The sequence below is a fragment of the Musca domestica genome, unplaced genomic scaffold (assembly GCF_030504385.1).
Source record: "Musca domestica strain aabys unplaced genomic scaffold, Musca_domestica.polishedcontigs.V.1.1 1, whole genome shotgun sequence".
Lineage (NCBI taxonomy): Eukaryota > Metazoa > Arthropoda > Insecta > Diptera > Muscidae > Musca > Musca domestica.
In genome coordinates, this window is record NW_026712114.1 from 40,287,075 (window position 1) to 40,359,163 (window position 72,089).

Below are 72,089 nucleotides of genomic sequence, written 5' to 3' on the forward strand. Positions count from 1 at the left end.
CGACTACCTACATGCTAGGGTCCTGTTGATATCGTTTGTTCTAGACGTTTTCTAATGATTGTTTAAAAGAGAGAGGTAGGATATTTCACGACTCTCTATGAACGAATACAAATGAACATTGCCTCGAGTAAAACACCCCCATTAATTTTTGCTGTGAAATTATTTCAAAACAAATTCATATATAGTTATTTCCAAGATGAGCTGGAAATGCAAAATGAACAACTAGGGCTAAACTAAATTTAATAACTTAAATAAACTTAAGTTTCTCTGAAAAAATGTGATATGGCAACTTTAACATTATGTTGCACGATCAAGTCAATGCCTAAGAAACTACTTGCAACAACAGAAGTAGCAAACTAACAGAGGTAACCGCATACAACTTCTAGCTGTTTGAGTTGCTTACACTGAGCCACTGAACAGAAGCAAAAGAAATTCATTGGTTTGAGACTGAAGACAACCACGATTTGAGCGCCAAACACGATGAAAGTGTTGTTGAAGTTGTTGTCGGGCGAAGAAATCATGAGAAACATGAATGAGAGATCAAAACAAAAAAGAAAATTTCTTTTTCAACTCCCAAAGTTATGAACGGTATGGCTGTTGGCCATAACTATCGTCGTATATAAACTATAGACAACGAAGGCATTCGGCATTAGTTTTATATCAGAATCTAAAGTGAACACATCAAAGAAAAATAGGAGGAAGAAGTGCATTTGTAAACTCCGGAAAAAATATATAAATATATTGGAAAAAAAAAAGTGGTTGGGTGCAACAATTGCAACCACTTAAAGGATCAAGCAACCGCATAAAGGATTAACAACTACAAAAAAAAAAAAAATAAAAATAAAACAATTAAACCAAAAACAAAGTGGAAACATACCAAAAACACAAAACTGTGTCCAAAGTGTTGAAAAATAAACAATTTTGAAAAAAAAAAAAAAACTAAAAAAACTAACGAATACCAAAAAAGAAAAAAAATCATGATCAACAAAAAGACAATGAGTTGTTGTAAATCACCATCAATGTTATTGTTGTATTTATCCCTTTTGTCTTGTTGCCTACATGGCATTAGTGCCAGCACCGAAAATATTTCATCATCGCCCTCGACATTTCAAAATGCCGGAACACGTACCATTCTGAGGATCTATGATGAGTGCAGCAGAACCGATGGTGGATTTGTGCCATGTCTTAAGAAAAAGGCTATATCCTTTATTGATCGCATCTCATTTATTGATTCAATAACTATTGCCGATGGTGTTAAAGTTGTGAAAATGCCAGCTTCTGCTGGCGCAGTACCCTATATTCGGCCGATGACTAGTGAAAATGAATTGGAATCAACTCTGTCTAGGTCTGGTGAAGATCGGGACACAAAACTGACCAATATTCTGATCGAACGTTTAAGTAATTTCTTCAATGCCCATACATTGCAAGTTAGTTTTCCCAAGTTGTCATCTGAAGAATTGGGCCGCGGATTGGAAGAAGGTGAGTTTAGTAAGATGAGAAATAATTATCAAGGAAAAGGAAAGTGTTGTGAAATGGACCATGCATGCTGGTTAGGTCATCCATAGAATATGGTAATCCAATAATTAATCGGTATGGACGTACGTAGTTAATTCTTACCTTTTAAATCTAACTAATTACACGTCCATGCTTAAAGATATGTTTTCTTAATATATTATAAAATCATATCTAAATCCTCGCAGATCCTAGGCCGCTATCCAAACTTGACAACGTTTACTTATTTCGTTTTACTCAACGTTGTCTTTGTTACAAAAAAACGAGACTGTTATGTGAGGACTTTCCATCAATTGCAGAATTCACAAAAAAACAATCGTTTATAAACCTGTAAGGAAAAGTCAACAGTCGGGCGGGACCGATTATATGATACCCTACACCACTATGACTGCAGAGCAGTTATAGTTAGCTATAGAGTGCATGATATCACTTGAAGAAGGATTATATTAAAACAAGTAAAAAAACATTAAGTGCGGTCGGGCCGAACTTTTAATAACCTTCGCCTTAGTGTAAAGGAAACAATGAGCTAGAACCCATTGTACCCTACAAATACCAATTTTTAGACAAATCCATGAAAAAATGTAACAAAATTTATATGGGGGCTATTCCAAAACATGGATCTATTCATACAATGTCTCGCCACACAAGCTAGAACATATTATAACCTACAAATAACGATTTTTAGACAAATCCGTTAAAAAAATTCCAAAAATCATAAACTATACCAAAACGTGGGCCTATACATACAATGTTTCGTCACCGGAACTAGAACCCATCATGGCCAACAAAATTCCAATTTTTAGACAGATCCGTGAAAAAATGTTGCAAAAACAATCAAAATACCGAATATCGGGAGGTACCTTGTATGGGGGCTTTATCGTGATTTCAACAGACAGACAAATGAATATTTGGGAGTGTTACAAACGGAATGACAAATTTATAACCTCTAAGGTGGATGGTGTAAAAAGATATATCGGAGCCGAGTGGCACAAAATGGATACGTACGTGCCGAAACTCATTCCATTTGGGCTGATATTAGCCATTATTCGCACAATAAACCTGAAATGGACTAAGCATATATATGGGAGCTATATCCAAATCTTGGCCGTATTCGATAAAATTTGGAAAAAATATATCCGAGCTTTATAAGATATCTGGTACCAAATATCATTGTTATCGAATGCTTATTACCAAGTGAGTGACTTTAAACCCCAAACCCCATACAAATCTCCGAATTGTATGTACTTGCTTCTAGTCCGAATTCGGTCGGAAATTCCAAAATTCGGGTCATTTGGACTAATATTGGCACATTTGGTGTATAATTTGCACGAAATCGTTTGAGGATATATATGGGAGCTATATCGAATATATTATATTATATTGTTTCGGAGCTGTATTTGATATCTAGTACCAGAGATTGTGGAATGCATATTAACCGATATTTAACCGATTTGGAATTTAAACTCCAAATCGGTTAAACAGACGAATGGGCGGACGGACGGAAATGCATGAATCGACTCAGAATGTGATTCTAACCTGATAAATAGTACCACAGCACCTTTAAAAGTCTTACCTTTCATTTTTTTTAGAATTTGCTTTTTAAGTTTCGTTTATCCTTACCTGAAAAAAAACAAAAGTTTAAGAAAATTATTTGTACCAAACATGACAACAACAAACAAACAAGTTAAAGTCATGTTAAGTTCTTAAGTTAAGTAATTATAATCAAATATACTTATATCAAACTTTTCTGCGAGAAATAAATTTACCTTCCAAGAACCCAAATTAGGGGTAAATTAAGAGATATAGTTACACGGGAGCTATCCCTAAATTATATAATTCTAGGAATAATAACAATGTGCTGTGCAAAATTATAATGCTCTATCTTTAATAGTGTAGGCTCCATCATGATTTCAGTAGTGGTACTTGACTTATTTCACATACAGTTTTTTGCTGTACATACAGGGTGAGATAAAAAAATTTCAACCGAGTCAAACACCATAATTTAAAAATTTTTTATACATTTTATTGAATGAAAGCAAAAAATGTCGCTAGTAGCATCAAATTTTTGAATAAGTTAAGATTTGTTCGAGTTGGTCACCTTTGGCACAAATTATGGCCTTGAAACGGTCAATGAAACCGTCACACGCTGCCCGAATGTTGCTCTGCGGTATTTTGACCCATTACATTGTGCGCTGGAAATGGTGGCCATTGTGCGCTGGAAATGAAGCGAGGAACCTAATTTTGTAACCATTCTGGGGTGGCACGTGCTGAGTCCTGTTGGAATGTCCAAGGTGTGCGGTCAAAATGTTTGCGTGCCCAACGCTTTAATAAACCCCCAGAATATTTTCGCCATAATATACGGCATTTACTCTGATGCCACGGTCGATTAATACGAGCGGAGAGCGACCATCGGCTGTTAAGGCGGCCCACACTATCATCATGGTCGGCGCTTGAGTTCTGGTGGCCTACCGAAGGTGCACATTTTCAGCTGACCTCTTTGGCAAGTAAACACGATTATTTTGTTTGTTTACAAACTGATGGACAACGAATGTTGCGGTGTAAGTTCTTGCACTTTTTGGAATTTCAATCCGAGCTCATTTTTCAATATTTTCCGAATGAAATATTGCGATATGTTCAGCTCACGAGCCATTTTTCGGCCACTGCGACGCGGGTTTCGATCAAGTCGCTTCTTTACTTTTCGAACCATTTCTGCTGATGTTGCTGTTTTCTTCCGTCCACTTCCTTGGCGTCGGGCTACCAGTATCACGGTAACGAGCGATGGTACGAGACACAAAAGATTTATTTACATTTAAGTGCTGGAGTGCTCTAAAGATAGCCACTTGTGGTTTTCCAGCCATATATAAAGAAATCACACTATCGCGCTTGAATTTCATAACGAATAACTTTTTTTCTGGAAAATTCTCACCAAAATACTTTTGTACGCTTGTAAACAATATAATGAACTGTCACTGGAATAATTTTAACAGCTGTCGGAGGAGTGGCTAAGAAATGACAGCAGTCTGAAGTTTGTTGCAGTTTTTTCATCTCACCCTGCACCATATGTACCATACGTATGGTATATGGTAGCCGCAGTTACTCATTACTTGGTTTCACAAAGTAATTTTGGCTCGTATAATTCTTAGGAATAACTTATTATGTTTTAAGCACACTGGTAATGCAAAAGGTATGTAGTTAAAATTATTGTTGGGATACTTTCAATGCAGAGGATATATTGTTGTCATTACAAGCACTGGAAAACGTGGCACATACGCCTACCAGGTTTTTGCTTGAATTAAAAAAAGGTTGGAAGCTGAAAATATATGCCACCAGTATGTTTTACGTGGACAGAGAGGCTGACGGCCCTGCATAAATCGTCTCTGGGATCTGAGTAACCATCCAAGTAACTATAAATAAGAGTAAAAAACACAGACACATATAGAATTGTTGATTTTCTTTGACATACCTAACGTAGCAGACCAAGATTGCAAAAAATATACAAATTTGAAGAAATCTAATTTTTTGCTTTGACATATTTGCACTCTGCCATTTAGAAAACTAGTAAAGCCGAAATTCCTTCATCTGTTGACATTTGCAGTGCAATAGTGATTTGAAAAAGGTTGGAAGCTGAAAATATAAGCCACCAGTATGTTTTACGTGGACAGAGAGGCTGACGGCCGTGCATAAATTGTCACTGAGATCCTAGTAACCATCCTAGTAACTATAAATCATTTTCAGATATAAGCCATAGGAGTAACATATAGAATTGTTGATTTTCTTTGACATACCTAATATAGCAGACCAAGATTGCAAAAATATACAAATTTGAAGAAATCTAATATTTTGCTTTGATATATTTGCACTCTGCCACATAGAAAACTAGAAAAGCCGAAATTCCTTCGTCTGTTGACTTTTACAGTGCAATATTGACTTAGGACAATGATTTTATTAAACATTTGGCATATGCTATATTTTCAATGAAGGTTGTATGTGGGTTGTGGGTTGTATGTGATATGACAAAAAATACAACGTTAATTTTAAAATTTGGACTTATACCTGCACTTATATCTTTAAATTTATATATTTTTAAATCTGGACGGCATTTTATTTTTAATAATATGCTGACAAAAATTGTTCACCCTCACTGACTTAGTTATATTCTAAAATGCAGCTGCTGCTGGTGTTTATTTTTACATTCGTCGTAGTCGATTTATGGAAATTTCACACCAACAACTTCATTCATCGTCTATGCTGTGCTAAAAGAATCCAATCCAATCCAATTTGAAGCAGCAGAACTTTGAAGTGAGTTAAGTTAACTTTTCGCTGTGTGAATTTGTGCGTAATCACTTAACATTATGCATTTAACACTAATTGGATATTCATGAAACTTTCAAATATTTAATGAAGTCTACTTGAGAATGTTTACACTCTGCACAGAATTTATTCTTCCAATCTGTATTCTTCGCAGAGTGCATTGTTAATGGAAATTACTTTGAACATCGAAAAAGAGGAATTCATCAAACAGCTGCAATTAAATAAATTTAATTATTTTTTTCTCTCTTTTTTTATTTTGCTGTTGAGACGTGCATTTGCGAATGAAGAAGATATTACATTACACTAAAATGGGTTGGTTGATATCGTTTTGAAATGCCAGATCGAATAATGCAGTTATTTCATTCAGTGTTCCTTTTTTTGTGTGTTCTAGTATATAATTATCGTTCTTTTGTTTGCATTTTTGCGCTGTTGTTGTTATTCGTTCTTTGTTACTTCACGTGACTGAAACTGTGCTAAAAAATATTAATTAAAATTAAGTTTTTGACACATTTACTGGCAGTTTTGTGAGAATCTAGAAATTGCACAACCATGTCAGAACACAAGTGAAGAAATATCAGTGTGGAAAATGTAGGTGGATTTGTGAGAACATCGGTAATGTGTCCTAGTTTTGAGAGAGACGCTTGTGTAATTAAGTCAAATTGCCAGCCGCTTCTTTGATGTTGACGTTTTTTTAAATATTTTTCTAAAGAATAAAATGTTATTTTTTGTGTGACGGGGGATATTTTGTCAAATTTTATTTTCTTCTGAAGATGGATATTTAAAGGCATAAACGTAGCTTTTAAAACTATTGCTATAAATTTGTTTTTGTTTTTTTTTTTTTGAGGGTTCAACTTGTATATTTTAAAATTGTTAGCATGATCTTTAGATTATATCATTACGTTTTTGTGCATTTGTTTGTAACATGCAGCAGGACATGAGATAGACCCATAGTTCCTTTTGGTGTCTTCCCGTAGAATCACATTCTGAGTTGATTTATGCTTGTCCATTTATTATACCCTCCACCATAGTATAGAGGGTATATTGAGTTTGTCATTCCGTTTGTAACACCTGGAAATATACACTTTAGATATATAAGGTATATATATATATATATTCTTGATCAGCATAGAATTCTATGTGGATTTAGCGATGTCCGTCTGTGAAAATCACTGTAGCTTCCGAACGAAATGAAGTAGGCTGATAAAATGTTGCTCAAATGTGTATTATATCTGCAGGACTTTTGGTATTGAAAATGGACCATGTATGTCCACGTTTTGGTATATACCCCATATAATGGTACCTCACTATTTTCGGCATTTCAATGACTTAAGCGACATTATTCGCCGGAAATGTTTCAAATTTGGTATTTGAAGTTCGTAATAGATACTACAGCCAATGACAGAAAATTGTCAGTGCAGGTCTACGTCTTCGTATAGCCCGCTTATAGCGGTACCTCCCGATATTCGGTACATTGATGATTTTAGCGACATTATTCACCGGAATTTTTTCAAATTTAGTATTTGAAGTTCGTAATGGATACTACAGCCTAAGACAGAAAATTAGTTTTGCAGGTCCACGTTTTCGTATAGCCCCCATATAACGGTATCTCCCGATATTTGGTATTTTGATAATATCAGCGAAATTATTCACCGGTATTCTTTCAAATTTGGTCATTTAAGTCCGTAATGGATACTACAGCCAATGTAAAATTGTCTGTGCAGGTCGCCGCGACGTTTTGCTATACACACCCTATAGAACTTCCCTATATTTGGTGTTTTGATGATTTTAGCTACATTATTCACTGAATTTTTTTCACGTTTTACATTGTATTGTACGAAGGCCCATGTCGTCGTATAGAACCTAATATAATGGCTACATTTGGTATTTTTAAGATTTTACCAGAATTTTTAAAGGATTTTATGTATTTATTTATTTATTTTTTTTTTTTTTTTGAAAATTGCCAAACTCGTTCCAAATGGTGGGGTTATTTCAGTTTTTATACCCTACAACACTATGTGTTGGGGCTATTATAAGTTTGTCCGTCTGTCCGTCTGTCTATGTTAATTTGTAATCACGCCACAGGTCGCAATTATGACCCGATCCTTACGAAATTTTGCACGAAGGTGGGGTTAGGGTCAGAATAGAAGCCTATTTCTTTTGGAGATGATCGCCAAATGCTTAGTTGTTGAAATGGACCAAAAAACTGCAAAATTGTCAGCAGGTCGTAATTATCGCCCGATCCTCACGCACATTTGAATGGGGGTTACCGGACATTGCAAAAGCCAAGCAGTTTTGGATGGCCATCCAAAAATATTCAATGTTTGAAATAGTTTGCCAACTTTTGTAGACAAAATACGAAAATGTCCATTCCCGTGACTTTTTGGAGAATTCACAAATACAGGAAAGACGCACTTCTGACTATTTCGTTAACGCTGATTTCGTTGCGTTTCAGTCAAAAACCAATAATAAATGTTAATCTTTTGCCACTTCTGAAAGATTATAGGTCTTTGGGAAATATTGGTTCCAGATCTAGGAAGACCATTTACGTGCAACATCTTCCAATAAATTGGAAATAAGCAAATTAGTTAAAGTTGCTATTATTCGAAAATTAGAGAACGAAACCTGATGGTTTTCTTTTATTATTTTTCACAATATCTTGTGGAATTCTTTCGAGTTTCTCGCCTATATAAACTGCATCGTTTATTACACAAATCGAATACAAACCAAGGCGGACCTTATTGAAATTGGTAATAATCGGTTGCTGTGGAAAATTGCCTACAGAGTTTAGTCTATCCCAAAATAACTGTACCACCTACGCTTCAATATATGAACAGTTTTTGACATTCTAAGTCGATGTCGATTTCAGCATTTCTGATGTAAGTATATACATATATAAATTCAAAAGCATTTTGGTGAGAATTTTCCAGGAAAAATGTTAGTTGTGATGGAATTCAAGCGTGATAGTGTGATTTCTTTATATTTGGCTGGAAAACCACTAGTGGCTATCGTTAGAGACTCCAGTATTTAAATGTGAATAAATATTTTGTGTATCGTACCATCGCTCGTTACCGTGATACTGGTAGCGTATCTCGACGTCAAGAATGTGGACCGAAGAAAACAGCAACATCAGCAGAAATGGTTCGAAAAGTAAAGAAGCGACTTGATCGAAACCCCAAAACATTCGTTGTCCACCAGTTTGTAAACAAACAAAATGATTGTGTTTACTTGCCAAAGAGGTCAGCTGAAAATGTGCACCTTCGGTTGGCCACAGGACTCAAGCGCCGGCCATGGTGATAATGTTGGCTGCCATAACAGCCAATGGTCGCTCTCCACTCGTATTAGTCGACGGTGGCATCAGAATACATGCCGAATATTATCTCTAAAATATTCTTGAGGGTGTATTAAAGCCTTGGGCACGCAAACATTTTGGCCGCATGCCTTGGACATTCCAACAGGACTCAGCACCCGCCACCCAAAAAAGGTTACAAAATGAGGTTGCTAGCTTAATTTCGCACAATGGCCACCAAAATCTTCGGATACCAATCGGTTGGGCTATTGTGTCTGGAGTATTTTGGTTTTTTTTCACCTCAAGCAAACGCTTTGCCGAGATTGGGCAAAACTACCGTAGAACAATATTCGGGCAGCGTGTGACGGTCGTTTGAAGGTCATAATTCGTACCAAAGGTGACCAATTCAAACAAATCTAAAACTATTCTAAAATTTGATGCTATTTCCGAAATTTTTTGCTTTCATTTTAAAATTAAAAAAAAAAATGTAAAAATTATGGCGTTTGACTTTGTTGCATTTTTTTTGTCTCACCCAGTGTGCATATCGAAGTGGAGGAAAATAATACCTCCATCAAATATAGTGGAAATCGACTGAAGTTAAGATATAGCTCTCATATTTTACTTTAACCTGTTTCAAATATAAAATTAAAAGCGCATTTAATAAGGAAATTTCCAATTAAAGGGTAGGTCTGCTAAATATGTGTCGTGTAGTATCGCACGCCACGCTTGACTTTCGTCCTTTTCTTACTTCTTCCGAATTGGTGACAATAGAAAATTAGCAATATAAAGTATATTTATAATTAATTTCTCAATAAATAACAAAAATTTACCAAATATAAATAGACCAAATTCAACATCGTCATAACAACAATCCTAAAAATAAAAGTAATTAAAATCCATCTTCTCCCAAAAAAATGGCACCAAATTTAAATATTATTATTTCCGCGAATACCGGGCACAAATAGGTAATAAAAGTTTTCCATGGATTTTCTCTAGCCAATGAAGTGTTTCCCATTTCCGTATCCGCCATCCACCATCAAAATTTCATACTGTGCCCATTGCAAACATTGACGGAACTTTTTGTTTTTCTTTGCTATGATGATCCATTGTGGTGGTAATAAGACAATCATTTACATTTTAATTTTGTTTTCTCAACGACCTTTAGGCATTTGTAGGCTTCTTGAAATTAACCTAAGAAAGAATGTTTCTTTTTTTCTTTCTCCAAAGTTTTTAATGCATGGAAACTTGCAAAGTGAACATCTGAAACCATTTTTATGCTGGTGACAAAAGCTTTGTCTTTTTTTTCGTTACACATTTTTTATGGCTTTTTATTATTATGTGCCGGCCCTATTGGTATTGTTGTGTGTTCAGTTTCTGTCTTTTTTGATGATGGCTTAAACATTGTTTTCATTTATTTACGTTTTTGGTTTACCACGAAATTGACCCATAAACCTTAAATTGAATGTCACCAGAATACAAGCGAAGCGGCCAACATGGCTAGTAGAACAACATTTGGCCATGAAACGCACACTTGGACTATGTGTCTCTCAGTCATTGCTTGTTTTTGAAAATGGAAAACAAACTGCTCCAGTTTTGTTACTTTTTTTTTTGTGCAAAGACAAATGAAAAATGACTTATTCCCGAACTGTTACTGTTTGGCCTTCACAGCATAGACGAAGTAGCTTGCTAGCTAGCCAACTTGGCAGGGGCATTTTAATACGAATTGTATAAAATTTAAGGGGAAGTCTTATCGTAGCAAATAATCTATGGCAGAACAATGGAAATTGGCAAATCGCATTAGGAGATTTATTTAAATTGAATTTATAACTTGTTTTTCTTGACTGCAACAATGTGTTGAGGACTTTGCAAAAAAAAATGTGAACAAGAAAATATTTATCAGATGAATACAAATTCAATAGGCATTGTTCAGATATCCATGACATTCAAACAGAAGAAGTAATAAATTAAAAAATACATAAAAGAAATGCTCATTAGAATTCTGTTGGGAAGATGCGTTTCAAAAAAAAAAAAAAGACAATATTCATAATATGAAATACAATTAGAACTTTTAATGTTCAGGGTAGATAAATCAAATTGAAATAATTTTAATTAAAAATTTTAATTTGAAATATATTTTGTTGTGAAAGAACAAGAAATCGTTTCTTACACTAACAAAATCAATATTTGCATAAAAATTTATATTTGATTTTGAAACCAAATAAAACTATATTTAGCCACTAGAAAGCTGAATGGCTACGGCAGTTTTAGGCACTAGGCCTCTTTAGATGAAATCCGTTGCAGGATCCGTTACCACAGCCTGTCAGCCCAGCTGGTGCGCACGATGGGAGTATAATCAATCTTAGATCAAGTTCGGAGATAGGCAATACCGGACATTTCATACGATGTACCCCACTCAATAGCAGAATTAGTAATAGGTGACCCAACTAGAATTTTTAATATTTCAATATAGAGAAAATATTCGATAAATTTCCCGGTCGTGTCATTTTGCGTTTCGAAGAGCAGAATTGCCCCCTAGATCGTAAGATTTAACACATTTATATGCTTTTATTTGGGCTGTTTTGAAGTCGATGGTTTATGCGAATAATCCGACAACGACTCAAGCCTTAAAAGGGGAAATTAATAACGCAGCATTTATGCACAACGGTCATCGCGTGTGTGCCAGCAAAACCACGATATCTTCCTCCAGACAAACCTCATTCTATCCACTTTACGATTATAGACCGATATATGTGGAATTTGAATGGCGATAGACAAAATCCAACACTTTTTTATGACATAATTTGAAGAAAAAATTGATCATGCTTAGAAAAAAGAGGTTTGCCTATGAGATTTGCGATCTTTCCGCTGGTGCCAATAGCTGAGATGCTAATTATACCCTACACCTCATAGTAGTAAGGGAATTATGTGTGTGCAATTGTTTGTAACAGGGAGAAAGAAGCGAGTTAGACCTATATTTACTTTTGAGGATTTTCATAGAATCATATGCATGTCAGTCCGTCCGTCCGTCTATGTATTCTGTGAACCAAATGCAGGTCGTATTTATTATCCGATTGAGATGAAATTTTCTAAACAAGATTTGTTTGGCCCAAGGGCAAACCCTATCGAAATTGGTGACAATCGGTTTAAATTCAGATATAGCTCTTACATTTATTTTCAACCGAATTCAGATTAACTATATATTAGCTATATATAATGACCAATATTAGTCCAAATGACCTGAATTTTGGCACATCCGACTGAATTCAGTGTAGAAGTAAGTATATCAAATCCCATATATATGTTTCATCCGATTTGTGGGGTTTAAGTCAGTCACATCCATAATATGCACTCCATAACTTGGTTCAGATTTTTATATATAGCTTCGATATATATATCTTCATCGGTTTTGACGGTTATTTTTTTCACCATAAATGTATTATCAGACCTAATTGAATAGTTTTTTTTTTCATATTCAACGAATTTTACCATTTGGTGATACTGGGTTCGGTATATCTATTGCTACAATAAATACTTTTTAATGTTATCCTTATCGAAATCATATCATGCACTATACAGGGTTTCCCATATTCGACGGACCCATGACTCTTTGGGCCCATTCCAATCGACGAGGCTTGTCCGCATTCTTTGCGTCAATTGAATTTTGTACGGGAACAAATGCAAATCAATGCGAATAATCCGTTGTAAAGTGGACCGAGCCATGCCCAACTGCTGAGAACGGCGTTTTTGGGATGTTCTTGGGGACCTCTCAACACTGGCTTGTACGGCAGCGATATTCTCGGCCGATCGCCTTGGTCGACTTTTATATGGCCTCTTCGGATTAGAAAGAGCCTTACCAGTCGAAAATTTTTCGTATAAACGCTTAATGGTGTTCTTAGAAGGCTCACTTCTCACATTTTTTAATGTTTTAAAACCACGTTGAGTTTTTACAATTGGCTTCTTCTGTTGAATGTAAATTTCTACTATTTCGCGTGGCGTGTATTGGTTAATGGTAAAAATCTGCTTGGACTGACGCTTCAAACGCGGTATGTCATTAAGCGATGTGACATCTCTGTCAAAAGTTATGGCGTTGCCAGATGGGCCCGTCGAATATGGACAACCCTGTAAAGCAATGTTATTTGTTATTTATATAGGGTGAGATAAAAAAAACTGCATCAAAGCCAACGCCATAATTTTTAGCTTTAATTTTATCAAATCAAATAAAATTTTAGAATAAGTTAAGTTATGTTATGGTCTGCAAATGGCCAATGAAATAGTCACACGCTGTCCGAATGTTGCTCTCCAGTATTTTGGCACATTCCCGGCGAAACGCTTGAATAAGTCGATCGTCATTTTGGTATTTTTAGTGCCAACCTTCCTTTCCAAAATACTCCAGACACAATAATCCAACGGATTGGTATCCGGAGATTTTGATGGCCATTGTGCGCTGGAAATACAGCGAGGAACCTCATTTTGTAACAATTCTTGAGTGGCACGTGCTGAGTGCGATGGTGCTAAGTCCTCTCGGAATTTCCAAGGTCTGCGGTCAAAATGTTTGCGTGTCCAAGGCTTTAGTACACTCTCCAGATTTTCGAGATAATATTCGGCATTTATTCTGTCGATTGATACGACCGGGGAGCGACCATCGACTTTTAATGCGGCCCACACCATCACCACGTCTGGCGCTTAATTTCAGGTGGCCAACCGAAGGTGCACATTTTCAGCTGACCTCTTTGGCAAGTAAACACGATCATTTTGTTTGTTTACAAACTACTGGCAAACGACTGTTTTATCATCGGAGAAACCCAAATTCGGCAGTTCACTACTTTCGGCCAAGCGAAGCAACTCTTTAGCTCTTTTGAGTCTATTTTCTTTCTGTTGCGGTTTAAGTTCTTGCACTTTTTGGAAATTCAATGGCTTTACCCCAAGCTCATTTTTCAATATTTGCCGAATGGAACATTGCGATATGTTCAGCTAACGAGCCATTTTTCGGCCACTGCGACGCGGGTTTCGATCAAGTCGATTCTTTACTTTTCGAACCCTTTCCGCTGATGTTGCTGTTTTTTTTTTCGTCCACTTCCTTGACGTCGGGCCCGCTACCAATATCAGGATAACGAGCGATGGTATGAGACACAAACGATTTATTCACATTTAAATGCTGGAGTGTTCTGACGATAGCCACTTATGGTTTTCCAACTAATTATAAAGAAATCACGCTTGAATTCCATCACGAATAACTTTTGTTCTGGAAAATTCTCATCAAAATGCTTTTGTACGCTTGTAAACAATGTAATGAGCTGTCGCTGGCAAAATTTTAACAGCTGTCGGACGATTGGCTTAGAAATGACTGATAATGATAATGTGGTATTTTGGGAAGGGATAGAGCTGGAAATTTCAAATAAGCATCGCTGAGAGGGTGCATAATGGATGAACGAAATGTTTTTTTTTTTTTTTTGGTATTTCCGACTATAGGTTTACACCTTCAAGACACATGGCTTTAATTTGGTTCACATGGAACAAAAATAAATAAATTAATTAAAACTGAAATAAATTTAACTGAAATCTCATGAGATGAAAAATATGACAAAAAAAAAAAACAAAATATATTACAGAGAAATATTCACATTTTTAATAGCTTCTTGTTTTGCAGATTTTCTAAATTTTGGATTTTCTGCCAAAAGGTCATTTTGAATTGATGAGAATAATAAAAATCCACCCAGCCGTTCTTGAGTTATAAGCGGTCTAACTCCTTGACATATGATATTGTATATTTTTTGCCATATATGCGATATCTTAGATTTAAGGTCTATTTCACCCGCTAAATAGTATTCGATTACCATTCAAATTGGTAGGCTTCCTTCCAGCTCTAAACTCCAGCCCCACAAAAAATTCCGAGTCGATTGGTCAATAATTGTGACCTCTACATCAACTGCAAAACCATGAAATTTTCGGGTTTTTGATCCATTTCAATATTCTGATTCTAACCCCACCTCCATGCAAAATTTCATTAGGATCGGGCCATAATTGCTACATGTAGCTCAATTACAATTTAACATGGACATGTGGACACACGGATACACACACCTAGATCGAGTCAGCTCGGCGATATAGGAAGATCCATATATATGTCATGGTCAAATATTTCGAGGTGTTACAAACTTTTTGACCCAATCAAACTTAAAATTCTGGGGCGTAACAATGACAAAAAAGGCAATGATGGAAAACCAAAATTGCATTGTATAACTGCAGGAGGCGAGCTCAAGAATAAATGATATTTAGAGACGTCGAAGAAAAGAAATTAACTGTGTGTGCATTTTAGAAATTTGTTTTATTCGACGAAATTTGTATTCCGATCAGAATTAGTTTTAGTGTTAAATGAAAGATGTTAGGTAAAATATGTTTCGAACGCCGTAAAATATGTCTTAGGTTAAACATACAAATATCGCAAACTTCAAACACATGATTGAAAAAACACATATATTTTAAACCAGTTTCTTAAAAAATAATCAAATGAAAATCTTCACATTTAAATTCACACACACAACCACACCACTTTGGAAAAAAATTATGGAAATACTTTATAGATTAAAAAGGCGAAAGTCAAGTGATTTACACTTCAAACCAAATATCCCCTTCAACAAAGTGTGATTGAATGATGGCAATTGTTAATCTGTATGTATGCGAGATTTTTCATTTGAAATTTTCCAAATAAAATTAAATGAATGAATGATAGCTGCAACGACAAAAAATGTAACAAGCTTTCACTCTCCATATAAAAATTTGCTTGACATTTTTTATCTTATAATATTTTTAATGGAAATTTTATTTTGTGTTTTTGTTTTTTGTCTCTTGCAGGTCGTGGTAAAATGAAGAAAATGATGGGCATGATGATTATGGGTATGGCTATGAAAATGATGGGCATGATACCCATTGCCATGGGTATGCTGTACATTTTGGCCGGCAAGGCCTTGATTATATCCAAGATTGCCTTGCTGTTGGCAGGCATCATTGGTTTGAAGAAACTGTTGTCGGGAGGTGGCAAGTCAAGCGGCAGTTCTACTTGGTCCTCCGGTGGTGGTGGTGGCGGCGGCTGGTCCTCGGGCGGTGGCGGCAGTGGTGGCTGGGATAGACGTTCCCTAAATGAGGCCCAAGAGTTGGCATATCGTAGCTATACAAAACAATATCAACAGCAACAACAACAGCTGCAGCAGCAACAACAACAGCAAGTCCAGCAACAGCAACCGTTAAAGTCATCATCAAGCGATAAGAAGCTATAAACGGTACCACAGAAAAAAAGAGCAGTAGACCGACCGATCGATGACAACAAAGACACTAACCTAGTGGAGAGCTTGTTCCAAATGAAAAAATTAATTATCTTATAGATAATTTATTATTTTTCGCTCACAAACGCAATGACACTGTGTAATTAAAATGAAATTGTAGTTCACAAATCTTTACTTCTAAATAGTTTAGCGGCACGCTTTAAGCCGAACACGCACACTCACACACATTTTTGGCATCATTCTGAAGTCGTCAGACCTCAATTTCCAATCTACTGAAGATAAATATTTCCCATTACTACTGCTCAAGCTGGCCTCGTCTTGTAACAGTTATTTGTGAAATTAGTTTTCATATCAAATTTCTCTTCATTTTTTTGCCAGACCATAGATTTCCTCCTATTTCTGTATCATCTGTCTATCACTCAACTGCAAATCTACTTTGCTTTTCTATTAAACTCTAACGTTTCTTTTTCTTCGGAACACCAGCAGCTTCAGTTCAACTTTGAACTTTTGGCTATGTTTGCGTGCAACGTCAGTCCCATACCGCCGGTATCAGCATCAAATATATCTTGGCACTCCGCTTTGGCATGTTCTGATTGTGCCACACGCACGCCTTGGCTACATGTTCCTGATGTGGAAGAAAATGTTCACTTTTTCATCTCTGCCATTTCCTCAGTTCACTGTATCATATCAAAACGCTGGTGTCTTCATTCAAACTTTTGTTAACTGTTTCATTCACTTCATCATCTTCGAAGATTTCCAGCAAGCAAGCGGTATAGCTTCCTTATTTTCATTTGCATTCTTATTTTCTTTCTTTCATCTTCAACAGCATCCATCCATTGTATCTTTTAATCCGTTAGTCACATAAGAAATGTTTCAATAATTTAATGTAGTTTTTAAGAGATTTTCAGACAAAGATTATTAACTTATGTATGAGTAAGTGTGTTTGTTTTCCTTTTCTTGTATGATTCTGTGGAAATTCCAAAAGAAAACGCTATTTTTTGTAGAATTTTCTCACTTTCGGCAGCAAGAATATCACACATCACAAACTGTGCTACGTATTTACTTAACTATTTATTATATTTATTTATTGAATGTATTTATTTAATTTAATAATAAATTATTTATAACATGTTTTTTGCGAAAATAAACGTTCAGCATTTAAAGACAAATACATTTTATTTTAATTTGTGGGAGGATAAAGTTTTGGGATCATCAGGATTTTAAAACGATTTAAATTTGAAATCGGAAGGAACTAATATATGGGAGTAATATTTCATATGGATAGTTATCCATTAAATTTTACAGAAATATTTTAGTACTTTATGTGATCTCTCATACCAAATAGCATTACTATATAGATCATATTTTGACCTTGAGAAGGCTTAATATTAAATCCGTGGAAGGAATATATGAAAGTTATAGTTATGTATGAGTCGATTTTGTCAACAATTGACATATTTTGTTCTAGGCGTAACATGATCGTATGATCGGAATTTCGACCAAATAAGACAGATCTAGAACTATTGGTAGTAATATATATACATATAAATAAACTTAAAGGAAGAAATATACATAGTGGTAAGGGTAATATGTCTTTGTGTATTTGTTTGAAACAGGGAAAAAGAAGCTAGATAAACCCATAGTAACTTTTGAGGATCTTCAAAAAATCACTTTCTGAGTCGATTAATGCATGTCAGTCCGACCATGTATTTTTTTTTAATAATGCCAGTCGCATTTATTATCCGATTGAGATGAAATTTTGCAGGCAATGTTTATTTGGCCCAAGGACGAACCCTATATTATTATATACATATATGTGCCATCCGATTTGTGGTTTTAAGTCCCTCACATGCGTTATATGCACTCCACAAGAATGATGTTTGGTACCGCACATCAGATACTGCTCAAAAATACCTCTGTCAAATTTTATCGAGATCGGTTCTGATTAGGATATATCTCCCATAGATATCTTTATCCGATATCAGGTTTATTGTTCATCAAATGCCCAATATCGACCCAAATGGACTCAATTTTGGCAATTACAACTGAATTCATCCTAAAAACAAGTACTTCAAATTTGGTATAAATCTGTTCAGATATAGCTAAAGCTACCATATATACAAATGTTTATCCTCACAAATTTTGTCAAGATCGGTTTAGATTTGGATATAGCTCCCACATATATGTTCAACCGATTTCGGCTTAATTTTGCACTAAATAGCCAACCAGAATATTTGCATATTCGACCAAATTTGGTCTAGAAGCAAGCACATTAAATTTGACGAAAATCGATTCAGATATAGCTATAGCACCTATATATATGTTTCATCCGATTTGGTATTTAGGTCTCTCACATTCGTAATATACACTCGAAAAAGTGGTATTTGGTACAGATATCAGATACAGCCCAGAAATACCTCTGCCAAATTTTGTCAAGATCGGTTTAGATATAGATATAGCTCCCATATATATCTTCAACCTATCAACCGTGCACCAAATATCAGTCCAAATTACCTGAATTTTGGCACATCCAACCGAATTCAGTCTGGAAGCAGGTACATCAAATTTTGGGAAAATCGACAATAGCTTTCACATAATCAGCTATAGTTCCCATATATATGTTTCATCCGATTTGGTTTTTAATTCCTCACATTCGCAACATGCATTCGACAACCAATATTTGGTATCAGATATAGGCGGATGGGTATGCATTAAAACACCTCAGAACCAGCAGATCACAAAAAGGAACTACGGGACTTTATTAGTTTCATTCGCTTGTTACAAACAAACTCCCCAACACAGTCTATAGTATCCATTACGAAAGTCAAATACGACATCTCAAACAATTTCGGTGGGTATTGTACCTGCCGAATATAGAGAGGTACTGATATATGGGGTCTATGCGAAGACCTATACCTGCATACTGATATATGGGGTCTATGCGAAGACCTATACCTGCATAGACAATTTTCTGTTACAGACTGTAGTTCCCATTACGAACTCTAAATACGTAATTTGAAACAATTCTGGTGAATAATGTCGCTTAAATCATCAAAATACCGAATATCGGGAGGTACCGTTATATGGGGGCCATACGAAGACGTGGACCTGCACAGACCATTTTCTGTCTCAGGCTGTAGTATCCATTTCGAACTTCAAGTACCAAATTTGAAATAATTGCGATGAATAATGTCGCTAAAATCATCAAAATACCAAATATCTTGGGGTACCGTTGTATCTCAATTCGTTCGAAAGATAGCGTGATTAGAACAGAAAGACAGACGGACATGGCTAAATCGACTTAGAATTTTACGCTGATCAAAAATATATATACTTTGTTGGGTCTGACATGAGTATTTCGAGGAGTTACAAACGGAATGACAAAGTTAATGTACCCTCCATAGTATGGTGGAGGGTATACAAAGGTTAAAATTCGGACGGACAGAAATTCAATACCCTCCACTGTAAAATAAGAAAAACCTTCAAAATGAATGCATAGGGATAAGGATTTTATATTCGAACGAATTACCAATTTTACCGGTGAAATTTCTTGGAGTTTCCAATAAAATTCATCGAAATACAAAATCATCATAATACAAAATATTCTATTCAATTGTACCTAGGATCCGTTTGGCATGTCTGCACACAATCTTGCAAAACTTGGAATAATCATTCTGATAAATAAGCCAAGGTTTGTAGGTCAAATTTTGTTCATATACATGTTGTGTCCGAATATTTTATGCGATTGAGAATTATTTTTCTACAAACCCGACATAGCGAAACCTTCCGATTTTCGTTTTTTAAACATTTTAGTAATATTTTCCAACGAAGTTGTTTGAAATTTTGTATTTATAGTTTGTAACTCATATACCGGATATACGTTATTTTTTTAAGCTCTTAAGAAAAAGGTATTAAGCTCCATATGTGCTTACAGCCCCCACATAAAAATTCCTCCGGATATTCCGTATTTTGTTACCCACATTTGGATCCAAAGGCCGTCTGTTTATATGCATGACTGGCTGGTGCGCACGATTGCTCCCGAAGGAAACGTCTGATTTCGTCCAAACTTGGTTCATAGTAATATTGTTATTAACCTTAGATCGAGTTCGGAGATGGGCAATATCAGTACACTCCTTCTGGTACCTCCCACACAATTTGTCAACAATTTGAATAACCATGACGCTCATAAAATGCGAAATGAACATCCAATATTGTTCAAACTTGACACAACCTAATATTTCTACAAACAGAAGATCTAGTGAGGGGATGGGATATATTGGTGCACATCTCCGACACAAATGTAAAGAAATTGAATATTATAGCTCTCATAACATGCGAACAAAGTCAATGATTTTCTTAAAAATTTGTTCATCACAATAATTTCACCAACAAGTTATCTGATGTGAATATATATGTGAAATTTATCTGCCTATTCCGTCTGATATCAATGGGCCATTTTTTGAATTATTATAATCTCTATACATGTGAAAAATCAAGGATTTTCTTCAAACATCTTGTATCTTAATATTTCTATCAACAACAGATCTAATTTAAATATAGGATGTATCTCGACTTAGGTCATACAGGGTGGATGAAAAAACTGCAACCAACTTCAGACTCCTGTCAAATCCAAGCCACTCGTCCACCAGCTGTTAAAATTATTCCAGTGGCAGCTCATTGTATTATTTACAAGCTTACAAAACCATTTTGGTGAGTTTTGGGTTTTCCTGAAAAAAAGTTATTCGTAATGGAATCCAAGCTTGATAGTGAAATTTCTTTACACTTGGCTGGAAAACCACAAGTGGCTATCGTTAGAGCACTCCAGTATTTAAATGTGAATAAATCTTTTGTGTCTCTCGTACCATCGCTTGTTACCGTGATCCTGGTAACGGTGTCCGTCGCCACGGAAGTGGACGGAAGAAAACAGCAACATCAGCAGAAATGGTTCAAAAAGTAAAGAAGCGACTTGATCGAAACTCGCGTCGCAGTGGCCGAAAAATGGCTCGTAGGCTGAACATATCACCATATTCCATTCGGCAAATATTGAAAAATGAACTCGGGGTAAAGCCGTTTAAATTCCAAAAATTGGAAGAACTTACACCGCCACAGAGATAAAATAGACTCAAAACAGCTAAAGAGTTGCTTCGCTTGGCCAAAAGTGGTGAACTGTCAAATTTGGTTTTCTCCGATCATCGTGTTTATTTGCCAAAGAAGTCAGCTGAAAATGTGCACCTTCGGTTGGCCACCAGAACTCAAGCGCCGGCCATGGTGATGGTGTGGGCGGCATAACAGCCGATGGTCGCTCTTCATATTAATCGACTGTGGCGTCAGAATAAATGCCGAATATTATCGCGAAAATATTCTGGAGGGTGTATTAAAGCCTTGTGCACGCAAACATTTTGGCCGAAGACCTTGGATATTCCGAAGGGAATGATATTCGAAGGGAATGAACCAACATACCGCAGAGCAACATTTGGGCAGCGTGTGACGATTTCATTGGCCGTTTGAAGGCCATAATTCGTGCCAAAGGTAACCAAACTTATTCTTACATTTGATGCTATTTTCGACATTTTTTGCTTTCATTCAATAAAATTTAAGAAAAAAATTATGGCGTTTGACTTTGTCTCATTTTTTTATCTCACCCTATAGAACTTCTTATAAATGCTGCATATAGATTCCTGATGTGTTTTGCTTATAATTTCCACGTCAATAATTGCTAAAATGTGAATTTGACAAACGACTGCCATGTGCATTATCATACCGTTCATTTTATAAATGCTGTTCAGATGGTTTTGTTAGGACATGACCCTTATACATCCATAATATATTTAGCTTTATGTACATTGAATGCATAATTGTATAATGAATATTTATTAAGAATAATGAAGTAAACTGAAGAATAAAAGAACAATGGCCATCTCATTGTATCCTTCATCATTTCTTATTTCTAAGAACAAAGAAAATTATTCCAATTCCTGGAATTGCAGCAAGCAAGAAAGAAAAAAGGACTACTCTTTTGAGTATGATATGGGGAACCCACATACATTTATAGATTATTTTTCTAGTGCAAATATGAACAAAAATCTAAAAAAACGCTTCAAGTTCAATGTTTGTATCTGTTGAAACGCCAATCACATCTAACCTCATGTGGCAGCCAAGCAAGAGTGCATAACAAAACTAAAATATTTAGTAGACGAAAAAAGTACTTTGCTGTTACAGTAGAATTTTCAATAGCGCACAAAAGTAGGCAACACTAATTGTGTGAAAAGTCCCTACCCAAGCTTAAAAGTATGCACTACAACTGATTGTCATAAAATATTTCAACAAACGCCTAACAATAAACAACAATCTATGGTACGCATGCGCAAATCTTTTTTTCTAATCAAACATGTTTGAGTTGCTAGTAGACCGCAACATTTGTTATGAATTGTGATTATCTTCGATGCCTTCTTTTTACCCAGATACCCAATTTCGAAAGCGATTTGCTGTAGTTGCGTAGCACAATTGTTGTATGTTAACGTTAGTTGGCTTTACTTGTGGCACAAGCGATATAAATTATAGATGTGGCGTGGATTAGTTCTTCAATGAATTTATAAAACATGATGACCACAGCAAATTGTTGAAGAGGAAGAACTATGCGAGTGTGCCGCATGTGTGTCAAATTACCAATTGCGGTATCACAATGCAGTTTTATTGTGGAGAAAGAAGACTATGGAAGGATGGCTATGCTAAATAATTGAATTGAAAAGGCAAAAGAACAATTGGAAGACATATTCAAATGTGATGAGATTATTTTATTGAATGCAAAGCATTATTTCATATTGATTATCTATCGTAAATTTGGTAATTTGGTACATCAACTCACACCGATCTATTTAGTTTTTTTATCAAAATATATTTAAAAACTCACATCATAAGGGTTAAAATCTTAAACCCGAATTAATAACCAAGTAGCCTTTGCTTAATAATAATAATTATATATTTGTCAGATTTTCATAGCCCACAAGTATAATAATTGGGAAAAAATCATGTAACACCTCGAAATATTGGTCCCCGATATAGTTTATATATGGATCTTCTAATTTCTCCGAGATTTCTGGTAAAGAAAAATATTTAGATATAATAAGTTGTTTATAATCGCTGACTTGTTTCGCAAGTTATGATAGATATAAGTATTGGAAATTGGGCCCAGAAGAAATGATCCGATCTCTACCATCTTTATAACTGATCTTGTCTTGATAGAAATCTTGAGATGAGACAAGTCTGTATGGAATCGGATCTTAATTTTTCGTCTTATAAGCTTCATTGACATCCAAAATTTACCAGTACCAGAAGGAATGGACCGATATATCCCATATTCACAGCAGATCTTGTATTAGTAAAAATAATGGGACGTATGAAATTTAAAGTTTTTCTTATTTTATAAACGTTTTGATTATTCAAAACTTTGACCTTTTGTGGGGGAGGTACCAGAGGGAATGGTCAAATCTCTACCATCTTTATAACAGATCTTGTCTTGATTGGAATATGGAGATGTGCCTAGTCTAAATGGAATCGGATGTTAATTTCGCGTCTTGTGAGCTTCATGGACATTCAAAATTTAGACCCTTTGTGAGGGAGGTACCAGAAGGAGTAAACCGATATATTCCATCTTCACTCCAAACCTTGGGCTAATTAAAAAAACGTGATGTGTGTAATTTGCAATCGGACACTTACATCACATTTTATAAGAGCTATAAATATTCAAAATGTTGACCCTTTGTGAACCCTTGATGTAGTGGACCATTATTGCCATTTTCACACCTGACCTAGAGCTGATGCATATGTTAGTAAAATATTTTCTTTGAAAATGTCGACCTTTTTTGGGGGAGGTACCAGAAAGGTTAAACCGATATATAATATTACGATGTACTAAGTTTGGACCGAATTGGATACTCCCTTCGAGAGTTATCGTACGCAGCAGCCAGACGGTCGGACATCTCTAGATCGACTATAAATGTCCTGAAACGGTCCAAGGAGACGTAGGGTCTAAAACCGATGAGGCACGTCTTGGCCGTATCAAATGATATATACCCTCTCTAGCTATATGGCTGAGGGTATAGAAATACGAACATTTCCAGTAATTCGCGAAAATTTTTTAATCCCGGTGAAATCAAAAATACATTAAAAAGTCACTTCGGGCCGTTACAGTATATTAGCATTAGTGTAACGGCTATAAGTGAGCCAAGATATCGGATAAATATAGCAAAAAAGATTCAATATATATTTAAAAGACATTTTGGATAAAATTCATTATATATTTGTGAGTAGAACTTTCAAAGGAAGGGTAAGATAAAAAAACTGCAACAAAGTCAGACGCCATAATTTTTATTTTTTTAATTTTATTGAATGAAAGCAAAAAATGTCAGAAATAGCATACAATTTTAGAATAAATATAGATTGGTTCGAATTGCCCTTTGTCACGAATTATGGCCCTAATGCTGCTCAAGGTCTGCGACCAAAATGTTTGCGTGACCAAGGCTTTAATACACCCTCCAGAATATTTTCGCGATAATATTCGGCATTAATTCTGATGCCGCGGTCGGTTAATACGAGCAGAGAGCGACCATCGGCTGTTATGGTGGCTCACTCACACCATCACCATGGCCGGCGCTTGAGTTCTGATGGCCAACCGAAGGTGCACATTTTCAGCTGACCTACAAACTGCTGGGCAACGAATATTTTCTCATCTGAGAAAACCAAATTCGGCAGTTCACCACTTTCGGCCAAGCGAAGCAACTCTTTAGCTCTTTTGTGTCTATTTTCTTTCTGTTGCGGTATAAGTTCTTGCACTTTTTGGAATCTCAATGGCTTTACCCCCAGCTTATTTTTCAATATATGCCGATTGGAATATTGTGATATAGTCAGCTCACGAGCCATTTTTCGGCCACTGCGACGCGCGTTGGCTGGTTTTCCAGCCAAATATAAAGAAGTTACACTATCGCGCTTGAATTCTATCACGAATAACTTTTTTCTGGAAAATTCTCACCAAAATACTTTTCTACGCTTGTAAACAATATAATGTCAGACGAGTGGCTTGGAAATGACAGCAGTCTGAAGTTGTTTGCAGTTTTTTCATCTCACCCTGTATATGAATAGGAATATGAATGTAATTCGGATTTAGTGGAAACTTAGCATCTCGTAATATTTTTGACATTGGATTACGTGTAAAACTACCACTCTTTCTTGTACCTCCCCAAAAACGATCAACTTTTGAAACATTCAAACATGACACATTGTAATATTGGTACCAAATCAGTCTGAAACGCTCAATTTTAATATTAAAATTTCACCAAATTACTTAATTTCGTAGCTAAGTTTCCTAAAAATTCCTACATATACCAAAATTGGCGTTAGTTCTTTTGTATATTACTTAAAGGGAATCTCACTAAAGGTACGAAAATTGACAACATCGGCCAATGTTTATTTGTAACTCCTTATAATGGCTCAATATTTTCACTAATCACATCGCCCGACTATAGATTGGTTTATATGTTGGTTAAAAGTTTAAAAGCAACACACTACCCTTTCCCTAGATTTCAATAATCTGAAATTAGAAGCTTTACAATCCACCTCTACTTCTTCTGGAATTGCAGCAAATTGATTTACCAATGTCTTTATTTTATTCCTAGAGAATGTGTGAATGAGAGCAATAAACATTAGTTATCTTTAATACGATATGAAATTTAATACCTTTAATTGGATTTTCATTAAAGAAATACCAATAAACCAAAGGGATAATATTACAACAATCACAATTTCTTCAAAGCTGTCTCAGGCATTGATTTCCCTTCAAGAACATTCCTCATACATCCGCAATATTACATAGTTATGCAGGTTAAAATGACAATGATATTCAATTTACCGCAAAGGTATCCTATTGTAGGCGTTTTCCAAATAAGCTTCTAATCTCTGCAACAAATCCTATCAGACATTATTATGTTATTTATGGTATCACATTTAACTATGGAACATCCGATGTTTTTGTTAACCTTTTTTCTTTATTTGGTTGTTTGTCGGAAAATAGCTTCACTTGTGACGGATGTGTCTACGGAAATTCCAAATCTGTTTGGATTATATGATATTTTAACATCATAACGATGATGATGATGTGTAAAAATGTCACCTGCTGAAATACAATATGCTGTGATTCGTTAGGCGATTTTATTCTTCCAAAATCATTACAAGAGGTGCGAGAGATCTCAACACAATTTCGTTATGAAAATTCCAGGCGAGAAAAAAGAAACGAAATAAGATTTCGCACAATTCACTTCGCATTCTTGTTGTTAAACGTGCCACCGGAATTTTACCAAGAAATGAATAAATGTTTCGGAGATAATTTTTCCTTTAGTCGGAAAAAACAAATTGCAAATGTCGTCATAAGTAGGAAGTATTTTTAAATCCATGTGATATGTCAAAGTGATGTCGAAAATCTAATTGTTTTGGTCAATAAAAGGAAGTTTAACAAATTCTTAGAAATATGGAATAATACGATTGACTTCCTAAAATGCATGAAAATCAATAAATAAAAGGCAATATTGTCAACGGGGAATTATATCTATGCAACGATTTTGGGAGCTAATTAAGAATCTTTTCCTGTGAACTTATTGAAAATATTCCCCCCTCCAAACAACAGTTTCGTAGTGTATCCATTGACCAAGAACTTCTACGGCCAAGCTAGTCAGTCATCCGAGATGTTGCAATATGGCTACAGAGGGTATATATCATTTGATTCGGCCAAAACATGCCTCGTCAAAATGACGGGTTTAGACGCTAGTTGTCTTTGGACCAACCCCATTTCGAGACATTTGGAGTCGATATAGGGGTGTACGTCTGTCTGCAGGATGATGCGCACGATAACTCTGATTTGGTCCAAACTTGGTACATCGTAATATTATTATAACATGTAGATGGAATTCGGATATGGGCAATATCGGTCCACCCCTTCTGGTACACTCAAAATGTTAATAGAAAATAATTTACCTAATAGAACAAAAAAGGATCATCCAAGTTTGCTGAAACTTTGCAAGTTCAAGATAATTCAGATGTGAAAATAGACAATATCAGCCCACTCCACTGCTTACCTCCCCCACAAATGATAACAATTTCCAATTTATTTATGTTTTATAACATGTCTACGATTGTTTTCTCAACCAGAGATCTGATGATATATCGGTCAACTCTCTCTGGTACCTCTCACAAAAAAGTTTAACGTTTTGATTATTCGCATAAGATGGGAAATACAAGTTCGATTTTCTTTACATTTTACACATCTCAAAAATGTTATCAGTAATCGATGAAGTGGAGTACTCCGCTTCTCTACATATGGCACGCTTATTTCAAAATTTAAAAAAAATTATCACTTATCTCATTAAATTTGAAGGAAGTATTCGATATAGTCGAAATCTGGCACGTTGTAATATTTATATCGGACTAAGATCACATACGAAATGGACAAACCGACCGATACTATTTGTACGATATTTAGCCAAAAAATTGAGCAATACCTTACATTTCCTTTCATTTTTGTTGGAAACTTCCGGAGTAGTGTTCGAATACAGCGCGAAAGAAGTGGCAAAAGTGTGGTTTAACAGAGTACTCAACTTCAATGTCAATTCTCGCTTCATTACCGGGACAACCCAGGAATTTCTTTTCTTCACTCCAAAGCGGCAATTTATTGAATGAAAAAATACTACCGCTAGACTACCGATGACTTAGTACCGTTTGACAACTGATGTTATTGTCATCGGACTCTTAACAGTGAAGTTTGCCAATGGATCAGTGTTTTTTTAATCGCAAAAATTTCTGCCTGGAATACACTACAGCCTTTGCCAGCACCCGAATTACATTCCATCTTAAAACCAGTATAGACAGCTACAGTACAGGGTGAGATAAAAAAACTGCAACGAAGTCAAACGAAATAATTTTTAATTTTTTTTATCCTACAACACTATTTGTTGTAAGTTTGATTGGGCCAAAAATTATTTAACACCTTGAAATATTCGTTTCCCACATAGAAAAGTACATATAGATCATCCTATCCGAGCTGAGTCGATCTAGCTATGTATGTCCGTCCGTCCGTCTGTCTATGTTAATTTGTAATCAAGCTACAGGTCGTAATTATGAACCGATCCTCACGAAATTGAAAAAGGAGGTGGGGTTTTGGGTCTGAATAGAACCCTATTGCTTTTGGAGATGATCGCATAATATTTAAGGGTTCAAATGGACTAAAAACTGAAAAATTTCCTGATTTTGCAGTTGTTCTAAAGGTCGCAATTATAGACCAATCGAAGCAAAAGTTAGCATCAATTAGAGCTTAGGGCTGGGCAGACGTCTTCCAAATTTGATGGTCATCGGGTAATATTTAGTGGGTGAAATAGGCCATAACATTTGTATTAAATAAGAGTCAAATTTTCCATTTAACCGCGAATATTTTTAATCTCGGCGAAATCACAATTCGACGAACAGGACAATTCTGACGATGCCGATAGTTAATATATCGGGTATATATTGCGAAATATATACAATGTATATATACAAAGGAAAGGGATTTTAGCTAGAATGCTTATATTTCAAGAATGGTTAGTCCGATTTTGAAAAATTTTGTCTTTTCAGGATGCCATCTTGGCATAAAAGTATAAAATCTAAAAAAATCGCATGAAAAGATGCCAATAATGATGGTAATATAGATTTTGTGGTATTTTGTGACATTTTTTTATTTTTTCATATTTTTTATCGCATGCGATAAAAATTTGACATATAATATTGAAGTGTATATTTTGTAATATTTTTGACCATACAACACAGGTTGGGGTTATTATATACAAATTTCATTTATCCGATTGTCCGAAAACCTTCATAAGGGTAGGGTTGGGCTCAGAAGGGCTAGGCCTATTGTTTTCAAAGATATCCGCAACATATTAAGGGGTCGAAATGGACCAACAACTAAAAATGGTCCTGATTTTGCAGCCGTTATAAAGTTCACAAATAGAAACCAATAGACACGAAATCTCGCATAAAGTTAGAGTTTAGGACAGCGGGTAGAATGGAGCGCTACTTTTGTGTGAAAAATTACCAACATTACTTACAGGCGATATCCGAAATACACAAAAGGTGAACTTCTGGCTTTTTATGCTGACTTCGTTGACGAATATAGCCAAATATCGTAGATTAGCATATCATATAGATGAGTCTAAAATTGGAGATAAAAAGGGGTCTCTTGTTTTGGAAATGACCACAAAATATTTAGGGGTTCAAATAAACCAAAAGCAACCTGTTTTGTAAGGTGAAAAAATATTACAAAATATACACTTCAATATTATGCGTCAAATTGAAAAAATCGCATGCGATAAATAATATGAAAATAATAAAATAAATGCACAAAATACTACAAAATCTATATGGCATATTTTTATGCTATATTTTAGATTTTATTCTTTTATGCCAAGTGGGCATTCTGATCTTTTCGTATATTTGTGATTTCGTCTGGACTAAAAATATTCGCTGTTTAATGGATAATTTGACTTTTATATAATACAAGTGGTATGGTCTATTTCACCCTCTAAATATTACCAGATGACCATCCAAATTGGAAGGCTTCTGCAAAGCCTTTAGCTCTAGCCCCATGCTAACTTCCGCGTCGATTGGTCTATAATTGCGACCTACATCGACTCAGCTCGGCGAGATAGGAAATTCCATTTATAGTTTCATATATGGGAAATTAATATTTCGAGGTGTTACATAATTTTTGGCCCAATCAAACTGATAATACCCCCAACACATAGTGTTGTAGAGTATAAAAAGCAACTAATACCTTTCAACATTTGGAAGGAAATTGAATAACTTAAAAAAATCGTCAACCGGGACAATACAATTTTCTGTCATTGGTTGAAGTATCCATTACAATTTTCCAATACGAAATTTGAAACAATTCCGGTCTGTACGAAAAAGTGTACCGAAAGTTAATATACCCTCCATATTTGGTGGGGGGTATAAAAATTAATATAAAAAATCGATTAACCAATAGTTTATACTGCTCATTTATGCCTAAAGATGGTAAGTCAACTAAGAAAAAAAATATTGAAAGAAGTCGAGTTATTTTTTCCGACCCCAACGCCAGCCAATTTGTACGACTTTGACTCATATAGGTTGCAGAGTCGAAACCTTGTACGAAACATTATAAAACGGGGATGTACAAAGAAATACATATCATTTCGGCAATTCAACTAGAAACAATTTACTTTTCCATTTAAAATATACCAAATTTACTTAAAAATTACCAATATTTTTTCATGCATATTCTCAAATCATTCAAATCTATTAATAACACATCGTTTTTCCTTTCAACTTTCTGTATTTACGTTTTTTAAATGTTTTAAATTGCTCATACTAATATTCCATTTCTAAGACGAAGGATCCTGTTTAAAACGTCAAAAGAAAGAAAGACTGATTCAACTTTATTTCATTCAATAAGGCTTAATTTCAATTTAGAAATTAACTTTAAATGAAATACGCAATTACTCACGCTGTGATAGATTTCAAATATCTCTTAATATAACAGCCTACAGTTGAAGCCACATGTGACACAGGGACATGTTCTACAAAATATCACTGAATTGAATGAAAAAAAAAACAACTAATTCCTAACATATCTATCTTTTGCCAAAGTAAACATTTTTTGGCAAACTCATGTGTCTTCGTTACGCTTGTCATAGACTTGAAAACCTATGCGTTCCATAACATATTTGGTCGTTTAGGAAAACCGAGTACAATATATTCGTTTCAAATTATGTGTAGAACTAACATGAAGCTAATCCAAAATTAAATATTAACAATTAAATCTTGAGTTAAGTTCCACCATGGAACGACTTTAATTGCACCCAAATCTATTTGATTTAAAATTCCAAAAATTATATAATACTGTTACATGAGCAAAATGCCGTATGGACCACCTAGGTCTTTGCTTCACGCAGTATTTCAAAATCTTCCCACCACATCTTCTTGATTTTTACAAGCACCTTAAAGACAACCACTCAATTTTCACTCTAACCTTGCCAAAAAAAAAAAAAACAAAACTGCGCTAAGAAAAATCATTCAAAAAAAAAAAAAAAAAAAAAACCAAAAAACATGGAAAATTACGCCTAAAGCCAAAAACATCACATGCGTCTAAAAGGTGTCACTGCCACTTTCGATACGCCACACATACACACACGATGTGATGAATAGCTTTATCATCAATCATAGTCTTGCTCCCGATTGCGTTCAAGGTGACTTTTACATAACACTCGAAATTATGTAGATGCTTTCACGGAAGACATCGAACACATTTTACCTGTTCCACCAAAGGATGGATGGGTGATTGGGTGGAAATTTCAATTTTCCATGGAATGTCTTCATTTACCTTTGTTCTGGCACATTAAGCAAAGTTTACAAAGGACAATTCATTATTTTGCTTCCTTTACTTTTGAAAGTTTTAAAGTGTATTTAAGTTATGTAAATTCGAAAGAATAAAATTCGTCCAATAGCCACTGCAGGAAAATTGTAAGTATTACAAAATATCAAACACATACATCTGGCGATAGGAGAATACCCCTTAAGATACCCCTACACCCACAGTGGTGATAATACTCCACAAGTGGAGATGAAAACTTTTGAAAACTTTATTTATGAATTTAGTAGATAAAATCCTAAACGGATTATATCGCTATACTTCGGAAGATTTAAGACAGTTCTTGGAGGAGACCATTGGTTTTTCTCCCCATATAAGGATAGCATTGTTTACGTGGTAATATGGGTCCACGATTTGCTAAAACCCACACATAAAGGTACTTCTAGATTTTAGCTATTTCGACAAACTTGTATTTTGTTTTCTAAGGTGTAAAAAATCTTCACATAGGATGAACCTTCCACGAGATAGATAAAAAGTGTACAAGTTCGGTCCGGTCGAAATATTAATACCCTCCACCATTTCCCAAGTGATAACTTCCGATTGGCATATATAATTTTAGGTTTTAGAAACATGCAATTCAAAATTTGAAAAAAAAACAGTAAGGAAGAGTCAAAAGTCGGGCGGGGCCGACTATATGATACCCTACACCACTATGCACATTTAGTAGAGCTCTCGTAATAAAAGAACTAATTTCAAGTAAATCATACTACCTATCAACATCTGGGTTTAGAGTAGATATAGTTTGCTATAGAGAGCATGATATTACTTAGAGAAGGGATATATAAAAACAAGTAAAAAAGCTGAAAGTTCGGGCGGGCCGAACTTTTAATATCCTCCACCATTTGGCGCGAATTTGGCAATATTCAAAAAAATAAAATCCGTCAAAAATTCTGTAAAAATCTTAAAAATATCGAATGTAGTCATTATATGAGGGTCCACACCACGACGTGGACCTGCATAGGCAACTTTTGTCATAAGCCATTACAATATTCAAATACGAAACTTGAAAAAAATCGATGAAAAATTAGCTAAAATCATTAAAATACCGAATATAGGTACTATTATATGGGGGCTATACAAAAACTTAGACATGTTCGGACAATTTTCTGTCATGGGCTGCAGTATCCATTACGATCTTCAACTACCAAATTTGAAACAATTCCGATGAATAATGTCGCTAAAATCATCAAAATACCCAACATCGGGAGGTACCGTTATATGGGGGCTATACGAAGATGTGGACCTGCACTGACAATTTTCTGTAGGCTGTAGTATTCATTAAGAACTTAAAATAGCAAACTTGAAACATTTCCGGTGAATAATGTAATGAAAAACACAAAAATACCAAAAATAGGGTACCATTATATGGGGGCTGTACCAAAACGTGGATTTACATGGCCCATTTTCAATACCAAAAGTCCTGCAGACATAATGTACATTTGAGGAAAATTTTATCAAAATACTTCATTTCGTTTGGAAGCTAGAGTGATTTCCACATGCGGACAGACGGATAGACGGACATCGCTAAATCGATATAGAATTTTATGCGGATCAAGGTCTAAAATATGTATTTCGAGGTGTTACAAACGGAATGACAAACTTAATATAACCTCCATACTATGGTGGAGGGTATAAAATATATGTGTCAGAGCCGAGTTCCACAAAATGGAAACGTTCGTCCCGAAATTCACTCCCATTTGGCAGATATTAGCCATTATTTCCAGAATAAACCTAAAGGATATATCCAAATTTTATCCTTTCTCGATATAATTTGGCAAATTTGAACTTAAACACCAATTTGGATGAAACATATATATGAGATCTATAGCTATATCTAAACCGATTTTCTCCGAATTCGATGTACTTGCTTCTACACTGAATTCGGTCGAATGTTCCGAAATTCAGGACTTTTGAACTATTGCCCATTTGATGTACAACAAACCCGAAATCGGTTGAAGATATATGGTATTTAAAACTATATCTGAACCGATTTTCACGAAATTTGATGTACTTGCTTCTAGTCGGATATGCCAAAATTCGGGTCATTTAGACTGATATTGGCCATTTTGTGTACAATTAACCCGAAATCGGTTGAGGATATTTATATAGGAGCTGTATCCAAATATGAACCGATTTTGACAAATGTTGATACACTAATTTCAGAGCTGTATCTGATATCTGGTACCATAGATCATTGTTGTGGAATGTATATTACGCATGTGAGGGACTTAAAATCCCAAATCGGATGAAACATATATATGGGAACTGTAGCTATATCTGAACCGATTTTATCCAAATTTGATTTACTTGCTTCTAGACTGAATTCGTTGGGACGTACCAAAATACAGTTTATTTGGACTTATATTAGCCATTTGGTGCAAAATTAACCCGAAATCGGTAAAAGATGTATGGTAGGTATATCTAAATCTGATCCGATTATCACCATTTTCAATAGTGCCAAACAAATATTGTTTTAAAAATTTCATCTCATTTGGATAATAAATGCGACGTACATTTTGTTCATAAGAATATATGGTCGGACTGACATGCATAAATTGACTCAGAATGTCATTCTATGAAGATCCTCAAAAGTAACTATTGGTCTATTCCGTCTCCATGATACAAACAAATGCATAAAGACATAATACCCTGATTATATCAGAAAAATAATAATTTTATTTTTAGGACACTAGTGGTGAATTTGTGTATAACTTCACCACACTTAATTTTTTGTTGACCGTCGTTCGGAAATTGCTGAACTGACGTAGAATTTCGTACTTATAAATAATGTATCTACTTTTTGGTGTTTAAAATTATTTCCAAGCTGTTACAAACTGAAACATAAACTTATTGTACCCTTCATTTTATGACAAGGTGAATAAAAAGTGTTTTAAAATATGCCTCCAAATCCCTTTGAAACCCTTTTTCGAAAATGTTCTTCTGTTTGTCCTAAAATATCTTTTGAGCTAGCATAGGAAATAGCAAAACCACCATGTCTTCCATTTCCCTGAGCAAACATTACGCAAAGTGAACTATAAAAGCTTAACCATTGAATTTTCCTTTTATCAGTGAGTACAGCAGTTGAAAAAGAAAACCACACAGAGCGCTTAAGCCGTAGGCTCTCGCGATTAGGTTTTTCCATCTCTGTTTTCCATTTCGGTTACACAAAAATAACTGTTATGGCCAAAGAACTACAAAAAGACAACAGCAAATGGGGAAGTATCAGATTAAAGACGAGAAGAAGACACATCAAAAGTTACAGCAAAATAAGTGTTTCTAATGGAGTGTTAACGGCTCGTCAGACACTCAATCGTAGCGTGTAATGGATGAGCGGCAACGGTGATGACGATCTTCCACCGCAAAACTTTTCGTAACAATGGAAAAAGCCAACTGCGAGTTAGTTTTATGAAAACGACTGATGGAGATTATTACAAAGTTTTGGGTAAAAGTTTATTTATGTTGAAGATTTTTTTTGTTTGTTTGATGGTATTAGTTTCACTGCCTCGGCGTTTGGTTGTTGTCAATGCTGTTGTGTAGAACGACTACGATAACAAGGTGAAGATATGAATGGATGAATATTTTGTGTGTGTGTGTGTGTGTGTAGAGTAGAGGGCAGAAATCATGATTGGCGGGTGACCACCGTTAGAAAATAATTTCTTCTTTGTTAATGTAATTGCTCTAAATGTTTCCATTGTCCTCAGATACATTTATGCAGAATTATATAGCAAATGCTCAAAGAAAGACACAAGCAAGTGCAGTAGACGATTGGTAATAACAACAAATTTAAACTGCATTAAGTTAAGGAGTACAGATGTAGATTCAGATGTAGAAACCCATATAATTGATTTATTTCGAAATCTATTCCGTCGAAGAAAATTTTTCACCTAGACTTTTGGTTTTGAATAGCCTTCATATAATGGTACCTCCCTATTTTCGGTATTTTAAAGATTTTTGGGACATTATTCACCAGAATTGTTTCAAATTTAGTATTTAAAGTTCGTAATGGACACTACAGCCTGTAACAGAAAATTGTCTGTGCATAACTCCCATATTGTCTTCGTATAACCCCCATATAACTGTTCCTCCAGATATTGAGTATTTTGATGATTTTAGCAACATTATTTACCGGAATTTTTTCAAATTTAATATTAGAGGTTCGTAATGGATACTACAGCCTAAGACAGAAAAGTGTCTGTGCAGGTCCATGATATTTGGTATTTTTATGTTTTTAGCGACATTATTCGCCGAAATTAATTCAAATTTGGTATTTGAAGTTCGTAATGGATACTTCAGCCTATAACAGAAAATTGTCTGTGCAGGTTCACGTTTTGGTATATATCTATAAAAGAGGAAAATGTTTGTACGTTTGTTTGTAATTTATGGACTCGAAAACCGCTGAATAGATTTTCCTGAAAATTTCCAAATATACTGCAACATCGCCTGAAAGTAACATAGGCTATATACATTTTTGAATTTCCGCTTGGAACTGAAGATAGCATCAGAATCGGAGGTACCTCCCAAAAATTGATTGGTTGAAGATAAAGTCTCCAAATTTGGAATACGTAACGGAATTTGGAACAAAAATAAGTTTGCCAAATCATATTGTAATCGGTTCAGATTTGGATATAGCTCCCATATATATTTTCGGCCAATTTCAAGCATTTGATGCACCAAACACGCTATGTATCCCCAATTTAAATGAAATTTGAAACGTGTGATAGATTTTATCTAAAAAAATGATTTCACAAATTATATTGAAATCGGTTCAGATTTGGATTAGCTCCCATATACATTTTCGGCCAATTTCATGTATTTGGTGGACCAAACAAAATAAGTAACGGAATTGGGAGCCAAAATGAATGTGTCAAGTTAAATTGAAATCGGTTCAGATTTGGATATAGCTCCCATATATATTTTCGACCGATTTCATGTATTTGATGCACCAAACACGCTATGTATCTCTAATTTCAATGAAATTTGGAATGTGTAGCGGAAATTAAAACAAATATACATTTGTCAAATTATGTTAAAATCGGTTCAGATTTGCATGTAGCTCTCATATATATTTTCGACCGATTTCATGTATTTTATGCACCATACACGATATGTATGTTCGATTCCAAAGAAATTTGGAATATGTAACGGGATTTTGATTAGAAAATAAATTAGTCAAATTATATTAAAATCGGTTCAGATTTGGATATAGCTCCCATATATATTTTCCGCCGATTTCTCATATTTGATGCACAAAACACGATACGTATTTCCGATTCCAATGAAATTCGGCATGAGTGGCTAAATTTGGTACAAAAATAAATTTGACAAATTATATTCAAATACGCTCAGATTTGATTATAGCTCCCATATATATACTCAGCCGATTTCACATATTTGATGCACCCAAAGGGAGAGAGACAAAATCTGGCACCAGAAAAAATTGCCAAATTATATTGAAATCAGTTGAGGTTTGGGTATAGGTAACATATATATTTCGGCCGATTTCATATATGTTATGCACCAAACATGATATATATGACCGATACCAATGAAATTCAGAATGTGTGGCGGAATTTGGTTACAATAATAAATGTGGCAAATTAATTGGAAATTAGTTAAGATTTGGATATAGCTCCCATATATATATTATCGGCCGATTTCACATATTTGACGCACCAATTTCAATGAAATATGAAAGGTGTGGCGGAGTTTGGTGTAAAAGTATTTTTTTTAATTATATTTAAATCGGATCAAATTGGGATATGATTTTAATAAGAACCATTGAACCACAATGCCTTAGGCATTGTATATATATATATATATATATATATATATATATATATATATATATATAAGATATTCGCAAAATATTATGGGTTTAAAATAGAACAAAAACAAAAAAATTGCATTGCCCATATTCGACGGACCTTTGGGCCCATTCCAATCGACGAGGCTTGTCCGCAGTCAACATTCTTTGCGTCAATTGAATTTTGTACGGGAACAAATGCAAATCAATGTGAATAATCCGTTGTAAAGTGGATCGAGCCATGCCCAACTGCTGAGAACGGCGTTTTTGGGATGTTCTTGGGGACCTCTCAACACTGGCTCGTACGGCAGTGATATTCTCGGCCGATTGCCTTGGTCGACTTTTATATGGCCTCTTCGGATTAGAAAGAGCCTTACCAGTCGAAAATTTTTCATATAAACGCTTAATGGTGTTCTTAGAAGGCGCACTTCTCACATTTTTTTTCACAATTGACTTCTTCTGTTGAATGTGAATTTCAACTATTTTAGAGCGCTCGCGTGGCGTGTATTGGTTCATGGTAAAAATCTGCTTGGACATCTCTGTCAAAAAGAGGCTAGAGTTTAGACAGCGTTGAAGCCTAGCATTTTGGATGGTCATTGGATAATATTTAGCTGGTGAAATGGATCACAATTTTGTGTGAAAAAAAAAAAAACAAAATTAACAAAACTACAAATACATGAAAAGCGCATTGACATCGACTTTTGCATTGATCCTGAATTCGTTGACAAGTAAAGCCAAATATCAGAGGTACAGGATTATATTTTTCTTCATTTTCGAATATTGTTTTGAATACCCATTTACACGACATAGGACGTTAAACCTAGGGCAGGACCATATGATATAATTTCAAGAATGAAATTAACATACAATGTTAAATATTCAGGCTTTTATGAATATATAATTTTGGTTCTTACCGAGAACCTATGTTTCCGTAAATTTTGGTCCCAGATTTATGGTGATAAATCGAAAAGAGGAGCAATTCGCTTCGACATTTTCTTTTATTTTACAGAAGGTATGGGAATGTTACTTAGTGGAATCCTAGAAGAAGAACTGAGAAGAAATTCACATTCTGAGTCGATTTATGCATGTCCGTCCGTCCTTCTGTCTGTCCGCCCGTCTGTCTATTTATTCTTGTAAACAAAGTAAAGGTCGCATTTAAATTTTGCATAATTAATTTGTTTGACCATAGAACGAGCTCTATTGAAATTAGAGATAATCGGTCAAAATTTAGATATAGCATCCATACATATCTTCGTCCGATTTGTCTTTTCCTGTGCACCAAACGTGTAATATCAGCCCAAATGTGCCATACGACCAAATTATGCCTGAAAATGAATATACTAAATTTTATAGAAATCGGTTCAGATAAAGATATAGCTCCCATATTTATCATCCGCAGTCGTAAAATGCACTCCCCGATACTTGGGGAAATATATCAAATACAGCTCAGAAATACATTTGCCAAATTTTATCGAGACCGGTTCAGATTTGAATATAGCTCCCATATATATCTTTATCTGATTTCATGTTTATTGTGCACCAAATGGTTAATACAAGCCCGAATTGTAAAGGCACAAGCGCCTCGACAAATTCAGTAGAAATCGATTCAGAGGAGAATATTGCTCTCATATATAAATTCATATAGTCGGCCCCGTCCCCCGTCCGACGTCCGAAGACGTTCTTTACTCGTTCAAATGTGCTATAATTTGATATTTGTTGTTCGTAATTGGTACCTGATGTCCCTATAAAAATGCTTGTATTGGTTCACATAGTTCCACTTTTTAAACCTCAAATTTGTAGGCACCTACATTTGTAGTAATTATTGATTTAAATATTTGAGACTGACAAGAAAAAAGAAATCAACCTATTTTAGTATTTAGAATACTTCGCTATATATATTTTTTTAAATTTTTCGATTTGTTTGCCAAATTTTGTCTTAAAATTCGAAAATATTTGTAGAATAAGAAAATTTAATATATTAGGAAATATTTGCAGAGCTAAAATTCAATTTTGTTGTTTTCAGCTCTCCCGATTTTTGTCACTGTTTGGGAACACAGTAGGGTAAACGGGCAGAAGCTCCTAGATTACTTGGTTGATCTTGTTGAGGTATGAAAATTGACATTCCCAAGACGGGGTCTAGAACAATTATTTCGTGGCGATTTTTAAACGTTGAGCAAAATAAATTATTAGAAAACTGCACCCATATGATCTTCTTTATATTATAACAACTTTGAAAGTCTGATATGGTTTAATTTCCCTCTAAATTTTATTTTTATGCTCTTTCATTTCATCCAAACTCATTGCTCTTTGCATTAACACAACTGTATTTTTTCCAGATAAATAAAATAAAATTAGCCATAAAAATCAGTGAACTACAACGAAGTTACTGCTAATACCTTAAAATTGATGGTTTGTAATGGCTAGATTTAGAAAGAAAATTTCTAATGGAACAACAACAGCAGCAGCAACAACAACACAAACAACAAATAACACTGTCAGTGTTAAATTGTTAAAAAAAGAAGAAGTTAATAAAACACTTAGGCCAACTGGGCCACGATTTATTTGCCTATCCGCCGCAAACGGAGGATGATCACCAATCGCAGGCCAGTGAAAAACTTTGTAAAATTTCTAATTAAAGTGAAATTTCTAAATAAATAAAAACCCTAAGTCTGAAAATGATTGAAAGATTGTTTCTAATCTGTTTGTTGATAATAAATTTGAATCTGCTGCAAAAGAACAGGACATGGGCTCTATTGGATAATCAGTGGTATAATTCATTGACACCGGATCAAAGGTCATTTCCATCGGCTGTGGCAGTTCAAAAAAGCTATGACTCTTGGCAGCCGCTATTGAAAACTCATAAGTGGTGGATAACAACAGCTGGTGGTGCTGCTGCCACTGGTTCATTGTCAATGAAGTCAAACGAGAATATCGAACGTGAAAATGTATCCTTTATGCTGCAGCCGTCATCTGGCGGTGTTTCAGCACCAACCCAGTATTTTACAAATCGCTTATTCATCTATAATAATCAAAACGGAAATTACAACAAAACACAAATTACCCCATTCAGTGGCGGTGCTGATGTTCCGAACACAAAATCAACATTGTCACCAATAACACATCGTAGTCGTCACCACCATCATCAAAAGCATCCATTGACAAATATTGAAGGCATTAACCGCAACGTGAAAAACAACTATCAGCCGCATAACCCCATCGAACAACAGCAGGAGCAGCAACAACAACAACAGCAGGTGAATCGTACCTATTCTTCTCACATATCTCCAAAGTATACGCAACAAACGAATATTGTCGATGCTAAACAAGCCCAACGACTACGACATATGCCAGACTCTACAACCAATCGTCAATATGTCACGACGGATGTTCAACGTCATTTTGGGGATAAATTTGTGTCAGTCCCAGCCTTAGCTCTGATTGACAACCGACTTTCACACATTTTGACAACAAAAGATCCGCACATCTCAACTAATGGCAATCACCTAGAAGCCATTTCTGATCCATCCCCCTTCCCGGCAAATAAAGAAGTTAATGTCGATGCTGACAACGACACTGATGGAATTGGCAAAATCCTCGTTCACGCTGCTTTAGGCAAAGTGAAACAATTTGGTGATATTCTTAAGGATATAATGGCAAAGGAGGATAAGAATACCGACGAAGGCAATCAAAATGAAGGAGGCCATGCTAATGAAGATGTTTTTGTCCAGAATCCACCTGACGTCGACACTGAAGGTGAGGATGTCGAAGCGTCTTTAAGATATTCAGGTGAGTCGAATGTACACATAAGCATACGTATGTGTGCCTGGGGCGAAAATTGCCATATCACCCAGTGTATAAACATATGAAGATAATATTTCTAATCGATTGGGAGGTTTAAGGTCAAGACACTTTATTCAAGGTGTTTGTGGGATGAAATTACATATGTGTATAAAGGTTTTCCTTTTCATGCAAGATTTGTGAATCATAAAAGAGTCTGTGGTGAAATTACATTACATTTCTTTGAACTTTATTCCAATCATGTATATGAAAGCATATTTAGAGTTGGTTCAGGAGAATATTTGTTTTGCCTAATCAAAGGCAAAGTTAAGCCAGCATTTATGGCGATTATAATAACCTCTGGCTTAGAAATTCAATTTAAGGTCAACGAGAAAATTGGTTACAAAGGATGTGGACCTTGAATAAACTTCACTTAAATCATAAAGTGTCCTTGTAAGTTGGAAAGGAATTTGAGCAATGTATGCTCGCTTTGGAAGGAATTCCTTTCACTTTCATGAAAAAGGAATTTTGTTTAAAACTTTCAACATTCTGCGAATTCCACTAGTATGGAAATCACACCATACAATACCATGCTGTTAAAAGGGTTGCGGAGACGGAATTCATTAGCCAGAGTCGTACAATTTTGCTGGAGCCGGAGACTAAGTAGAAAAAAGTCACGCGACTCCGGATAATAATATGTTTTTACCTTTCATAATCCTATGGAGGATACATTAAATTTATCGATCCGTTGGACCCCACAAAGTATATATATATACAGGGTGACATAAAAATAATGCAACAAAGTCAAACGCCATAATTTTTACATTTTTTTTTTTAATTTTATTGAATAAAAGCAAAATATGTCGGAAACAGCATCAAATATTAGAATAAGTTTAGATTTGTTCGAATTGGTCACATTTGGCACGAAATATATCCTTCAAACGGCCAATGAAACCGACACACGCTGCCCGAATGCTGTTCTGTATTTTGGTCCATTCTCGGCGAAGCGCTTGCCTGAGGTGATCGACACTATTTATTATTTTTATACCCTCCACAATACTATGGAGGGTATATTAACTTTGTCATTCCGTTTGTAACTCCTCAAAATACTCATGTCAGACCCAACAAAGTATATATATTCTTGATCAGCGTAAAATTCTAAGTCGATTTATGTCCGTCTCTCTGTTGTAATCACGCTATCTTTCGAACGAATTGAGATAGAATGCTAAAATTTAGCACACATGTTTATTTTTCCAGTACGCAGGTTAGGTTCGTAAATGGGCCATGAAGGTCCACGTCTTCGTATAGCCCCCATATAACTGTACCTCCCGATATTCGGTATTTTGATGATTTTAGCGACATTATTAATCGGAATTGTTCAAAGTTTGGTATTTGAAGTTCTCAATTGATACTACAGCCTAAGACAGAAAATTGTCTGTACAGGTCCACGTCTTCGTATAGCGTCTTTATTCACCAAAATATTTTCAAATTACGCATTTAGAGTTCGTAATGGAAACTCCAGTCTGTGACAGAAAATTGTATATGCAGGTCCAGGTCTTCTTATATGCCCCATATACCAGTACCTCCCTATATTCGGTATTTTGACGAGTTTAGGTACAATACTCACCGAAGTTGTTTGAAATGTCGTATTTGAAGTTCGTAATGGTCAGGTCTTCGCACAGCTCCGATATAACGGTACCTCCCTATATTCTATACTACATTTTTCGCGTTTATTTCAAGTTCCGAATTTGAATGACTCATGACAAATAATGCCTGTGTGAGTCCACGTCGTATAGGCACCAATATAACGGCTGTATTCGGTATTTTTAAAATTTTAACAAAGTTTTTTCAGGATTTTATTTCAAATTCGTTCCAAATGGTGGAAGGTATTCAAAGTTCGGCGCGGCCGAACTTACTGATTTTTTACTTGTTTAGTGCTAATTTTGCTCTGCAAACTACTCCATATACAATAGTCCAACGGACTAGTATCCGGAGATTTTGGTGGCCATTGTCCGTTGAAAATGAAGCGAGGAACCTCATTTTGTAAGCATTCTTAGTGCTGAGTCCTGTTGGAATGTCCAAGGTCTGCGGCCGAAATGTGCCCAAAGCTTTAATACACCCTCCAGAATATTTTCGTGGCAATATTCGGCATTTATTCTGATGCCACGGTCGATTAATACGAGCGAAGAGCTGATATGGCGGCCCACACTATCACCATTGCCGGCGCTTGAGTTCTGGTGGCCAACCGATGGTGCACATTTTCAGCTGACCTCTTTGGCAAGTATACACGATCATTTTGTTTGTTTACAAACTGGTGGACAACGAATGTTTTCTCATCGGAGAAAACCAAATTCGGCAGTTGACAACTTTCATGCAAGCGAAGCAACTCTTTAGCTCTTTTGAGTATATTTTCTTTCTGTTGCGGCGAATTTCTTGCACTTTTTGGAATTTCAATGGCTTTATCCCGAGCTTATTTTTCAATATTTTCCGAATGGAATATTACGATATGTTCAGCTCATGAGCCAGTTTTTGGGTACTGCGACGCGGGTTTTGATCAAGTCGCATCTTTACTTTTCGAACAATTTCTGCTGATGTTGCTGTTTTCTTCCGTATACTTTCCGCTAACGGTAACGAGCAATGGTATGAGACACAAAAGATTTATTCACATTTATATTCTGGAGTGCTCTAACGATAGCCACTCGTGGTATTCCAGCCAAATATAAAGAAATCACGCTTGAATTCCATCACGACTAACTTTTTTTCTGGAAAGTTCTCACCAAAATACTTTTGTACTCTTGTAAACAATATAATGAACTATCACTGGAATAATTTTAACAGCTGTCGGACGAGTGGCTTAGAAATGGCAGCAGTCTGAAATTGTTTGCAGTTTTTCATCTCACCCTGTATATTTATATCTTATTCACTTAACCAATAAATACATAAAATCTATAAATAACAGTTTTGTCCGTTGTCGCTTTAAAGACTACACATCATATTAGAATTCAAAAAGAAAACACGCTGCATGTGTTCATTCGAAAATGGTAAGTAAAAATGTTACATTGCATGATTTATAAAACATTACAATTGTACATTTCAAAAGTCAAAATGAAAAATTTCAAATGTCACATTTTTACGCGATTTTATACATTTATATACATTTACAAACAGAACAGCGTTGGCTTGTTTGTTCGGCATACCATAGTATTTTGTTGTTACAAAATGGTCAGGCTTAAAGGAATAAAGGGATTATTGTTGTTTTTATAAAAACAATGTTTGTTTATTATGGGAGAACGATGGTAATGTTTACCAGGTGATAAGGCAGGGAATACCTAGGTTTCGGAAAGAGCCACCAGTCCTCATCAGTTCCCTTGTTTTTGTCTGGGATATGCTCCCCAGAAGTTATTTTAAAAAGAACTTCTATGACAAAAAACTTTTTTACCCAAGTGACGAGATCATAAGTTCAATAGAAGAGGAACCAATGAATTGCATAAAACTAAAATTCTTTTGGAAACCCTTCTAAATCTTACAACCGCACTTATAAACATTTTCACCTTTCTCCACTTTACAAACTATAAACACTAAGATCCCAGTTAAAAATCTTGAGAAGTGTGTTGTATAATTCATTACAAAATATTTACTTGAGTAGATAAGTGATAAGACATACAAGTAAAACGTTTATCCTTTTGCTTTTGAAAGTCCAACTCGCCTTATTTGCATTAATCTTTTAAGGGAAACTTTAAACGTACCTCTTCTTGCACATTTAATTAAGTTTTATCCTTACCTTTTAATTTTGACGAAATAGCCGGAGAAGCAATGCTGAAAGAAATAAATATTAAATATAATTAATTTCTTGTAAGAGATTTGTCATTACGACCAAAGAAAAATCAATACAAATAATTAATAATAAATACCCATCAAAAGGGAGCAACACATCGAAGGAATGACAATGCGCAACATTATAACAATTTCCATTACCCTACTCCAAAAATATGTTATGTCTGAACAGTAAACCTCAAAAGAAACAGATTACCAAATTCGCAATAAATATAATTGAATATGTGAGTCAACATATTCCCCTGGACGCACACACAGACAAAAATAAAGATCATACAGTGAAGCCAATGAACTTTCGTATCTTCTCTTAGCATTATTTTATTCTCAATTCTAAGGGATTGATTTCATTGGAAACGACTTTAAATTTCACAAAATGAAAACAAATATCAACAAGTTGAGGGTCATTAAAAAAAGAAAAAAAAAATACATGGAGAAATGTAATGTAAAGAAAATACCATAACGAAATCCAAACTATGTTTTTGAATTTTTTTTACAAATTGCTGTACATTTTACCAAGACATCAAATTGATATAGCAATTTCAATGAATTTCATGCGAATACCAACATCAGTCTAGAATTGAGTTTTTTTTTATTTATTTATAATTTATTAATGCCCCAAAATGCCTGAACGTAAAATGAGATACGAATAACCCCCCAAGGCACAGTCAAAAGAAATATTTCATGTAATTGATTGTGGTGGTTGGAAATCTGTCTGTAGCTCATCCACAGATAAGTCTCGCACATGCAGACGAAAAGAAGAATGTGTAATTAAGATATTCAATGAAAAATAATATTGTAATTATTTTAAGGTTGCAATAACATTTGAGAGAAAAAAAATTTTCGAAGGAATCGTGTAGGCAATTTAAGCAGAAAACGTGCGAGTAGAACGGCAGAAAAGGATAAAAAAATCTACATTTTTGTACCCTCTACCATAGGGTAGGGAAAGGGTATATTAAGTTTGTCATTCCGTTTGTAACACCTCGAAATATCCATTTCACCCCCACAAAGTGTATAAATTCTTGATCAGCATAATATTTTTTGTCGATTTAGCGAAGTCGGTCCGTCAGTGGAAATCACTCTAGCTTCCGAACGAAATGAGGTATGATGATAAAATTTTACTCAAATGTATATTATGTCTGCAGGACTTTTGGTATTGAACGGACCATGTAGGTCCATGTTTTGGTATAGCCCCCATATAATGGTACCTCCCTATTTTCAATTTTGGTATTTGAAGTTCGTAATGCATACTACAGCCTATGACAGAAAATTGTCTGTGCAGGTCCACGGCTTCGTATAGCCCCCATATAACGGCACCTCCCGATATTCGGCATTTTGATGATTTTAGCGGCATCACTCACCGGAATTGTTTCAAATTTGGTATTTGCAATTCGTAATGGATACTACAGCCTAAGACAGACAAGTGTCTGTGCAGGTCCACGTCTTCGTAGAGACCCCATATAATTGTACTTCTCGATATTCGGTACCTTGATGATTTTAGCGACATTGTTTAAAATTTGGTATTTGAAGTTCGTAATGGATACTACAGCTTATGACAGACAATTGTCAGTGCAGGTCCACGTCTTCTTATAGCCCGGTACCTCCCGATATTCGGTAAAGCCATTGAAATTCCAAAAAGTGCAAGAACTTACACCGCAACAGAAAGAAAATAGACTCAAAAGAGCTAAAGAGTTGCTTCGCTTGGCCGAAAGTGGTGAACTGCCGAATTTGGTTTTCTCCGATGAGAAAACATTCGTCGCCCAGCAGTTTGTAAACGAATAAAATGATCGTGTTTACTTGTCAAAGAGGTCAGCTGAAAATGTCCACATTCGGTTGGACACCAGAACTCAAGCGCCGACCATGGTGATTGTGTGGGCCGCCATAATAGCCGATGGTCGCTCTTCGCTTGTATTAATCGATCGTGGCATCAGAATAAATGACGAATGCTATCACGAAAATATAATGGGGAGTGTATTAAAGCCTTGGGCACACAAACATTCTGGCCGCAGACCTTGGACATTCCAACAGAACTCAGCACCATCGCACTCAGCACGCGCCAATAAGATGGTTACAAAATGAGGTTTCTCGTTTCATTTCCACCGCATTCTCCGCCACCAAAATCTCCGGATACCAATCCGTTGAAATATTGTGTATGGAGTATTTCGGAAAGCATGGTTGGCACTAAAAAATATGGGCCAAAATACCGCAGAGCAACGTTCAGGCAGAAAGATTTAATGCTATTGCCGACATTTTTTGCTTTCATTCAATAAATTAAAAAAAAAAATGTAAAAATTATGGCGTTTGACTTTGTTGCAGTTTTTTATCTCACCCTGTATATAGATCATACCAAATCAAGGGAATAGAGTGCACCATTCTGTCCAAAATTTTGTATATCGCAATATTTGCAACAAACTGTTGTCGAACTCTAAAATCTGAAATTTAAGAAATAATTTCATAGTTTAATTCTTTTGTGTATTCATGTTTTACGCATTCGCCTAGGTAATCATGAGCAGATGGATCTGTTGATATATACCTTCTAATTTATTTTAGGGCCATCAAAATACATTCTGCGGAATCGTGTCTCTATTTAAAATTTAGGGCGATATTTAGACTGACAATACATTTTGAAGTACTATTTAATAATGCAATTGAAATTGTTAATGTGTTAGGCGATTAAAGGCCCTTGGAAGGAAAAAATGTGTGTTTTTTTTCATAATTTAATTTTTACTGGCTTTTCTATATAGGACCTTAAGTGTAATTTTATATAACGTCAATCATAAGCTGGTGATTTTATTGCCAATAAAATTTCATATTAAATTGAAAATCTCCTCCTCATCATAAACATCATCACTTGACTGAGCAGCATTAATACATTTTTGAAATCACACTTGGGTGTAATAAAAGAGCAAAGTACATGATCCCAGTAATTTAAAACTTTAGAAAATAGGCATTCCCAGTTTATGTTTTCGTATTTTATGTTTTAATTTTCTCTAGCCTACAATAAAACTTTGTATGTACTACACACATTTTTCATTGTTTCCCCTCATTTCTCGTTAATACAGATGAAAACGATGGCAATGATGATGACCAAGCACTTTTGCAACTTACACCTGCAGTGCTGCCCAGTGCGAGAGTCATAAAAACTACCGGAACATTAAAGACATCGCCATTAAATTTGGTAACAAAAAAAGAGATTAATAATGAAGGTCAAGGCCAAATAGATAATATTAATGATGCTGTGGAGAAAAGTTTAACGCCAGCGACGGAAAGCCCAACATCCAGATCACTGAAAGTTTTACAAACGACAGCTTGGGGAGAAACCACGCAACATGATGTCGGTACTAATCGTAAGATAAAGAAAAAAATTAAGAAGAAATTTAAAAAAGTACTTTTGCCACTTTTGTTGGCCTATAAACTTAAGTTTTTAACACTGATACCAATACTTATTGGTGGACTTATACTGCTGGTTGGCTCAACAGGTATGGCTGGTTTCTTTTTTGCCCTGTTCGCAGCCGTCATGACAATGAGAGGTGGTGACAAATATCACAGGTCCATATAGAAGCTGAGAACTTGGGTTAGTTCTATTTTAAGTTTATTGTAACTAAGTTTAAGTTATATTTTTAGAGTATTGCAATCAAAATGGTGAAATTGGGTTTGTAAAATCGAGTTAAGTAATTTTATTTGGGTATCACTATAACATACATTTTATTATTTATTTGCTAAAATAAGTCCTTATTGTTTATAACAATATTCATAAATCCATCCTATTTACTAAATTTGTATAATTTTTATTTTAAGTTTTCAATATATTTATAAATATTTAAGAAACTGCTTTGTTTTTTTTTTTAATAACCCGTCGCAAACGGAAGAATCAGTTTTAGAGGAGAACAGGAATTATTCTTGGCCAAAAACCCGCCATCACTGTTTTTTTGATATATTTATAGGGAAGCTAAGTCCGAATGGCAAACTACGACTACATCACTATTTTTATATCCTACTGGATATTATGTGTTTGTGCATTGGTTAGTAACATAACGGAGGAGAGTAAAGAGTGGACCGATATATCCCATTTTCACACCAGACTTTGGATTAGTAGAAATAATGCGATGTGTGAAATTTGAAGATAACCGGATGTTTATTTCGGATTTTATGATCGTTTTGGTTATTCCAAATGTTACCCTTGGTGGGGAGGTTCTAGAAGGAATGGTCCGATCTCTACTATCTTTATAACAAATCTTGCGTTGATGTAAATATTGAAATTTACCAAGTCTGAATGGAATCGGGTGGTAACTTCGTGTTTTATGAGCTTCATGAATATTCAAAATGTTGACCCTTTGTGGGTGAGGTACTAGAAGGAATGGACCGATATATTCCATCTTCGCACCAGACCTCGGATTAATAGAAATATTGTGATGTGCACAATTTGAAGACAATCGGATTTTTACATTACATTTTATAAAAGTTAATATTATTCAAAATTTTGACCCTTTGTGGGGAAGGTACTTGATGGTGTACACCGATATTGTCAATTTTCTCACCTTACCTAGTACTGATGAAAATATTAGGATTTGCAAAGTTAGGGGAAAATCGGATTATTCTTTCTCTTTCTGTGCAGTAAAATAATTTTATTGAAAATTTTGACATTTTGTGGCGGAGGTACCAGAAAGAGGGGAACGATATTGTCCATCTCCGAACTCGATCTAAGTTTGACAGTAATATTACTATGTACAAGTCTGGATCATATCGAATACTCCCTTCGAGAGTTATTGTGCGCACCAGCCGGCCAGACAGACAGACAGACAGATGAACATCGCTAGACTGACTCCAAATGTCCTGAAACGGATTTGTTCCAATGAGACCTAGGATTTAAAACAGTTATTTCGTTGATGCCGTATCAAATGATATATACCCTCTCTAGCCATATGGCTGAGGGTATAAATATTTAATCTGGACCATGAATTTGCTAACCTTTGGTATTTAAGGTTCTCATGACTCAACAATGCACCAAAAAATCGGTCTATATTTTGATATAGCCCCCATATAAGATATCTGTCCCATTTAACCTCTCATAAAGGTTTTAACACTTGTTTCAAATAAAATAGCCTATAATTTGGGGGTCTCATTCATAAAAAATGTAAAAATTGTCTCTTAAGAATATTCTTTAACCATATAAACGGTTAAAATGAGGAGAGGGCTACAATTTTCAAGATAAACTAGTTAATTTGGAATATATGTCTGATATCAATCATATTTACGATTAGCCTTAATATAAAAGATACTTTTGATTTTGATATTTCAAATGTTTTTGTTTCAATTCCCACCCAAATCAGCTGCAATTTGATATTAATGGCCATCAGGGTAGTTTAATTTATTTCAAAAATTGTCCACTTTTTGTTATAATTCTAGACTTTATGAGCTATATTACCGGTGTCAAGTCGTTATCTATATTGATCCACCCATATAATACTACAACCCACTATATGCTATTTTAAAGACTTTAACTGCATTCTCCAGCCGATTTCAGAGGAATTTGCAGTTTGGCACGAATATTAAATAGTTATACCCAACACCACACTTTGGTCAGGGTATTATGTCCTACAGACCCATGACTCCTTTTTATGATTTGCATAAATTCACATTCTGAGTCTGAATCTTCGACCGATTTGTCTTTTATTGTGCGTCAAATATTTAATATTATCCCAACTCGGATGGAATTTGGCATATGCAAGCAAATTGAAACATACAGGAAGCTAGTTTGTCAAATTTGGTAAAAACCGGTTAACATATAGCTGTAGCTCTTACATACAGGGTGAGATAAAAAAACTGCAACCAACTTCAGACTGCTGTCATTTCTAAGTCACTCGTCGGACAGCTGTTAAAATTATTCCAGTGACAGCTCATTATATTGTTTACATGCGTGACCTTGGTATTCCAACAGGACACACCAAGACCTTGGACATTCCAACAGGACTCAGCAAGAATGGTTACAAAATGAGGTTCTCCGGATACCAATCCGTTGGTCCATTGTGTCTGGAGCATTTTGGTAAGCATTGTTGGCACTAAAAAATACCAAAATGTCGATCACCTCAGGCAAGCGCTTCACCGGGAACGGGCCAAAATACCGTAGAGCAACATTCGGGCAGCGTGTGACGGTTTCATTGACCATTTAAAGGCCATAATTTGAGCCAAAGGTGACCAATTCGAACAAATTTAAACTTATTTTATATTTTAAGCTATTTCCGACATTTTTTTTTTTTTGTTTTCATTCAATAAAATTAAAAAAATGTGACTAGCAAATAATGGTATCCCGAATAAATAAGCCAACACTGTTTTTTTATTTTTAATTAAAAAATATGGCGTTCGACTTTATTGCAGTTTTTTTGTCTCACCCTGTATATCTTTAGCCAATTTCACGTTTGTTGTGCACCAACAGTGCAATATAAGTTCAAATACATTCAAATAGACTCCGATATACATATATGATTTAATCTAAGGAGACTGAAAGTCAAGAGACACAAATGCCTCCTCAAATTAGGTGGAAAACCATTTATAGTGGAATATACCAAATATTAATTCCTTTCAATTTAATTCTCACAAAAAAAAAAACAAATAAATAAATAAATAAAAAAAATTGTTTATTTTTTTTTAATTACGGTTAGCTCTTCTAGCTATGTGGTATAGGGTATCAATCGACGCGTAATTTTGCTTTGATGGAGATTTAAATCAGGCCAGCAGACCTTCACATTATTGTGAAACACTCCAACATTTCCATTGAATCGCTAAAATTTTTAATGAAGAAAGTTACTTTCGTATAATGTCGGATGTCGAAGATATAACAACATATAACAAATACTGGTATCTAAATTAAAAAATACCGATATGAATAAGACCAATACATACGCAAACATGAGATACATTATCTTCTCATTATGGTTAAAATAAAGAATTTTGACTGTGGAATCTTTAGCTTCAATTTTATATTTGATCCAGATCTTATGCCTGGCTGCATTCTGTCAAAAGATTCCACATTTCTTAAAGTCTCTGCATGGCCATAACACATTTTACCTAAATTGTATCACTATTATGACATTATAAGAATGTCATGGTGATCGAAAACAATACGAACGAGTTTGGCCTCTGAAGAAAACTCACTTATATATAGACAAGACGTATATTAACTTATTCTAAGCAACTACTTTTCACGCTTCGTGAACTTTGTAGCCAAGCTGTAGGGTATGTACCTAAAGCTTGCACATCGAAACCACTGTTCTCCCTTCCACCAACCTTAGTGCGATTGCATTACATGGCGGCCCAACATAATTTTGAAAACTCTGACTTAACGCATGTGAATGTAAATGAGCATTACGAATGTTGCCTACTCAGTACCAGTCATGTCTACTTAGTATGGGTGTTTACTTTGCATATAAAATATCCCACTTAATCCAAAAACACAGATAACTATTTGAGGATGCCAAATATGGAGTTTATTGAACTGTTTGTGGTATTTGATATTTACCAACTGTTACAAAATTGGAAAAAAAACCAGTAAAGAAAGTCTTCAAGTCGGGCGGGCCGACTTTATGATACCCTACACCACTTTGCTAATTAAGTAGAGCTCCACATAACAATTAAAAGTTTTTATGGGAGAATTCATGCATTGATATATCATGTATTTGATATATTTCCCTGAATATCGTTGTTAAGGAGTGCATATTACGGTTGTGGGTAACAAATATAACAAATCGGATGAATAATATGTATGGAAGCTATAGCTATATCTGAACCGATCTTCACTAAATTTGACATACTAGCTTCTAGACTCAATTCGGTCGTAAGTGCGAAATTCCATCCCATTTGGACAAATATTAGACGTTTGGTGCACAATAAATGGTAAATCGGACGAAGTTATATATGGGAGCTATATCCAAATCTGAACCGATCTCGATAAAATTTAGCAAAGGTATTTCTGAGCTGCATTTGATATATTTCCCCAAATATTGTTGTTACAGAGTGCATATTACGGCGGCGGTGGACAAAAATAACAAATCGGATGAAAAATATATATGGGAGCTATAGCTATATCTGAACCGATTTCGATCAAATTTGGCACACATATTTTCAGACCTAATTTGGGTGTATATGCAAAATTCCATACAATTCGGGCTGATATTACACGTTTGGTGCACAATAAAATGCAAATCGGACGAAGATATATATGGGAGCTATATCTAAATTTTGACCGATTATCTCCAATTTCAATAGGGTTCGTCCTTGGGCCAAACAAAAGATCTTTGCAAAATTTCATCTGGATCGGGCAATAAATGCGACCTGTACTTTGTTTACAAAAATACATGGACAGACGGACGGACGGACAGACGGACGGACGGACGGACGGACATGCATAAATCGACTCAGAATGTAATTCTGTGCAGATCATCAAAAGGAACTATGGGTCTATCTCGTTTCCTTCTGCCTGTTACAAACAAATGCACAAAGACATAATACCCTGACCACCTTGTGGTGTAGGGTATAAAAATGTTTGGCAATTCTCGTTGTTAATACCCCGGTAGGTACGCCTTTGACGTCAATGAATCGAAACATTTACGTATGCATGTACACAAGCTTTAACAAAATCCATGACAACTATGTATGCACCACCGCCAACAACAAGCAATATTAAAATATGTTAACATGAATTTACGTTTTTAGCGCGCATTATAAGTGTCGCTCATTCCCAATGGTAACCGAGGAACTTTCCGCCACCTCATTAACGGAGCGCAGCTTGAAGATGTTCGCTATGACATTGTGTCCCTATGAGACTATTCGCAGGTGGGTAATCTTGGAAGTTCTGGTGATGAACTCTGGTTTGATGGCATTTGGTGGCATGTGTCAACTTAAAATTCCGCAACATACTTACAATTTCACATGCATGTCAAATATAATATTATACATACAACACGTTTATAATTGTTAACGCTTTTGTTGAAAAAAAAAACCAAGAAGTACTTTAATTAAAACTTAGCACGTGTCTGCGCTTCCCTCTCTTGGCAAACTGTGTTTGTTTCTAATATACCCACACGTTTCATTCAATAAAGCATAATAATTCATATTCAGTTCTATTCAATATTATTAATAGACTCGCAGTTTTGAGAAATCAACATTTAAATGAGAATTAAGACACGTGCATCATAATAAGATTTAAAAAGCATTATGTTTCTTTTAATAATGTGTTACATTGCTGTTATTTTAACTTATGGATACTTCTGAGCAGGGGAACCATAGAATAGAATTCGTAATGGACATATTATAACTAGAATGTCCTCTAAAGTAAATTGTTTTCATAGACGATTCCTCAAAGGCTCTTCAAGAAGACTATTTTGAATCCATATTTTGAATCCGATGGCTACGAACTTTATGTAGCTTAAAAATAACTTGCTAAGAATAAGTTAAAATCAATATGATATGACCATGCTAAGGTCATAAGTGGAAAATACCAATGCATGAACTTGGTGCCACTTAATATTCGGATACTTAGACAGGTAGACAATTCTAAACTCAAACAAGTAAGCAAAGGCTATAGTCGTGCGGGGCCAACCATATGATACCCTACAACACTACAATATGTTAGAAGCCCCCTTATGTCCACATCCATTTTGGAAGATTTCGCTTTTAAAATTATGTCACGAAGAACTGCCAGATATCACCCCTAGCATTTTGACCAGGTCCATTCTACAGCTAAATATAATCCAATGGTCATCCAAATTGCTAGAATTCTTTCCTGTCCTTAACTCTCTTCTCAGGCATGTCGATTGGCTTCAATTCAGGAATATTTTTCTGTTTTTGGTTCATTTTTTCGCAAAAAAGTGATGGTCAATTCTACCAATTGTCCTAAACTCCAACTTCATGCGAGATTTCGTGTCCTTTGGTTTTTATTTGTGACCTTTATAACGACTGCAAAATCAGGAACATTTTTATTTGTTGGTCCATTTCAACCCCTAAATATATTGGGGACTTCTCTGAAAACAATATGCCTACTTGAGATATAAACATTCTAGCTAACATCCCCTTCCTTTGTATATACACATTGTATATATTTCACTATATAAATCCGATATATTTACTATCGGCATCAACGTAACGGTCAGAATTTACCTTTTCGTCTATTTGTGATTTCGCCGGGATTAAAAATATTCGCGGTTCAATAGAAAATTTTACTTTTATTTAACACAAAAGTTATGGTCTATTTCACCCACTAAATATTACCCGATGACTACCAAAATTGGAAGACTTCTGCCCAGCCCTAAGCTCTAGCCCCATGCTAACTTTCGCTTCGATTGGTCTATAATTGTGACCTGTAGAGCAACTGCAAAATCAGGAAATTTTTCAGTATTTGGTCCATTTCAACCCCTAAATATTATGCGATCATCTCCAAAAGAAATAGGGTTCTATTCTGACCTTAACCCCACCTACATTTTAAATTTCGTGAAGATCGGGCTATAATTGGGACCTGTAGAGTGATTACAAATTAACATGGACAGACGGACGGACGGACATACATAGCTAGATCGACTCAGCTCGGCGAGATAGGAAGATCCATATATACTTTCCTATGTTGGAAATCAATATTTCGAGGTGTTACATAATTTTTGGCCCAATCAAACTTATAATACCCCCAACTCATAGTGTTGTGGGGTATAAACAGCCAAAACACCGGAGTAGAACCCATTATGAACTAAAATACCAATTTTTATCAAAATATCGAATATCGGCAGGTACCGTTATATGGGGCTATGCCAAAACAGTGGACCAATACATACAATGTTTCACCACAGGAGCTAGAAACCATCATTGCCAACAAATTCTAATTATTAGAAAAATCCGTAAAAAAAAATTGACAAAAATCATCAAAACACCGAATATCGGTAAGTACCCTTGTATGGGGGCTATACCAAAACAGTGGACTTATACATATAATGTTTCGCCACACGAGCTAGAACCCACTATACCATACAAATACTAATTTTAAGGCAAATCCTTGAAAAAATTGGCAAAAATCATCAAAATATCGAATATCGGGGGCTATACCAAATCGTGGACCTATACATACAATGTTCCGCCACACGAGCTAGAACCTACTATACCCTACAAATACCAATTTTAAGACAAATCCATGAAAGATATGTGGTAAAAATCATCAAAATACCGAATATTGGGAGGTACCGTTATATGGGGCCGATATATCCAAAACGTGGACCGATATATCTTTTGTTCAATAACAACCATCCTAGACACAATACAAATTGCTATGACACTCTACGTCAATCGTAATTTCAACAGACAGACAGACGGACATTGTTAAATCGACTTAGAATTTTATGCTGATTATGAATATATATACTTTATGGGGTCTACGATGAATATTTAGGGATGTTACAAATGGAATGACAAAGTTAATATACCCTCCTTTCCAAGATGGAGGGTATAAAAAAGTCTTCCCTTGCTTTTTAATGGGTCTAAAATAATTTGAAGGGATATTAACGTAAAATATGGTCTTACCGAGTTTCTTAAAGTATGGGTCTCTTCAAAAATCTTCTAATAAATTGAATACCCTACACAATTTCCTATATTGGAACAAGGTGGCTTATGCAGCGCAAGCCCTAGAATACGGCTTTTGTGGTTAAGAATTAATACTAACTAAATGAATTTTAGGAGAGCCCTTATCTGAAAAGAAGACCCTGCAATTAGTAGTCCCCTCAATAGGCCTTCATTGGATTCAACCTCCTTCAAAATATTCTCAATGGAAGAGTTATTTCCGACTATTTGAAAGAAATCTTTGCAGCCAACGACTTTAGCCTGTTAACATATTAAGGGTGATTTTTAAGAACTATAAAGCATTCTTCTAAAAAAATCCATCTTTGTAGCTCTTATAGTCCTTAAAAATCTTTTAAAACACTAGCTTACAGTTATAAAAGTCCCTAAAAAAATGTTCTTAATTAATCCACGCTTATACTTCTAAAAGTCCTTAAAAAAGTCTCTAAAAATCCATGCATATAGTTTTAAAATTCATTGAAAAAATTTTCTTTAATAATCCACATTTATAACTCTAAAAGTGCTGAAATTTTTTTCTTTAAAAATCCAAAACCTAAAAGTCATTGAAAAAATTAAAAGTCCTTAAAAAATAAAAAAGTCTATAAAAATCCACGTTTTTAACTTTAAAAGTCCTTAAAACATTGAAAACAATTTATTTAAAAATCCACGCTTATAACTTTAAAAGTCCTTAAAAAATTGAAAACAATTTGTTTAAAAATCCACGCTTATAACTTTAAAAGTCCTTAAAAAAATTGAAAATAATTTATTTAAAAATCCACGCTTATAACTTTAAAAGTCCTTAAAAAATTGAAAACAATTTGTTTAAAAATCCACGCTTATAACTTTAAAAGTCCTTAAAAAAATTGAAAATAATTTATTTAAAAATCCACGCTTATAACTTTAAAAGTCCTTAAAAAATTGAAAACAATTTATTTAAAAATCCACGCTTATGACTGTAAAAGTCCTTGCTTTTTTTTAAGTCCAAAATCTAGCAGTCATTGCAAAAATTTTTCTTTAAAAATTCAAAACTTAAAATATCTAAACAAAATGTTCTTTGAAAATCCACGCTTATGACTGTAAAAGTCCTTGCTTTTTTTTAAGTCCAAAATCTAGCAGTCATTGCAAAAATTTTTCTTTAAAAATTCAAAACTTAAAATATCTAAACAAAATGTTCTTTGAAAATCCACGCTTATAGCTCCAAAGTCATGGCAAAAATTTGCATTAAAAATCCAAAAGTCATCTAATAGTACTTGAACAAAATATTCTTTGAAAATCCACGCTTATAGCTCCAATAATCCAAATTATTCTCTAAAAATCCAGGCGTATAGCTCTAATTGTCCTTGAAAAAAAAAACTAGAATTAAAAAATTCAGGCTTATAGCTCTAATAGTCCTTGAAAAAATGTCTAATAGTACTTGACTTTTTTTTGTTAAATTTTTGGATTTATTTTGGAACCTGAAGCTCTAAAAGTCCTAGAAAAGACCCCACGTTTATAGCTCTTGATGCTCTTAAAGTCCTAAAGTCATTAAACATCTTTTTCTTTAATAATCCAAAAAAAATCTTTAAAAATTCACGCTTATGTCTCTAGTAGTCCTTGAAAAAGTATTATAAAGAAATTCACGCTTATAACTCTAATAGTCCTTGATCGCTTATAGCTGTAATAGTCATTGAAAAAAGGTTTTAAAAATCCACGCTTACAGCTGTAATAGTCCTTAAAAAATGTTCTTGAAAAATCTACGCTTATAGCTCTAATAGTCATTGAAAAATACTGTTTAAAAATCCTAGCTTATGTCTATAGTAGTCCCTAAAAATATTTTCTAAAAATTCACACTATAGTCCTTTAAAATATATTCTTGAAAAATTCACACTTATAGCTTAGTCCTTAAAAAAATACACAAGAATCATTAAAATCCGAGCTTATGGCTTTGATTTTTCTAAAAATATCCAGGATACAACCAAACTCCACCTTGACAGAACACATAATTATACTGATATAAAAAAACGCCTCTGTAAGTAACGAATATAAGTCTAAAAGTCTTTAAAGAAATCCATGACAATATGTGTTTTAAACAAGTAAGCAAAGGATATGGTCGTGTGAGGCCGACCATGTGATACCCTACAACACTACAATATGTTATGTCCAAATCCATTTAAGAAGATTTAGCTTTTGAAATTATGTCATAGAGCACTTCCCAGATATTAACCTTAGCTTTTTGACAAATGTCCCTGCCCAATATTTACGTTGTTAGTTGTTGTGGTCCATTTTAGAGCTAAGTATAATCCAATGGTCATCCGAAATGCTAGATTTCTTCGCTGTCCTTAACTCTCTTCTCAGGCAAAATTCCGTGTCGATTGGTTTCAAGTTCATTTGAACCCCTAAATATTTTTCGATCATCGGCAAAAGCAACAGACCCCTCTGAATCTCCAAATTCAGACTCATCTATATGATTTCCTTGTTTACGATATTTGGCTATATTTGTCAATGAAATCAGCATAAAAAAGCAGAAGTTCGCCTTTTGTGTATTTTGTATTTCGCCTGTAAGTTATTTTTAAGGTTTTCTGTAAATTTGTGACATTTATAACGGCTGCAAAATCAGGAACATTTTTAGTTGTCGGTCCATTTCAACTCCTAAATATATTGCGAACATCTTTAAAAAAAACCATAGACCTAGCCCTTTTGCACATAACCCTACCTTTATGACAATTTTGAGAGGATAGGACGATAATTGCTATCTATATATGTTAACCTCAACTTGTGTAGTAAGTTGAAAAATATGTACAAAATGTGCACTTAAATATAAGTCAAATTAAAAAAATCGAATGCGATAAAAAATATGGAAAAATAAAAAATGTCACAAAACACTACAAAATCTAAATAAACATCATTATTGGTGTATTTTTATTAGATTTTTTTGATTTCATTTTTTTATACCAAAAAGGGCATTCTAAATTGACAAAGTTTGTCAAAATCGGTCCATAAACATTCTAGCTAAAATTCCTTTCCTTTGTATATACACATTGTATATATTTCGCTATACATATCTGATATATTTACTATCGGCATCTACGTAACGGTCAGAATAGACCTTTTCGTCTATTTGTGATTTCACCGGGAGTAAAAATATTCGCGGTTTGATGGAAAATTTGACTTAAATTTAACACAAATGTTATGAGATATTTCGCCCACTAAGTATTACCCGATAACCATCCAAATTGGAAGGCTTCTGCCCAGTCCTAAGCTTAGCCCCATGCTAAATTCAGATTGGTCTATAATTGCGACCTGTAGAACAACTGCAAAATCAGGAATTTTTTCAGTTTTCGATCGATTTCAACCCTTAAATATCATGCGACCAGTTCCAAAAGCAATAGGCTTCTATTCTGACCAAAGCTCCGTATATACTTTCCTATGTGGGAAAAAATATTTCGAGGTGTTACAAAATTTTTGGCCCAATCAAACTTATAATACCCCCAACACATAGTATTGTAAGGTATAAAAATAGCATTTCAAATTTGACATTTAATTTAATGTTTGTCTCGAAAATTTAAAATAATTGAATACTTATTATTCAATCTTCTTAAATAACTTCCGACTAACAGTCTTTTATACAAAACTAAATTATGTGAAAGCCATGAAAAAAATGTGTTCATTAAAAATATGTGTCATATCCTATGGTTGACCGATGACTGAGTTTAGTGGTAAAAAGTTTATGGAGTTTTAGTTGGTAGTTTTGTCGAAAAAAGGCAATAACTTATGTAAATAATTTCAATGCCAAAACAATGGAAATGTGTTAAACCAAACGAACTTCCCTTTTACCTATTTCTATTTTTGGTTTAATAAGACTACCCCCTTGTTTCAAAGCGAAAAGTATGCTGCAATGTTTTATTTCTTTGTTTGTTTGTTTTTTTTTTTTTTTTTTTTTTGATTGAATGAAAACACGTGCCATGGCAGTTATCATGTGTTACGTGCGATGCGTATCCATTTCCATCATCAATCACTTTATATTTATTGCAAGACATACATACTCACATAAAAGTTTTGGATTATATATTTTAAAATAGTAACAAAACAAAGCGTTGAAATTATTTCAAGAAAATCAACGATGCCAAAGACTATAATGATTTGAAGTCATGTGCTAAAGAAAACGTGATTTTTACGATTTATGACGAAAAACATATGAAGGTATCTTTGCTTTCCGCCATTTAATATATGTTAGTATGTGACTCGTATTTTAGTTTTCAATGAAACAACTTCCAACTTGGTAATTTGACAAGAAATTTCACATATGTGTACCCCAAAGTACACGAATTGGAAGAATAGGATTCTAGGAAAATTGTAAATAATGTTGCAGTGCTCTTTATTAAGGGCAGAAAAATATTGTGCTGAAATAATATCAGTAAATACTATGAAAGGGCAAATTTTGGGGGCGAAGGACTCAATGATACCCTACACCATTACGCATATTAAGCAGGGCTGCAAGTAATAAATATATGTTTATATTGGGAATTTCCGTGAAACAAATCATAAAAATTATTATCTTTATTTTGAAGAGTATTGCGGCTTTAGATCAGTGGATATATCTAAATCTGTATCAATTTACCTTTATCAACAATCATTGCTATAGAGTACATATTATGACTTTGATAAAGCTTAAATATAGAGTCGGAGAGGGTGACATAACAAAAAAGTCAAACGCCATAGTTTTTACATTTTATATTATTTTTTTAATTTTATTTAATGAATGCAAAAAATGTCGGAAATAGCATGAAATTTTAGAATAAGTTTACATTTGTTGGAATTGGTAACCTTTGACACGAATTGTGGCCTTTAAACGGCCAATGAAACCGTCATACGCTGCCCGAATGTTACTCTGCGGTATTTTGGCCCATTTCCGGCGAAGCGCTTGCTTGAGGTGATCGACACATAGTGTCAACCAATCTTTAGTGTAACCTTTCCAAATTGGTATCCAGAGATTTTGGTGGCTAGTGTGCGCTGGAAATGAAGTGAGGAACCTCATTTTGTAACCATTATTGGGTAGCGCGATGGTGCTGAGTGCGATGGTGATGGGTCCTGTTGGAATGTCCAAGGTGTGCGGCCAAATGTTTGCGTACCCAAGGCTTTAATACACCCTCCAGAATATTTTCGCGAAATTATTCGGCATTTCGGATAGCAGGCGCTTGTGTTCTGGTAGCCAACCGAAGTTGCACGTTATCAGCGGGCCTTTTTGGCAAGTAAACACGATCATTTTGTTTGTTTACAAACTGCTGGACGACGAATGATTTCTCATCGGAGAAAACCAAATTCGGCAGTTCACCACTTTCGGCCAACCAAAGCAACTCTTTAGCTCTTTTGAGTCTATTTTCTTTCCCTAGCGGCGTAAGTTCTGACACTTTTTGAAATTTCAATGGCTTTACCCTAAGCTCATTTCTCAATATTTGCCGAATGGAATATTGCGATTGTTCATCTCACGATCCATTTTTCGGCCACTGTAATACGGGTTTCGATCAAATCGCTCCTTCACTCTTCGAACAATTTCTGCTGATGTTGCTGTTTTCTTCCGTCCACTTCCTTGACGTCGGGCTACGCTACCAGTATCACGGTAACGAGCGATGGTACGAGACACAAAAGATTTATTCACATTTAAATTCTGGACTGCTCTAATATAAAGAAAACACACTATCACTCTTTTATTCCATCACGAATAACTTTTTTTCTGGAAAATTCCCATCAAAATGTTTTTGTACGCTTGTAAACAATATAATGAGCTGTCACTGGAATAAATTTAACAGCTGTCGGACGAGTGGCTTAGAAATGACAGCAGTTTGAAGTTGGTTGCAGTTTTTTCATCTCACCCTGTATGTTCTGGATCAGCGTAATATTCTAAATCGAATTATGGTTGTCCGTCTGTCTCCTGTAACCGCGCTATATAAGAGCTACGACTATATATTAACCCATTTTTACCGAATTTCGTAAGTTTACATCTAGGCTGAATTCGTTCCTATGTACCAAAATGCTCAAACACCGAATACCCCTTGGTACTAGAGGAAACCGTAAAATAATTTAAAACCTCTCGTGTCATATTAAGCCATGTCAAATATAATTGCAAGTTTACAATTTGAAGGAAGATGCATTAAATAGGCAAAAAGGCACATTGTGCCCATGTTTAGAATCAGAATTATCTAGGCCACAGACTACATGTATTTTTTTGTACTATTGCTGTACTATTCATACGAAAAGTAAAAAGAACTCTAAATATTGCCAATTACTGCTATTCAGGAATATTTATAATGAAGAGGAAATACTCAACTACGACGGGTTGTATTCGGTTCTTAACAAATGCTACACTAAAAAAAAATCTGTTGACATATTTTAAAGTTTTCTAGATCAAATTAAACTATAATGTCAAATTTCAAACTGGCACTGTTAAGTCTACTTAGAACTTTACACTCATCACGGATATGTATCTATGGGGTCGCCGACAAATATTTGTACCCATAGTGAAGTGTAAAAACAAGTTAAAAGGTATCAGTCGGTTTTGCCGACAGATGTATACCCTCAGCCAATGTTCGATTATTAACATTTATTTTGACTTCTGTTATGGTTATTCAAATTGTTGACCCTTTTGTGGGGCTGGTACCAGAAGGAGTGGACCGATATATCTCATCTTATATTAGAGAAGAGAACAGGATGCTTATTTCGGATTTTATTATCGTTTTGGTTATTCAAAATTTTGACACTTTTGTAACAGATCTTGTGTTAGTAAAAATAATGGGATATGTAAAATATGAAAAGAATCGGATGTTTATTCTCTCTCGTTCTATGAGCTTCATGGATATTAAAAATGTTGACTCTTTTGTGGACGAAGTACCAGATGAAGGTCTCTTACTCTGATAAGAGCTGTAATTAGTCAAAATCTTGACCCTTTGTGGGGGAGGTATTTGATGGAGTGGACCGATATTGTACATATTCGCACCTGACCTAGCACTGACGCAAATATTAGGATTTGCAAAGTTGGAGTAAAATCGGATTAGCGTTTCTCTTTCTGTGCAGAAAATATATTTTATATGAAAATTTCGACCTTTTGTGGGCAGAAGGAGTGAACCGCTATTGTCCTTCTCCAAACTCGATCTAAGTTTGACAAAAATATTACGATGTACCAAGTTTGGACGAAATCGGATACTACCTTCGAGAATTAGCGAGCGTACCAGACAGATAAACAGACTGACTGACATCGCTAGATGGACTCCAAATGTCCTGAAACGGATTTGATCCAAAGATACCTAGGGTCTAAAACCGTTATTTCGACTAGGCACGTTTTGACCATATCAAATGATATATACCCTCTCTAGCCATATGGCTGAGGGTATAATCACAACTCTCAAAATTCAAAATCCGGGTCCGACTTTGTATACCCTCCACTGTACCATGGACGGTATATTAAGTTTGTCATTCCGTTTATAACTCCTCGTACTAATAATTTTATTTTTGATCATCATGAAATAAAATTTCAATTTAGCCATTATTTCAATCCAACTTTTTTTCACAAAAATATCTTCCCTTTTTCTCAGTGTACCCAGCGATTTACTTGAAATTATTCGCATCAATACGATTACCCCGGAAATTTAAGAATAGTTTCAAAGAACACTTTAAATGGTCTTCAAATACTAGAACTGACTGCCTGCCTCATTGAAAAATTGCAACATTTTCAGGGAATGCACTCAAGTGCAACCAAACGAAGAAAGTTTTCGCATAAATTAAATATGGACAATCTGGGCTAAAGAAGATTTGCGGGTAACAGCCAAGCCATAACTTGGCAGAACTTTTAGTTTTTCAAAAGATTGGATTATGAACAGAAGTCTGCGGCAGAATAGCAAAACTCAAAGCAAAGCATGAAATTTGTTGTGGGATTTGTGGCCATAATTTCAATGGTTTACTACGGCGGTATGGCAACAGACAAGGCAACCGACGCAATGCGAAACAGGACAAAGGACAAGAACACCATTGTGGGACAAGAGAAAACAATTAGTTTGGAGTTTAATGACCTATGGCCAGACATGCGGAACGATGAAGATGTGATTTTGTTGGAAGAAGTGTTGGCTGAAATTGAAAAAGGTATCTGGGAAAACATAAATAACTAAAAACAACAATAAAACTGCTAATTTCTTTTTTTTTTTTTTTGTGATTTTTTAGGTCGTGGCAAATCCCATAAATACAAGAAAATCTCGAAAACTTGGTATCCCCTGTTTATGGGCGTTCTAATAGCCAAAGTTGTTTTAATACCCCTCATATTGAAAATGTTAACTGCCATTTCGTCGGCTGCTTTGGTGATGAGTAAAATCTCCTTAATTACTACTGGCCTCTTGGCATTGAAATGGATTTTTTCGGGTAGTGGCGAACAGCAGACACAGTTTGAATTGGTCTATGTACCGCCACCGCAATCACATTCGGCCGTACCATATCGCAGTTTCAAAACTTGGAATGATCTATCTTCGGCTGATAGCAATAAAATTGTTGAGACAAAGGAAACTGAGAAACAAAAATATATTCCAATAAATAAAGTGGAAAATAAGCAGTCACATAATACGGCTGGCTATGGTTATGGCGTAAGTGATGCCAACGCCTATAATGACTGGTATCGTTATAACCAACATAATTACAACTATGGTAAACCGTTTTTGTAGTTCAGTTAGAAAACGAAAGATAAGAAGAAAAGGAAGAAAAGAAAAAATACAAATTTGAGATACGCCCATCCACCGTTAAGACGCTATTAAGATTGTAAGAAATATATAAAAAATAAGTGAATATGTGTTTAAGAAAAGTTGATCGTGCGCCTTGTTAAAGAAATGGTTTTAAGTGCAAGAAAATGTTGGCATTTAATTTTAGTACAATAAGTTAGTTTAAATTTTTAGTAAACAAAAATGTACTATGAACACGAAAAAAAGCTATTTTAAATAAAAGTATTTGTTTTTAAGAGAAAGAAGTTCGAAATAAAGTTCTAATTCTCTGAAAGTTGATTCAGGCACATCTTGGAAAATCAAGGAAAACAACCTTTAAATCTATAAATATATATAAAATAAAGTTGTTTTAGTTACTACGCTTATAACTCAAGAACCGCTGATCTGATTTTAACGATTCAGGCAAAAAAATCGCGTGAAAATGTGAAATTTGAAAATTTTTATTCTGACTTTTGAATTTTGACTTAATATTTCCGAATGTACATTTGTAGTGTTTTTTTTTTTAATTCAAATATGATGTGTAGTCTTTTTGGGTACTCCCCAAGCAACATCAGAAAAATCTGTTATTTATAGATTTTATGTATTTATTGGTTAAGTGGAACTACGCGAATAATATAAATTCAGTAGATAATAATCTATCAATCAAAAAACAATTTTTTACCATATAAGAATGGTATTTTCAATTTGATTAACATTATTTAATTGACTCGATTTCTTAAAAAAAATTAAGAAAATAGCGAACAAGTTGAAAATTTTTTTTTTTTTTTTTTTTTCAATTTGTTTTTCTTTTTCAATTGTGATTATCACATTGAATTCAATCGTTTTTTTTTTCTTTTTTGTGAACAAAATAAAGAATTGTTCATACCATATAAAAGAATAATATGTTATTCAATACGCTTATAACTAAAGAACGCTTAGTGGACTTTAACAATTTTGGCAATTTCGCCTTGGAAAAAATTCGAGTGAAAATATGCCAACAAAAATGTGAAGGAAAAAAATCTATATTGTAGTGTACATTTTTGATTGTTTTGAATTCTGAATAATTAATATTTATAAAAAAAATAGGTAAAAAAACTTTTTAAGTTTAAAGGTTTTATGGTAAACATACATTGCAATGTTTAAGATAAATGTACTATATAATATATATTTACTAGCTGGCTATTATGCATATTTGTCAAAGCATAATTATTCACAGATATGACTGATATAAGAGTTCACGTACTGGTCGATTAAAAGTGTTTTAAAATACCTGTACCCATATTTAAGCCGTAGGCTTCAATATTTAAACCGTGGCCTTCAAATGATTGGATGTGCTATACAGATCTATTTAAAAGTATATATTAATCGTATCCCCATGTAAGGGATAAAATTAATCTTTAGTATGGTAAAAATCGTAGTAAATTGTCTAGTCAACTGAGCAGTAATTTGGAATTTTACTGTATTTTGTACATCTCATAATTGAGGACTGAATGATTTAAGAATAGCCAAAGTTAATTACATTTTTAAACCCATTAGCACCTTAGATTGTGCATTAGAGTCCTCATAAGTCCCCCTAACCATGTCGGTCTGTTTGACCGCCAAAAGGGGGACTTGAGGGGGTACTATTACATGGAGAAAATTCTAAAATTTGTAGATATGTTGAAATTTTTGTGTAAGATTTTTACCCCCAAATACACATTTTTAACCAAATCCTTTGAAATATGGTAAAATCAGGAGGTACCTTTATATGGGCATTACTCCGAAACATCGACTTACATTGAAAACTTTCTTCTACCCCTCATTAACCACTTCAACTAAAGCCTATGACTGAAAAATAAATCAGGTTATTCAAATCACCAATAACCGACGGTATGTGAATATCTATTACAATTTTTGCCATGAATATTGATTTCTATTTAGAAATTACTACCTATAATAAAAATTGTGCCGCTTACATAAGTCAGATCTGTGATTTATTATGCGTTTACAAATATGCATTAAAGGCTAAAAAAGGCTAGTACCAATATAATTGAAACTCAATAAAAAATGAGTTTCGTTAGTTATAATTATTTAAATCTATGACCCTCTATGGAGTAGGTCTCAAAGGAATGGGGCAATATTGTCCATTTCATATCGGACCTAAATAAATATAATTTAAATATTGCAACGTGCCAGGTTTGAACTACATTCTTTACTTCCTTCACTTTATATGAGATATGTAATAACTTTAAGATAATGTTAAAATGTGCGAGAGGTATCAGATTTAGTCGGCCGAAGTATTCCATTTTCGTACTTCATCTAACACAGATAAGAATATTGATATGTGCAAAATTACAAGAAAATCGAACATTTATATCCAATTTTATGGGAAATCATAAATTCCATATTCATCTCAGGTTTCTGGTTGAGAGAAATATTTAGATATAGCATGTTATAAAGAATCGCTGACTTGCTTCGCAAGTTATGACAGATAAAAGTATTGACAATTGTGAGCCTTTGTTGGGGGAGGTACCACAAGGGATTCGCAGATATATATCATCTTCACAACAGATCTTGTGTTAGCAAAAATGTTTATATGTATGTATTTTGACGAGAGTTGGATACTTATTCTGCTTTCTTTAAGCGTTGCGTTTTTTAAAATCTTGAACCCTTTGTGGGGTAGGTACCAGAAGGGTATGTTCCATCTTCAAAGCATATCTTGTGCTACTAAAAATTATGATATTTATTAAATATGAAGGGAACTGAATGATTATTTCGGATTTTATAATCTTTTTGGTTACTCAAAACTTTAACCCTTTGTGCGGTAGGTTAAAGAAGGAATAGTCCTATCTCTACCATCTTTATAACAGATCTTGTGTTGATAGAAATATTATGATGTGTAAAGTCAGAATGGAAGCGGGTGTTAATTTCGCATTTCATGAGCTTCATGAATATTCAAATTTTGACCCTTTGGGGGTGAGGTGCCAGAAGGAGTGGACCGATATATTCCATCTTCACTCCAAATCTTTTGCTAGTATAAATATTGTGATGTGACAATCGGACTCTTACATTACATTTTATAAGAGTTATAATTATTCAAAATGTTGACCATATGTGGGGGGAGGTATTTCATGGAGTGGTAATATTAGGATTTGGATTTATTGGACTACTTAAAAGCCATTTGAAATATTTAGTTTTGTTATCTAATTTTAACTGGCCCATTTTCATCTTGAAATAATGTCACATATTAATTCAAACGAGAAATCTCGGTTTTTGACAGGAGACACGAGGTCCTGTACATTTTCGTAGAATGACTTGATATTACGCTCTCTGTCGTGATAATGGATATTCAAAATGATATTTGATAATTTAAATTCTAGTTCATATTTCGCTATATCTTCAATATCAGACTTCAAGGGGATCAGCATCAATATAATGTGTCATGTTTATACCCTCCACATTGAAAAGGAGTGTATATTAACCTTGTTATTTCGTTTGTAACATCCTAAATAATCGTCAAAGACCCTACAAAGTGTTTACATTCATAATCAGCATAAAATTCTAAGTCGCTTTAACGAAATCTGTATGTTGAAATCACGATACAGCCCGCGTTATTTGACGTAGAGCTTGAAAATGTGGCAGAACAATTTGTATTGCGTCTAGAATGGTTGGTATTGAAAATCAGATGAATTCGGTATTTTCATGATTTTTGCCACATTTTTCACGGATTGGTCTAAAAATTGGTATTTGTAATTCATAATGGGTTCTAGCTCCGGCTGCAGAACATTGAAAATTTAGGTCCACGTTTTCCTATAGCGCAAATATAACGATACCCACCGATACTCGGTATTTTGATAATCACACGCATCACATTCACATTTATCTGCGAAATTCCTTCAAATTTAAGAAGGTTTGATAGCTGATAATCCATGAAATATAAAATTATCTATAGAGGACCCTTTTTTTGTATGGCCTCACCCACTTAATGGTTTTTTGAAAAATTTAACAGCATTATTCAAACGGTCTTACTCGTATTTGTAGTTTAAAGTGGAACACGTTTGAATTCAGATACTTTTATATAAAAACGATTTCTTTACCCAAAATGTGGAGGGTTTCAAAATTTCGGCCCGGCCGAACTTTATATTTTTTACTTGTTGATATTTTGACGACTTCAGCCATAATTCTTCCATATAACTTCGGTCTAAATATATTTTTCGATAGATTTCGATGTTTAAAGGTTCTGCCATGAAAGACTTGAAATTAAACAAAAAAGTATTTTTTTAAAGAAAATGCTGTAATTTTTCAGAAATTTGATAGTTTTTCAATTTTAAAAATTTCAAGGTAGAACGTTTAAAATTTGAAAGCCGAATGATGTCCAGCTCATGTCTTAAAAATACGGTTCGACCGAACTAGACGCTAGTTTTAGTATTAAATACACTTGACATTGTATGTTCGTCTATTGCCGGCGTACACGCTAACGTTGCTAATAGTGTGCACCGTTTGAAGAAAACAATGGCTATGTTCGTTCAAAAAGTGTGCCCATGACAAATTACGACCCAAAAGTCTTGAATGTCACTATTGTCTTAATGCTCTCACACATCACTACATTTATGTCATAAAAATTTCACTTTCTTTAAAGGCCAAATGAAAAATTATCCGATGGGTATCAAGTTGTAAAATATGGTACAAAGCTACTTGTAGTCGATTGGACCATCAAACCAGAGTACAATGTCAAGTATTGTCTTGAAGCTTCGTCATTGGTATCTGTGTCTCATATTTGTCTTCACTACGCACTTGGAAAGAAATGTAACACGTCGCCGCAGATGTTACTTAATTTTTATTTGACATCCAACATGAAATAGAAATGTGGGGCGTCACATCTTATTTTATCATTTATTTTCCAGCTATGCTTTTCATTGTGACGACGCACATCTATTTTGTAATATTTACTTTCAACGGTGTGAAATTGAATAACATGAGCGAGTAGTGGCTGGGAATGTTGTTGGCGGACACAATATTTAAAGCGTGGATGTAATGAAAGGTGTGGGTATTGTAGAAAAAAAAAAAAAAAAAAAAAAAAAAAAACAAACAAAAAACGAAACAATTGAATAGTTTTGAGCGCTGACTTTTTACAACAATTGTTTCTATCAAAGCCAGAAGTTTTCAATAAACTTGGTTTATTTTTGCATCTAAATGACAAAAAAGACCTTTACAGGTCTTTTCTAAAAATTTCAAAATTTGTAAGTCCCAGCGAAATCACAAATACATACAAAGGTTCTTCTACAATTTGGCAGAGGTTTTTCTTGGATGTATCTGATATCTGATACCAAACTTAATTACCAATCGGATAAAACCTATATATGGGAGCTATATCTGAACCGATTTTCTCCGAATTCAATGTACTTGCTTCTAAATTGAATAAGGTCGAATGTACCAACATTCAGGACTTTTAGTCCGATATTGGCCATTTGGTGCACAATTAACCGAAGAAGTTTGAAGACATATGGGAGTTATATCTAAATCTGATCCGATTATCACGAATTCAAGAGGGTTCGTCCTTGGGCCAAAAAAAATTGTTTGGAAAATTGCATCTTGATCGGATATAAAATGCGACCTACATTTTGTTCACAAAAATACATGGACACACGGACGGACGGACGGACGCACGGACTGACATGTACAAATCGACTCAGAAAGTGATTCTATGAATATCCTCAAATGCTTCCTTCTCTATATTACAAAAAAATGCACAACTACATAATACTCTTATCGATATGTGGTGTAGGGTATAAAAGAGAAAGTACAACCCTTTGAAAGAAGAACCCTTGAGGGTCAAAATTTCCGACCAAAATAATCCTCATACTATAGCCAAGACAATATGTGTCTGAAATGCAAGGATCCCAAGGATTATTAATCAAACGGACGTGATCGACACTTTGGTATTTTTTAGTGCCAACCTTGCTTTCTAAAATACTCCAGACGCAATAGACCAACGGATTGGTATCCGGAGATTTTGGTGGCAATTGTGCGATGGAAATGAAGCGAGGAACCTTATTTTGTAACCATTCTAGAGTGGCGCGTGCTGAGTCCTGTTGGAATGTCCAAAGTCTGCGACAAAAATGTTTGTGTGCAAAAGGCTTTGATACACCCTCCGGAATATTTTCACTATAATATTTGGCATTTATTCTGATGCCACGGTCGATTAATACGAGCGGAGAGCGACCATCGGCTATTATGGCGGCCCACACCATCACCATGGCCGACGCTTGAGTTCTGGTGGCCAATCGAAGGTGCACATTTTCAGCTTACCTCTTTGGCAAGTAAACACGATCGTTTTGTTTGTATACAAACTACTGGACAACGAATGTTTTCTCATCGGATAAAACCAAATTCGAAGCACCTCTTTAGGTCTTCTGAGTCTATTTTCTTTCTGTTGCGGTGTAAGTTCTTGCACTTTTTGTAATCACAATGGCTTTACTCCGAGCTCAATTTCAATATTTGCCGAATGGAATATTGCGATATG

The 72,089-nt window shown here is 34.7% G+C and overlaps 2 protein-coding genes across 2 annotated transcripts; both read left to right on the top strand.

Moving 5' to 3' along the window:
* The first annotated feature begins 936 nt into the window (after positions 1 to 936).
* LOC101890637 (uncharacterized) lies at positions 937 to 17,552 on the top strand. The gene is made up of 2 exons (XM_005176839.4): positions 937 to 1,479; positions 15,962 to 17,552. The coding sequence occupies exons 1-2, from the start codon at positions 978 to 980 to the stop codon at positions 16,381 to 16,383; spliced, it is 924 nt and encodes a 307-aa protein (XP_005176896.2). The 5' UTR covers positions 937 to 977; the 3' UTR covers positions 16,384 to 17,552.
* Positions 17,553 to 40,241: 22,689 nt separating this feature from the next.
* Positions 40,242 to 49,115, top strand: LOC109614479 (rho GTPase-activating protein gacU). The gene is made up of 2 exons (XM_020040013.2): positions 40,242 to 41,465; positions 48,350 to 49,115. The coding sequence occupies exons 1-2, from the start codon at positions 40,355 to 40,357 to the stop codon at positions 48,844 to 48,846; spliced, it is 1,608 nt and encodes a 535-aa protein (XP_019895572.1). The 5' UTR covers positions 40,242 to 40,354; the 3' UTR covers positions 48,847 to 49,115.
* The last annotated feature ends 22,974 nt before the right edge of the window (positions 49,116 to 72,089 follow it).

Bases quoted from the DNA above. Each gene is read 5' to 3' on its own strand.
- LOC101890637 (XM_005176839.4), top strand. From the start codon at position 978: ATGATCAACAAAAAGACAATGAGTTGTTGTAAATCACCATCAATGTTA. The intron at 1,480-15,961 runs GTGAGTTTAGTA...TGTCTCTTGCAG, and splicing joins GGGCCGCGGATTGGAAGAAG to GTCGTGGTAAAATGAAGAAA.
- LOC109614479 (XM_020040013.2), top strand. From the start codon at position 40,355: ATGATTGAAAGATTGTTTCTAATCTGTTTGTTGATAATAAATTTGAAT. The intron at 41,466-48,349 runs GTGAGTCGAATG...TCGTTAATACAG, and splicing joins AGCGTCTTTAAGATATTCAG to ATGAAAACGATGGCAATGAT.